This window comes from Dendropsophus ebraccatus, chromosome 6 (genome assembly GCF_027789765.1).
Source record: "Dendropsophus ebraccatus isolate aDenEbr1 chromosome 6, aDenEbr1.pat, whole genome shotgun sequence".
In the NCBI taxonomy this organism is placed as follows: domain Eukaryota; kingdom Metazoa; phylum Chordata; class Amphibia; order Anura; family Hylidae; genus Dendropsophus; species Dendropsophus ebraccatus.
The window spans coordinates 56,401,042-56,473,130 of NC_091459.1; positions in this window are offsets into that span (position 1 = coordinate 56,401,042).

The window sequence follows — 72,089 nt, forward strand, 5'->3', positions numbered from 1 at the left end:
CACACTGACACTTTATACCCGGGCAGCGCCGGGTACATTTTCTAGTATATATATATATATATATATATATATATATAAATATATATATATATATATATATATATATATATATATATATATATAAAAACAGCAATCCTGGTGTTTTTTTTCCTTTTTTTTTCACTTACTCTGTTCACCACACGGAAATAATCCTGCTATATGTTAATAGATCGGACGATTTAGCATGCTACCATATCAAATATGTGGGTTTTTAAAGTGACACTGTCACCCCCTTTTTGCATTCTGACTTCTCTTCATAGATGTAAAGGGTAAATTTTGCAGTTTTCATACCTTACTTTACATCATACGTCATGGTGCTTGTTTAAGTAAAAAGTGATCTTTTATCATCTGCAGATTGTGCTAAGTGGGCGGGGCATCACAGCAACTGCTGGGTCTACGGTGGCGCGGTGGGTGGGGCTAAGTGGCCCAGTTGTCGTAAAGCCCCAACCACTTAGCACAATCTGCAGATGATAAAAGATCACTTTTTACATGTAAAATAAGGTATGAAAACTGTTAAATTTACCCTTTACACCTGTGTAGAGAAGTCAGAATGCAAAAAGGGGGGTGGGGGACAGTGTCATTTTAAACATATTTTTATGCACTATTGGTTTATGTAAGAAAAAAAAAAGTCAAATAGCTCATCTCTGTACCTAGTTTATAGGTACCTTTTCCCTATGGTGATTGTTTTATACACAAAGGGGGAGATTTATCAAAGGGTGTAAAATTTAGAATGGTGCAAACTGCCCACAGCAACCAATTACAGCTCAGCTTTCCTTTCAGCACTGCCTAAAGCTGAGCTGTGATTGGTTGCTGTGGGTAGTTTGCACCAGTCTAAATTTTACACCCTTTGATAAATCTCCCCCAAAGGGTTTTCCAAATATTTATATGCTAACTCTTTAGATTCCATAGCCCTTTCATATGCGTCAACCGATAGCATTAACATTTATGGATTATAATATCATAAATCTCCAGTGTAACATTCCACGTACCCATTAGCCAGCATTGTTAATGCTTAAAATATTCAACATAATTAATATATCATAAAAAGCAGATCATAAATATGTGTATTAATATTAATGCTGGAAACATTGTACACCATTTTGAATGGTCATTTATCAAGCAAGAGACGGGGGTAGCAAAATTATCATTTCAATATCGAAAGCTGTCTGGGAAGACAACAACTGTAGCGAATAAATTAGCAATCACTTCAATTCTTTATACTTAATGACAGCTCCAATTAAGGGCCATAATATAAATGTATTATTTACCAGTCTGTTCTGTTTGTACACAGCTCGGCATCAATTCCTGGTCATGTGATCCTCTTGTTTGCTTTTCTCCTCTTTGCGCTGCAGTAATAATTGGATCAATGCCATTATTCATGCTATATGATTTACATGCTGCATCATGGCTGCTGGAGTGCTGTTCTGGCTTTTCACATTATTGCATCTGCTGGAAGGAATTGTCATGTCTATTTTCACACAGCTGTATGTTAAATTATCATAATGACATTATACTACTGGCAAGTTTCTTGACCTATTTGTAAACACTTTTATCTATTGCTCTGGCATCATAGTAATGTCATGTAAACCCACCAGCCAGCCATCTAATTTGTATGGTGGCTCTCCCATCTCTCTCTTTATGGCAGAAAATGGGGGAATAAAGGATTAGGGAGTTGGATTTCAACTGTATGATCACTTTGTTCTTTGAGAGGCAAACTTTAGCCAGAGACGCTTGGCAGCAGCTTATCTCCCTGTCACCATTGATAACACATGCATACTCAGCTGGGCTGAGAGTGCACCCACGTATATGAGGGATTCAGAAAATGTATATATATATATATATATATATATATATATATACACACATTGGCCAGATAAGCCTTTTTCTAGGGCAATCATATCTGTGTGGCAGTTTTAGGATCAGGTCATTGATAAGAAGTGATAATTGACAGCTCTCGGATCATGTCTAGAGAAATCTCCCATTGAAATCAATTGGTCATCTCTTAAAGGGGTATTCCCCCAAAAATCTTTTTTTGCAGTGTTAAATAGCCCACCCCTAGCTCAATATATTGCTCAAAGCAAGTAATTACCTGTTTTGAGACGTTTTGGAGCTATTCCTGCCTGTTCACCCCTTCATAACCTCATAATGGCCGCCAATACACCTTACCTGTTGGGTTCTCTGGGATGTGATCTCAGGTGCTCATGGGTCATGGGTCCTTATGGCAGAAGATCTTGTTAAGGGCCCCAGCATTGCCGTGGGTTCCTCGAGTACCCAGATGTGTCTGCGGCAGGGAATGCAGTGTACTAGAGGACTAGTGCAGTGTATTATAATAGTGATCTGATGATCAATGTAAAAAAAAAAAGAAAAAAAGTATACAAAATAAACTGTAATGCCTTATCCCCTTACTTTTTCCACATAAACAAAATGAACAAAAGAACATACACACATTTGGTAATGCCACTTCTGTAACGACCTGGGCAGGATTAAAAACAGGATTAAAAAAAAAAAAAAAAAAAACTGCTAAGATTGCTGTATTGTGTTATTCCGGACCAAAAACAACACTAGTTAAAAGAAAAGTCAAACTTATTCAAAAATAGTAATAATAAAAAGTATAACTTATTCTGCTAGAAATATGTCAATGGAAAAATGTACACAGCTTGGGAGGCGACTAGGGATGAGTGAACTTTTAAAAACGAACCTTGCTATAATGGCTGAATAATTGCAGCTACAATAGTGGGAGTATGATAGGCAGTAGCGAAATTTGGGGGGTGCAGGGGGGGTGGTGGCTCCTGGGCCCACTCAGGCAGGGGCCCACTGAAGTCCCAGACGGTTAATGCTGTCTGTAGAAGCTATTGCTTTTGCAGACAGCCTTAAAACGTCTGTAGGGCCCCCAGACAGCATCAGCGCCCGGCAGGTGCAGGCACCCTGCTCCTGGGGGCCCCACTCAGTCACCTGATGCGGCCCCTGGCCTATGGTTGTGCTCTCTCACATGTTGCAGGCACGCTGCAGACAGCTCCTCCCCACACTCTCTGGCAGGCTAGATAACGCTGTGAGAGAGAAACAGTGAGTGACAATCACTCACTGTCTCTCTGTAGAAGTCTGTCTCCGGCTGTGCAAGTGGTAAGATGTCTGGTTATCTTATCACTTGCATCCGGTCTCCAGCAGGCACAGCACCAGGCACCCCTGCCTCCTCAGGCCCCCCTGCCCCCTCAGGACCCCTCTTCTCCCTCAGGACCCTCTCCCCAGGGACAGTATGGTGGCAGAGGTCTGACTGGGGGCTGCTGTCTGACCTGGCAGGGGGATAAAACAAGAAAAATCTGCTCCCAGGCTTCCTAAAGCTGCTCCATGTCTGTGTCGGAGCAGAGAGGAAGAGGGAGGGAGGCCCAGCACAGCAGAGCTATGTCCCAGAGCAGCGTTATGGCTGGAAGCCAGCCTGATCCAGCCTGATCTCCTGACCCCTCCACTGCTGCTGGTCTGTAACATCTACCAGAGAGACAGATACAGGAGGTTAGGGTATAGCTGTGTAAATGTGTGTGTGTGTGTCTATATACGTGTGTGATGTGTATATGTGTGTGTGTGTATATATGCATTTATGTGTGTGTGGTGTGTGGTTTATATGTATGTATATGTGTGTGTATATATATAAATTTTTATATATATATATATATATATATATGCCTGTAGGTGTGTGGTGTATATATATATATATATATATATATATATATATATATATATATATATATATATACACGTGTGTATATCTGTGTGTGTGTGTGTGTGTATATCTGTGTGTGTCTAATTCTCCTGCTTGGGGAGTTATGTGGTGGCATGGTTTGCTTATAGGGGGGGCCAAGGCAATTTTTTTTTTAGATAGATAGATGTTAGATAGATAGATAGATAGATAGATAGATAGATAGATAGATAGATAGATAGATAGAAAAAAAGCAGCTATATTTTTCAAACTTAGTTAACCCTTTTAATTTTTACATGGTTCTATTTGTGAAATGTAGAAGCTACTATAATTTTTCTCAATCTTTATTCACTAATGTAGTAGTATATAGCCTTTGTTATCTAGAAAACATTGTCATCTGCCAAGGTTCCCTATGGGTAACGTAATCGGTTGGGGGCCCACTGAGACTCACTCGCACCACCTAGGCTGCACCCCTAACTACGCCCCTGATGATAGGGTATAGTTTCGTTTAGTTACAGTTGCTATTACAATGAAAAAAGTGGAAAAAATCAAAGTGCAAAAATAGTGAACAAAAATTAGCCAAGGTGTAATTGATAACACAGGACATAGGACACAAAGTTCCTTGGACCCAGTAGGGTGGAAAAAAGACATTTGACAGTGGAACCAGCAGCAGTAATAGTACGGTATTGGACCCAGTATGGTTGAGAACAGACAATTGACGGAGGAGGAGGAGGAGGAGGCAGCAGCACTTGATTGCACCCAGCCCAGTATGGTTGAAAAGAGACTATTGGAGGAGGCGGCACCACTTGATTGCACCCAGGCCAGTATGGTTGAGAACAGACTATTTGAGGAGGAGGAGGCAGTACCTGATTACACCCAGGCCAGTATGGTTGAGAACAGACTATTTGAGGAGGAGGAGGCGGCACCACTTGATTGCACCCAGGCCAGTAGGGTTGAGAACAGACAATTGAAGGAGGAGGAGGATTTTCAGCCTTGGAGTGGTGGCCTGGGAATCCTCGCTGATGATGTTGTTCAGTGCACTGTCCAGAACACGGACGAGTGGGATGATGTCGTTGATCCCATAGTCATGCCTACTCACAGAGTCGCGTCCTCAAAAGGGATCAACAATTGGCAGGACATGTTCAAAGAAACCTGTGCACTAGGAGGATTATCACATTTGCCATTCAAGGTGTATGACTCAGCCCTCCCTGTTGCACTGCAGAGAAAAGGTTTCTCCCTTTGTGGGCTACACTTCCCACCGTTAGTTGACATGGGGTCAGCCATTCATATATCTCCTCCCTGATGGTCCGGAGGAGCTCCTGCCCACTGTGGCTCCATTCACCCAGGCTCACAAAATGGAGGACAGCCTGAGAGCGCCGGGCCTGACATTGTTGGTAAGACACCGGGGCAGGTTGGACTGCAGTTAAAGCAGCGGATGGTTGCAAGCTGGTGGAGGCAGAACTGGCCCCCTTAAGCACCAGTGAGGTGACAGTGGCAAGAATGGGCAAAGTTTCTGATGGTCTTCTGGGAGGATGTTGACCCAATGGGCAGTAACAGACATGTACTGCCCTTGCCCATAATTAAAGGACCAGACATCAGCACTGGGGTGCACGGTCTTGGACACCAAGAATCCCAAAGAGTCGCAAACATTTTTCTACACAACTGTGCAGTGATGGGACAGTCGATGGGACTTTTTCTTTTTTTGGGACAGTGATGGGACTTTTTTTGGACAGTTTTTTTTTTTACTTTTTTGGTTGCGGCTAAACGGGGTTCTCCTATTATTTTTTTGAAGCTTTATTGTAAAGATATAAACTGAGATTTTCACTTAATAAAGTAGATCAGCTTGAACACTGAAGTTGCTTTTATGTGTCTTGGTTTATACAGACAGCTGTCACATTACATTTTTGATTAGGCAGCACCCAGGTATATCTGAGGTGACTAATTTAACCCCGTAACGGCACAGGGCGTATATTTACGCCCTGTGGCTGCCTCGGAGAGTACAGAGGGGGGCCGCGCGGCGACCCTGCTCTGATCCACCACGGTCCTGGGTGCTGCATGTAGCCCGGGATTGCGGTCTGATCGCCGTGCCCGCTAATAAAAATCAGATGCAGCTGTCAAAGTTGATTACTTATGCAGCCCGATCGGTGGTGGTATAGTGGCGGAGATTGCCCCCCCGGAACGTTGTCCCGGAAGAGCGATCTCCGTGTCTGCTGCCGGCCGGGGTCTGCGCCGTAATGGCGCTAATCCTGGCTCGGCACTCGAATGCTTTTGGCTGCAGCAGCCGAAGGCAATCGAGTGCCTATCTCATTGATCTATGCTGTATTACTATACAGTATAGATCTCAATGAGAGATCAGTGTACTTAAATAAAAATGTTATTATTAGTTAAAAAAACCCTCCCCTAATAAAAGTTTAAATCACCCCCCTATTCCCAAGTATAAATATAAATAAATAAATACATAAACAAACATGTTTGGTATCGCAGTGTGCGTAATCGCCCGAATCATTAATTTATCACATTCCTGATCTCGCACGTTAAACGGCGTAAACGCAAAAAAATCCCAAAGTGCAAATTTGCACATTTTTTGGTTGCATCAAATCCAGAAAAATTGTAACAAAAAGCGATCCAAAAGTTGCATATGCGCAGTCAAGGTACCAGTAGGAAGAACACATGGCGCAAAAAATGACACCTTACACAGCCCCATAGACCAAAGTATAAAAGCGCTATAAGGCTATGTTCACACAACGTTTTTTCATCTCCGTTTAATATAACGTCCGTCATTTTGAGCCTAAAATAACGGACGTTATTTAGCAGCCTGACCTCCCCTTAGTGCACTGATGGGTGTTTTTACATTATTTTAGTTTGGGATTACTAATTGGACTTTGGATGTGGCTTAATTAAAAAGTCCATTGAATTTAATAGTAAAAACGGAGAAAGAACGGTGACAAAAGGAAAACTGTGTGTGAACTACAAATACAAAACGTCCGCTGTTTGCAAAAGACGTCTGAAAATAATGATCATGTTCATTATTTTGACGCCCGCGGCAAAAACGTCCGTTATTCAATACGCTGTGTGCATTCGACGTCCGTCTTCCCATTGCATTGCAGTCAGTTATATCTCGGCAAAAACGGACATTATTTTAAATATGAAAATCGTCCGCCTTTTTAATATTTTTGACGTTGTGTGAACATACAACACCAAGAAAAAGAAAAGGGAAACCCCAAAAAAAATTCAATCAGGACTGAATGATTCCAAATGCCATAATTCACTTTATTAAATAGTATACAGAGAAAAACACACATGCAACATTAAAAACAAGACCTGGGGAGGCGGGGGACCAGATTGCTGGGACTAGTTGTAATAATGACAATACATCCACATAAGTACTAATATAAGGCATATGTAAACATTCTTACAGCATAAGGTGCAAAAGGTAAAGTGCCAGTGCTTTGCTGCTACAGTACACTGCTCAGAATAATGCATATGTGCAAAACCAAATCGGGATGCTGATTACCAATACCAATAGGTGCTGCATGTCCCAGTCCACTGGTCACCCACCTCACACTCCAACGCCGTTTCGCACCGCTTCGTCAGGGAGTCATGAACATGTATGAACATAGCTTAAGCCTGGGAATGGAGCGATTTTAAGAAACATATATTTGTTAACAATGGTTTGAATTTTTTACAGGCCATCACATAATATAAAAGTTATACATGTTACATATCTTTTTAATCGTAACGACTTGAGGAACATGCATAACAAGTCAGTTTTACCCCAGGGCAAACGGCGCAAAAACAAATACCCCCCAAATAAACAAAATGTGTTGTTGTTTTTTTCAATTTCACCAGACATTGAATTTTTTTCTGGTTTTGCAGTGTACTTTATGAAAAAATCCAGTCTGTCATTGCAAAGTACAATTAGTGGCGCAAAAAATAAGGGCTCATGTGGGTCTCTAGGTGAAAAAATGCAAGTGGTATGGCCTTTATAGCACAAGGAGGGAAAAAAACAAAGTGCAAAAATGCAAGTTGGCTCTGGCCTTAAGGGTTTAAGGTCTCACCCTAACAGAAGTGACATCACACATCTTGATATTCACAGAAAACCAGGATAAAAGGGATTATAGGAGTAATAATCCCTTGTATCCTGGTTTGTATTCTGGTCCTTGTATAACTGTCATTGTAAAATAATAGCCATTATTTTAAGAACAATGGCCGTTAGTTTACATTAAAAGACATTGTGGGAACATAGCCATTAAGTTAAAAAAAAGTCTTTAAAAATATTATTATATTATACAATTAAAAATATGTAAAAATATAAAATAAACATATCTGGTATTGTAGCCTGCAGAATAATATAGGAAAATATTGTTCCCACACAGTGAACAAAAGTGGTCAAACATTTTCTGTTACACTAATTTGATACTAACAACTATAGATCAGGCAAAAAATGATGCCCTGCCCTGCAGGTGGTTCCTCTGGGAATCCTGCCTGTTTTCCGTAGTGTGAATGGGCCCTTAGAAGGTGAGGAGGAACATTGCTTCAAAGTGTCCTGGACATCCAAGCACCAATGACCTTTGGTCACAAAGGGGTTAAACATACACAAGACCACAGTGTGACCCGAGCCTAACTTTAACTCTATGCCTGCAACATATGAGCATGTTAAATGTAGATTTTGCTGGAGATTTTACTTTTCTATTGCAGAAGGTTAAATTCATAACAAGAATTTTAAAAAAAGTTGCGGTATACTATATAGTAACCAAAAATTATGCAAATTTTTTTATGATGTGTGAATAAGATTTTATATTACATGAACACTGTTTTCTACCAAGTAGCAAAATAATAATAAAAGAGTCAATTCTAATAAAGGAAGGAGCTGAAAGTGTTTTTATGTATTTGTGTAGCTGCTCAGCAATGAAAAACGTTTAGCATATATGGCGGAAAAAGTTCTTAGTCCTTACGTTACATGGACTCTTTCAAGTCACTCATCTACCCCGCCACTTAGGGCCCTATTACACCAACAGATTATTAACAGATATGATAGATTGACAGATTTTTTTTAAGCCAAAGCCAGGAGTGGATTTGAAAAGAGGGGAAATCTCAGTCTTCCCTTTATTACCTGTGCTCTGTTTATAGTCCGTTCCTGGCTTTGGCTCAAAAATCTGTTGGTGTAATAGGGCCCCTGCATAGCAGGGATAAATACCAGGGATGTCATTTTGTTATCATAACCACCAGCAATTTATGGGCTGATCTATCATTCAGTGAGTCCTAAGAAAATCAGCACTTCCTCTCAGTGTCCAATTCTGGTGAATGGCACTGCTAATAAACACACCCTTACTAAGAGTAATGGTCGCCTTGCTCTGTTTTTCTTGAGATGTTCTTTTCTAGATTGACCTAAGGCTTCTTGGAAAACATGAATGCAGCTATAGGCAGTATCCATTTTTTCCATGACTCCCAAGGGATGCATTTCTATCCAATTTACACCTAGGTCTGTAACCATGACTGTGGGCATCCTCTACGTCTAGAGGAAAAGAGGGTTTCACCACCAGCACACACCCAGATTATTTACTGTAAGAGCAGTAAAACTATGAGACTCTTTGCCACAAGATGTTGTCATGGCTATTTCATTAAATATGTTCAAGGGAGGTCTGGATGCTTCTCTCAATAAATACTGTATAATATTACAAGTTATAAGCACTAGATTACATGTGATAGGACTGTGTTCCAGGGATTATTCTGATTGCCATGAATTTTACTCCCTGTGATGGGGCAATTGGCATCTGCCTCATTAGGGTTTTTGCCTTCCTCTGGGTCACTACAGTAGGGTTATAGGTTGAACTTGATGGACTCTTGTTTTTTTTTAACCTTATTAACGATGTAACTAAGTAACTATCCATCTTCAGCCACCAATAATCAAATGCAGAGAGTTCAGGTTTGGATGAAGCTGAACTTACTTGAAGTTTGCTCATCTTTTCTATGAACCCATTAACCTTGTCCCTGCTGAATCTGTCTTACCTTCATACTGTGTACCTGTTAGGGTATGTGCAGACTCTGGAATCCACATGTAGAACTTCAAGCGGATTCTGCCGAGCGCCCCCGCTTGAAGTTCTACATGCAGATTCCGCACTTAGGGGGAGATGTATGAAACTGGTGTAAAGTAGAATTGGCTCAATTTCCCCTAGAAACCAAACCGATTCCACCTTTCATTTCCAAAGAGTCTATGAGGAATGAAAGGTGGAATCTGATTGGTTGCTAGGGGCAACTGAGCCAGTTCTACTTTACACCAGTTTGATAAATCTCCCCCTTAGTCTCTACCCAGACAATTTGCTGATTATATGCACTCTCCTTGTGTCTGATCCTGACTAGTAGTTCCGTCACAGGTTCCCTGATATAGTTTGTGGTTTCACTACAGTATTTAGTCACCGCACTCTGAAGACACAACCTGGGTCCCTGGCAGTAAATCTCAGATTGCAGATTGCTTTGATGAAGTCACAGGGCTTGCTAGTCTTTGCTCAAAGTGATGCTGAATATTGGTTACTCTTCTGGTTCTTCTAGTTGTCATCTTAATTGAACCCACAGAGTGTCATTACACATAACCGTTACCAATAAGCAGTTATGATATTTATGTTGTATGATGGATCCATTAAATGGATAATAGTTGTATATAATAGTGAATAAGAACAGGTGGCGTCTTGTAGCATCCATCACAGGCATTTGTCTCCCATAGGTTATTATGACATCTATTTAAGCGATATATCATGAAATAGATACGTGTTAAAGGAGAAGTCTGGGCAGGGACATTTTTTCAAACTTTCAAAAAATAGCATGCACTTACCTCCCTGGCTCAAGCGCTGGTGCTGCAGTTTGTTGCACCTGTCCCTAGCTTTTTCCTGGTGTAGAGACGGGACATGGGACATGACCTTTTAAGCCTACTCAATCAGTCAGAGGCAGAGGCGGGACACTGCTACAGCCACTATCTGGCTGAATTGGCCTGAAATGTCACATCCCAACCCCACGTCTCTACACCAGGAAACAACCGGGGGACTAAGAACAGGAACGGCGGACTGCGGGCACCAGCACTGGAGCCAGGGAGGTAAGTGCATTCTATTTTTTTGAAAGTTTGAAAAAAAGTGTCCCTGCCTGGACTTCTCCTTTACATGAATTTAATATAGACTTGTAGATGAGTATATAAGAGCTAAGAGGGCTTTTGCTGGAAAGTCTGATTATGAGAGAATACAAAATGAAATCAATGAAAGGTTGAAAAAAAGGGTATAAGAACTGTGTATGCTTGAGAGAGCTTTCCGTTGGTTTAATTTGGGAGGCAAAACTTTCAGATGTGGTCTATGATAAGGTCCAAGATTCCTCTGTTGGTGCAGTGTTCAACAAACTATAGTAACCATTGCAATGCAACACTGTGGCTTCTGCTAAGACCTGGCTGCAATGTGCATTCATGAAAAACTAATTATTAATTCACTGGATACCCACAGCTTGCAATGTGGTCCACATAACTATTCAGAACACTACAACAAATTTTCTTTTAGAGCTGTAATCTCTAGTCAACGATGCCTGACAAAAATTGATCCAAAATACAAACACATAGTTTACATTCATATGACATCTGTTTGTCATTATTTGTATGTGCAATATGGGAGAAAATATGGATGAACGCACACATGAAAAAACTGCTAAAAAACATGGAAACAACATAAAGCATAAAACAGAATGTGATCTCGATACATAAATACTGAGCTGTATGCAGACAAATTCCATATTTCATTCCATATTTTCGTCTTATTTTAGAATGATTATGTTAACTAAGCCTTCTCATTGCTATTCTAGTTATTAAAATGATGGTGGTGGTAAATGGCTAAATAATGGTAATTAGATGACTGATTGCAAAGTCTGCTCTTCCCTGCCTGATGCAACTGTTTTCTGATGGCTGATGATGAACCCAAACCCTATATTCACCCATCTCTAGAGGGCACCCCTTAGGGACCAAGCCTATTTGGGCCTTAATGACCAGGCTCATTTTTCAAAATCTGACCTGTCTCACCTTATGCGTTTTTAGCTCGGTGATGCTTTAACATATGCTAGCAATTCTGAGATAGTTTTTTTGTAACATATGGTACTTTATATTAGTGGTAAAATTTGGTCACTATCTTTTGTGTTTTTTGTGAAAAACATAAAAATATCATGAAAAATTTGAAGAATTTGCACTTTACAAACTTTGAAATTCTCTGCTTCTTAAAAAAGAAAGTCATATCACATAAATTAGTTACTAGGTTACATTACCAATATGTCCTCTTTATTCTGGCATAATTTCGTAACCATATTTTACTTTTCTTGGGTGTTACGGGGCTTAGAAATGTATCAGCAAATTACCAATTTTTCATGAAATTTCTAAAACTAATTTTTTTAGGGACCAGTTCTTTTTTTAAGTGTGTTTAGGAGGCTTGTATACTTGAAACACCCATAAATGACCCCATTTTGGAAACTACACACCCTAAGGTATTAATCTTGGGGTATAATGAGCATTTTAACCCTACAGGGGCTGGAGGAAAGTATTCACAATTAGGCAGGAAAAAAATGGAAAATTTTCAAATAATATGTTCGTTCAGATTAAAGTATCTCATTTTCACAAGCAACAGGAGAGAAAAAGAACCCCAAAATTTGTAACCCCCAGGTACCCCATATGGGGGCGTAAACCACTGTATGGGCACACAGCCGGGCTCAGAACAGAAGGAGCGCCAATTAGCATTTGCAGTGCAGATTTTTCTGAAGAAGTTTCCGAGCGCCGGGTGCATTTGCAGAGCCCCTGTAGTGTCCGCAGAAGAGAAACCCCTCAAAAGTCACCCCATTTTGGAAAGGGCACCCCTCAAAGAAGTCATCTTGGGATGCAGTGAGCATTTTGACCCCACAGGTATTAGAGGAAAGGATTCAAAATTAGAAAGTAAAAATGAAAAAAATAAATTTTTTCAATAATATGTTTGTTTAGTTTGAAATTTCTCAATTTCACGAGAAAGAGGAGAGAAAATGCACTGCAAAATTTGTAAAGCAGGTTCTCCTGAGTACAACGGTACCTCATATGTGGGCATAAACTACTGTATGGGCAGACAGCAGGGCTCAGAAGGAAAGGAGCGTCATTTTGCTGGTGCAAAACCGCGGCTAGTATCTGTTATTAGAATAGCGCAATTGCTAAAAAAAATTTTTTAAATGAGATTACAGGTAATCTGGAGTGTTTACTTGCTATCTGGGGTGTTGACAGGCAATCTGGCGTGGTACGAGCAGTCTGTGGCAATCTGGGGTGTTTATGGGCAATCTGGGGGTGTTTACTGGCTATCTGGGTTGGTTACGGGCAATCTGGGTTGGTTACGGGCAATCTGGGGGTGTTTCCTGACTATCTAGGGGTGTTTACTGGCTATCTGGGGTGGTAACGGACAATCTGGGGGTGTTTACCGACTAACTAGGGGTGTTTACTGGCTATATGGGGTGGTAACGGACAATCTGGGGGTGTTTACTGCCTATATGGGGTGGTAACGGACAATCTGGGGGTGTTTACTGGCTATCTGGGGTGGTGACGGGCAATCTGGGGGGGTCACAGGCAAACTGGGGTGGTGATGGTCAATCTGGGGGAGGAGTGACAGGCAATCTGGGGTGGTTACGGGCAATCTGGGGTGGTTACGGGCAATCTGGGGTGGTTACGGGCAATCTGTGGCAATCTGTAGTGGTTATGGGTAGCCTGTGGCAATCTGGGGTGGTTACAGGCAATCTGGGGGTGTTTACTGGCTATCTGGGGTGGTTATGGGTAATCTGAGCGGTTACAAGTAAACTGGAGTGGTTATGGATAATCTAGGGGTGGTTACAGGTAATCTGGGGTGGTTAAAGCTAATGCGGAGTGGTTACAGGTAATGCGGAGTGGTTACAGGTAATCTGGGGTGGTTACAGGTAATCTGGGGGGGTTACAGGTAATGTGAGGTGGTTACAGTTAATCCGAGGCACTTGACTTTTTATCCTGTTACCAATGATTTTTGGTGACAGGGAACAAAAAGTGCCGGCAGCATTTGGAACAAGTGATCAGTGGTATATAGTATATACCGCTGATCACTTGTACCAGGACCACATCGGCTAGTCCCTGATCATTGCCCCATGCTCTCCGCCACCTCTTTTTTAAAGGGTACAAACACACTTGCTGTATCCGCAGCGAGTTTCTGGCTGTGTATTCGCAGCGAGACTCGCTGAGGATCCCGGCCATGTGTACTCAACGGCAGACAAACTCGCAGCAGGGATGTACATCCCTGCTGCGAGTTTGTCCGCAGCTCGCCCTGTTAACTCCCCGGCCACCGGAGACTATACGTCACCTGATCCCGGCTACGGGGCTCCCGACGTCTTCACGGCCCGTTCATCCAATCAGTGCTGCGGTGGGGCAGCGCACTGATTGGCTGAGCGGGACGTGCCGGGAATCAGCGAAGGACCAGGTGATGTATAGTTGGGACCAGGTGATGTATAGTCTCTGGCGGCCGGGGGTTAACGGGTTGGCCTTTGGACAAACTTGCAGCAGGGATGTACATCCCTGCTGCGAGTTTGTCTGCCATTGAGTACACAGGGCCGGGATCCTCAGCAAGTCTCGCTGCGAATATGCAGCGAAAAACTCGCTGCGGATACGGCAAGTGTGTTTGTACCCTAAGAAATTAATCACTGTGAACACTAAGGTTATTCCGGGGGGGACGGGGGGGGGACATGTATTCATCTCCTCTCATTGTGGATTAACGGTGAGAGGACATGAAAGCATGTAGTGCCCGTTATCGGTGGCCGTCGTTATACTGGTAATAACGGCGATCGTCGGTGCGGGGACTGTCGGGACTGAGCCCACACTCTGCCCCAACTTCTCAGTGACCTCTGGTAGCTGAGAGGAGGGGGCTGCGGGCATTACCGGCGCTGCTGCACTATTCTGTGCCATCGCCATAAAGAGCTGATGGCAGCAGAATAGAGCCCATTAGGGATTGCCGTAAAAAATCATATCGGCTGCGTTCACACTATGTATATTTCAGTCAGTATATGTATATTTCAGTCAGTATATTTCAGTCAGTATTGTAACCAAAACCAGGAGTGGCAGGGGCGTAACTACCACTATAGCAGCCATAGCGGCTGCTATGGGGCCCGCCGCATCAGGGGGCCCCATGGCCTGCTCCTGCAATACACTGGGCCCCCTGAGCCGTCATCATTTGCAGCACCGGGTGGCCCTGCTGGTCTCCTGGGTTTTGCAAATGTCCCTTTAACGGCAAGCACTCCTGACCAGAGCTAGCAGTTATGTAGTTATGACTTCACTTGACCGTTTAGTGGTCAGTCGGGGGGGGGGGGGCCCAATCAAAAGTTTGCTATGGGGCCCAGCCATTTCTAGTTACGCCCCTGAGGAGTGGATTAAAAACACAGAAAGGATCTGTTCACACAATGTTGAAATTGAGTGGATGGCCGCCATTTAATGGCAAATATTTGCTGTTATTTTAAAACAACGGCTGTTATATTGAAATAATGGCCGTTATTTACTGTTATATGGCGGCCATCCACTCAATTTCAACATTGTGTGAACAGATCCTTTCTGTGTTTTTAATCCACTCCTGGTTTTGGTTGCAATATGAGGACCACAATACTGACTGAAATATACGTAGTGTGAACCCAGCCTTATAGTGTATGGGGAATGTAATGCATTTTTATTATAGGGAGGGGGCGCTGGGGGGTATTGTGTTTGGTGCACTTTTTTTTCACTTTTTTACACTAGTGTAACACTTAGATTACATTATACAATACACTGTACTGCTTCTGCAGTGCAGTGTATTGTATCATGTGACCATCCTGCTTACAGGCAGTAGCACAGCCACCCCTGTCAGCAGGATGGCTTATCCATGCTGATGTTAACAACTCCCTGGACAGCTGATTCTGCGCTCTGTAAAGCCAGGAGGGATAATCTGAGGCAAGGTACTGGTGACCTCACTGTGACTTACCCTCCCAGCATTACAGAGTGTAGATACAGCTGGCCAGGGACACTAATTACATGTGTTTATATGAGCCGTCTCGGAAGGAAGGGGGAGGAGGGGAGAAAGAAAAAACAGCTCACACACAGTTTTCTGTGTCTTCTGCAGAAAGCAGCAAGCACAGAACTATGGGAATGAGACTGAAAAAGGTAATAACAAGCATGGAATTGTTAGACTCCAGGACGAGGGATGACTCACAACATGTATTTTTCTTTAGTGGAATATCCCTTTAATATCTAGTACAAGAACCTTTGTTTGCAATTACAGAGGTATGACATTTCCTGTAGTTCTTGATCAGGTGTGCAGACACTGCAGCAGGGATTGTGTCCCACTCCTCCATACACATCTTTTCCAGATCTTTCAGGTTTCAGGTCGCTGGGTTTCAACTTCCTCCAAAGATTTTCTATTGGGTTCAGGTAAACTGGCTAGGCAACTCCAGAACCTTAAAGTGCTTCTTACAGAGCAGCTCCTTAGTTGCCTGGCTGTTAGTTTTGGGTCATTGTCATGCTGGAAGACCTCTTACTGAGGAAAGCAAGTTGGCCAAAATTTCATGATACATGGCCCCATCCAGCGTCCCTTAAATATGGTGCACTCGTCCTGTCCCCTTTGTAAAAAAGATCCCCCAAAGTATGATGTTTCCACCCTCATGCCTTACAGTTGTAACTTTGTTCTTGAGGTTGTACTCATCCTACTTTTTCCTCCAAACACGGCGAATGGAGTTGACACCAAAAAGTTCTATTTTGGACTCATCTGACAACATGACATGACAACACTTTTTTAAAGGGATACCCAGAGAGAAGGAAAAGTCCGACCTTTATGCTCACAGGCGCTCCACTTCCTCCGTCTGCCTGTACGTGCTGATAGTTCTGCAGATGAGATGGGGCAAGAGCAAGTTGTAGGCAGTGATCCATAGCTGTGGATGTTATCAGTGTTGCAGCGACAATGGATAGCTATTCGACATTGCATGCGGGCATGCTTTTGCCGGCATGCAATGCCCACAGTGGCTGCAATAAGCTCCCATCCCTGTACCATTTGTGGAAGTATAAGCACGCATGGGAAGATTTCAGATTTCAGTTTCAGATAAAAGTTCTCTTTTTCTGGCCATTTTGAGCGTTTAATTGACCCCACAAATGTGATGCTCCAAAAACTCAACCTGCTCAAAGGAAGGTCAGTTTTGTAGCTTCTGTAACGAGCTAGACTGTTTTCAGATGTGTGAACATGATTGCACAAGGGTTTTCTAATCATCAATTAGCCTTCTCAGCCAATGAGCAAACACATTGTACCATTAGAACACTGGAGTGATAGTTGCTGGAAATGGGCCTCTATACACCTATGTAGATATTGCACCAAAAACCAGACATTTGCAGCTAGAATAGTCATTTACCACATTAGCAATGTATAGAGTGTATTTCTCTAAAGTTAGGACTAGTTTAAAGTTATCTTCATTGAAAAGTACAGTGCTTTTCCTTCAAAAATAAGAACATTTTAATGTGACCCCAAACTTTTGAACGGTAGTGTATATATATATATATATATATATATACAGTGGTACCAGTGGTTCTTGGTTCTCAAACAGCTTGGAACTCAAACTGTTTTTTCAAGGAAAGTTTGCTTTGGTTCTCAAACTCTTGCTTGGTTCTCAAACACTTTTTGGGCTCCCAGTGTTGAAGTACTCGGTATGTGAACATTTTCGCGAGCGTGGATGGTGGGTTGTACGTGGTGAGTTTAGCACTGGTGAGGCTTCACATACAGTACAGTACTGTATAAGACTGCTGGAGTGCATATACAGTACAGTAGTAGTACAGTCAGTGCACTACCATCTCCCATCTGTTACAGTGCTGGGGTGGGGGGACTCTATACGGTAAAGGATGAGTGAGGAGTTAGTGTTTACTGTACTATAATTGCTGGTTTTGTTGACCATTTCTTGTATATAATGTCCTGTACAGTATAGTGCTGCTCTGTACTGTACTGTACTGTAGGGATAAAACTGGGCACATATCAATGTAACAAATGAGTATTGTAGGTAATTATTGGTGGCTGCTGGAACCAATTAAACCCATTTACATTATTTCCTATAGGAAGACACTGCTCGGTTCTCAAACTGCCTTCAGGAACCAATTAAGTTTGAGAACTGAGGTACCACTGTATATATATATATATATATATATATATATATATATATATATATTCAACACCTTCACTCCTGCACCTGTACCATGCCCGTGCAGTACTTGGTACTAAAAACATATCACCAGCACCATAAACATATAGCAGATGGCGTTAAGAAAACCTGAGCTGAAAACCAGAAAAATATAAGCACAAATGACCAAATAAACAAACAAACAAGCTGTAAGCAAATTCAAATCAGTGTGGCAATCTGCTAGACTTTGTGTTAGTTCCTGAAACAAACAGAGATCTGGCAGGAGCAGGAGTTCATGTCCTTCTATTACCTTCTATGTTTGGCTAGCAAATAGATGAAGTATGGCTTAAGGCTGATAATCGCTTCGTGTAATAGAAGGCAACAATAAGCCAACAGAAACGATGTCAGCTGATCGTTGTAGTTGCTTGTCATAGGAGCGGCAGCAACAGACCGCTGCCATCTGCTAAGGGCTGCCCGGACGATCTAGCGATCAGCCAGGCAGCTTCCCCGCGCACCCTCCCCCCCTTGTAATAGGAGCTTTAGAAAAGAGGCATGATATCATTTGACAGGTTTCCTTCCCAGCTATATTGGTTCATCAGAGTTTTGTATGGGGGAAGAGACTAAATCTTTGTCTCCAGCAACATATATAAGAATGTATTATTAGGCAGGTAATGATCTTTTTCCTAATTAAACGTTGTTTAACCCCTTAGGGACCAAGCCTGTTTGGGCCTTAATGACCAGGCTCATTTTTCAAAATCTGACCTGTCTCACTTTATGCGCTTATAGCTCAGTGATGCTTTAACGTATGCTAGCGATTCTGAGATTGTTTTTTCGTAACATATGGTACTCTATGTTAGTGGCAAAATTTGGTCACTGTCTTGTGTGTTTTTTGTGAAAAACATCAAAATATAATGAAAAATTAGAAAATTTTGCACTTTACGAACTTTGAAATTCTTTGCTTCTAAAAAAAAAAGGCACATGACAAAAATTGGTTAGTAAGTCACATTATCAATATGCCCTCTTTATTCTGGCTTCATTTCGTAAACATATTTCACTTTTTTAGGGTGTTACGGGGCTTAGAAATGTATCAGCAAATTATCAAATTTTCATGAAATTTCCAAAACTGATTTTTTTAGGGACCAGTTCTTTTTTTAAGTTGATTTAGGAGGCTTGTATACTGAAAACCCCCATAAGTGACCCCATTTTGGAAACTAGACACCTTAAAAAATTAATCTAGGTATAATGAGCATTTTAACCCTACAGGGGCTGGAGGAAAGTATTCACAATTAGGCTGAAAAAAAAATGGAAAATAGAAATTTTCCAATAATATATTTGTTAAGATTAAAGTATCTCATTTTCATAATAAACATGAGAGAAAATGCACCCCATATTTGTTAACGCAGGTTCTCCTGAGTACAATGGTACCCCACATGTGGGCGTAAACCACTGTATGGACACAGTATGGACACAAAATCCAGTTCAGATTTTGCTGAAGAAGTTTCTGAGCGCCAGGTGCGTTTGCAGAGCCCCTGTAGTGTCAGCAGAATAGAACCCCCCCCAAAAGTCACCCCATTTTGGAAAATACACCCCTCAAAGAATACATCTTGGGGTGTGGTGACCATTTTGACCCCACAGGTATTAGAGGAAAGTATTCAAAAGAAGACAGTAAAAATGAAAAAATAGAATTTTTTCAATAATATGTTTGTTTAGTTTGAAATTTCTCAATGTCACGAGGAACAGGGGAGAAAACTCACCCTAATATGTATAACGCAGGTTCTCCTGAGTAGAACGATACCCCATATGTGGGCATAAACCACTGTGTGGGCACACAGCGGGGCTCAGAAGGGAAGGAGCGCCAATTAGCATTTCCAGTTCAGATTTTTCTGAAGAAGTTTCTGAGCGCCAGGTGTGTTTGCAGAGCCCCTGTAGTGTCAGCAGAATAGAACTCCCCAAAAGTCACCCCATTTTGGAAAGTGCACCCCTCAAAGAATTCATCTTGGGGTTTGGTGACCATTTTGACCCCACAGGTATTAGAGGAAGGTATTCAAAAGAAGACAGTAAAAATGAAAAAATTGAAAAAAATAGAATTTTTCAAATAAAATGTTTGTTTAGTTTGAAATTTCTCAATTTCATGAGAAAAAGGGGAGAAAACTCACCTAAGTATATGTAACGCAGGTACTCCTGAGTAGAACGGTACCCCATATGTGGGCATAAACCACTGTGTGGGCACACAGCCGGGCTCAGAAGGAAGGGAGCGCCAAGCATTTTCAGTGCATGATTTTCTGAAGAAGTTTCTGAGCGCCAGGTGCGTTTGCAGTGCCCCTGTAATGTCTACAGAATAGAACCCCCCCAAAAAAAGTCACCCCATTTTGGAAAGAACACCCCTCAAGGAATTTATCTTGGAGTGTGGTGAGCATTTTGACCCCACAGGTATTGGAGGATAGTATTCAAAACTAGACTGTAAAAATGTAAAAAATTTAATTTTTCCAATAACATGTTTGTTTAGTTTGAAATTTCTCAATTTCACTTGGAACAGGGGAGAAAAAGCACCCCAAAATTTGTAACGGAGGTTCTCCTGAGTACAATGGTACCCCATATGTGGGCATAAACCACTGTATGGGCACACAGCAGGGCTCAGAAGAGAAGGAGTGTCATTTTAGTTACAGGCAATATGTGGGTGTTTACTGGTTATCTGGGGTGGTAATAGACAATCTCGGGGTGTTTACTGGCTATCTGAGATGGAAACAGGCAATCTGGTGGGGTTATGGGCAATCTGGGTGGTTACGAGCAGTCTGTGCCAATCTGGGGTGGTTATGGTCAATCTGGGGTGGTCACAGGCAATCTGGGGTGGTTACGGGCAATCTGGGGTGTTTACTGGCTGTATGGGGTGGTTATGGGCAATCTTGGAGTGTTTACTGGCTATCTAGGGGTGGTTACTGGCTATCTGGGGTGGTGATGGGCAATCTAAGGGTGTTCACTGGCTATCTAGGGTGGTGACGGGCAATCTGGTGGTGTTCACTGACTATCTGGGGTTGCAACGGGCAATCTGGGGTGGTGACGGGCAATCTGGGGTGGTTGCGAGCAATCTGGGGTGGTTGCGAGCAATCTGTGGTGGTTATAGGCAATTTGGGGTAGTTACAGGCAGTCTGTGGCAATCTGGGGTGGTTACGGGCTGTCTGGAATGGTTATGGGCTATCAGGGGGGGATACGGGCAATCTGGGGAGATTACGGGTGATCTGGGGTAGTGACGGGCAATCTGGGGTAGTGACAGGCAATCTGGGGTAGTGACGGGCAATCTGGGGTGGTTATGGGCCGTCTGGGATGGTTATGGGCTGTCTGGGATGGTTATGGGCTGTCTGGGATGGATACGGCCAATCTGGGGAGATTACAGGCAATCTAGGGTGGTTACAGGCAATCTGGGATGGTTACAGGCAATCTGGGGTGGTTACAGGCAATCTGGGGTGGCTACGGGCAATCTGGGGTGGTTACGGGCAATCTGGGGTGGTTACGGGTAATCTGGGGTGGTTACAAGTAATCCAGGGTGGTTACGGGTAATCCAGGGCACTTGACTTTGGTGACAGGCGTAAAAAAGTGCCGGCACCATTTGGAACAAACGATCAGTGGTATATAGTATATACCGCTGATCACTTGTACTGGGACCACACCGGATGGTCACCGATCATTGCCCCATGCTCTCCGCCACCTCTGGTGGTGGAGAGAATGAAGCTTTGATCATTTTTAGGAATCCATCACTGTGAACAGAGTCTGTTCACAGTGATGGTGGCGGCCATCTTGGATCAGATGGCCGCCCAGGGTGGGAAGGGTCAGTGGCCAGGTCACTAGGGTTAATTCTGGGGACAGGGGGGGGGGACATGTTCTCATCTCCTCTCACTGTGGATTCACGGTGAGAAGAGATGAAAGCGTTCAGCTGCACTGGCAATGTCTGTTACCGGTGGCCGCCGTTATACTGATAACAAGACCCCGGTGAGGGGACTTGCCGGGACTGACCCCACACTCTGCCCCAACCCCTCAGCGACCTCCGATAGCTGAGAGGAGGGGGCTGCGGGCATTACCGGCGCCGCTGCACTATTCTGCACCATCGCCATAAAGAGCTGATGGCAGCAGAATAGAGCCCATTAGTGATCGCCATAAAAATCCGTATCGGCGGTCACTAATAACATAATACATGTATTCTCTGGGTCGCTACGGTTACAGCGATACCACATTTGTATAGTTTTTTTTTAACTATTACCGCAATAGAAACTATCTTCCTAGCAAAAACCCACAAAAACTGTCGCCGCATTTCAAGATCCATAGCGTTCTCATCTTTTGCGTGACAGAGCTGGTTTTGGGCTTATTTTTTGCGGGAAGATCTGTAGTTTCTATTGATACCAAGTTTTATATGTATATGACTTTTTGATCTCTTTTATGACGTATTTTCTAAAGTGGATTGATAAAATACAGCTATTCTAGTACTGTTTTTTTTTTTTTTTTTTTTTACAGCGTGTGTCGTGCGATATAATTATTGATATAGTTTTATAGATTGGGTCGTTACGGACGTATCGATACCAAATATGTATAGGATTTGTGTTTTTGATCACTTTTATGTAATGTTTTATAGTGTATGGGGAATGTAATGCATCTTTATTATGGGGGGGGGGTGGGGGGGGCTGTGTTGTGTTTGGTGCACACTTTTTTTCACTTTTTTTTACTTTTACACTAGTGTACATTACTGTTCACTAGTGTAAAGTACTTAGATTACTGATACAATACATTGCAGTACCTGATGTACTGCAATGTATTGTATCATACCTCATGCTGACAGGCAATAGCCACAGCCACCCCTGTCAGCATCAGGCATCTCCATGGTGACCCCGGGGACCTTCATTAGGACCCCGGGATCACAATGGAGACATCGGGACCCCGGACGGCACGGCGGGACATCACGATCATGTAAGTGGACCTGCGGCGCCGTCCGGGATCCACCGGGACCCATTAAATGCTGCTGTCATGGTTTGACATTTAACGGGTTAAACTGCCCGGAGCGGAGAATCCTCCGCTTCGGGCAGTTACAGGAGGGTGTCAGCGGTCGCACTGACCGCTGATCACCCGTCCTGCAGCCTCCGGCGGGCGGTAATTTATTCCTATGGGCCTGCCGTTAAAAGGCGCACGCATCGGAATAAAGCCCATTAGTGGCCGCCGTGAAAAGGCAGCATGGTGGTCACTAAGGGGTTAAAAGAGAAGTCTGGTGAAAATTTTTATTAAAGTATTGTATTGTCCACCAAAAGTTATACAAATCCCCAATACACACTAATTACGGAATATGCACATAAAGTGCTTTTTTCCAGAATTTACTACTGCATGAAGGCTTCACTTCCTGGATAAAATGATGATGTCACCACCCACTGGAACTCCCAGAGCTGTGCGGGCTGTGGCTGCTGGAGAGGATGATTGCAGAGGGATGCTCAGTGTCCCTCCAGTGCCCTGTGTCCCTCAGTGTCCCCCTGCCATCATCCTCTCCAGCAGCCACAGCACGCACAGCTCTGGGAGTCGGGTCGTGACATCACCATTTTATCCAGGAAGTGAAGCCTTGATGCAGTAGTAAGTGCAGGGAAAAAAGCACTTTATAAGCATTTCCTGTAATAAGTGTATATTGGGAGTTGTATAACTTTTGGAGGGCAATACAATACTTTAATAAGAATTCTTCGCTGGACTTGTCCTTTAATCAGCAGTCTTACATACACTATGTGGATCCAGTATAGGGAAATGCTGATGATAGAGCAGCCTTTCAGTCACTGATCCGCTGTGCTGGGCAACTCAGAGGCTGAAGACTACCAATTGGCACATTCATAAACACAGAGAAGAGCCAATTGGTTTTAAGTGGTACAGTTTGAAGTAAAGCATGTGCAAAGGGAAAGGAAATAGTCCCCCTAGGGGACTTGTATTAACAATCATTTTCTTGAATAAACAGGTTAATACATTGAACTGTTATATTGGTGATCTACTAGTACAGGCTGCAGTAGTAGATCTGTTTTGATAGCCATGGATTGTATCATGGGGTGGTGGAGATCAGACCCCAGACAGTACCTTAGTGCAGCTTTTGATCATCTAGAATGTTGTCAGCATTGACTGTGGCGTCTTGAGGTTTAAATAATTGGCATCAGAGCTTATTTCAATGCAGGCTACTGACCAGGGCTAATAGCTACTGAAAGCAGCCAACAGCCACCTGGTATTCATGAGGCGTGTTAACAAAGTCCTATCCATACCTGCTTAATGCTACTACAATGCCCCACTATGCCATAATGACTTAAAGGTGAACTCCAGGGGAGTCCAAAATGCACAAAAATCATATAGGTGTACTCACTGATCCCCCACCGTTTGTTTGACACCTCTCTTGCCTGTTTATACTGCTCAGATTCTAACTTATATAATCCCAGTAAATAAGCTCCATCTGCTTCTGCTTTGGCCAGGTTATCATGTTGTGATCGTGTTGGAGTCAGTTAGAGAAGATTTGTTGCAGCTTGCCTGGCCCACAAAAGAGACAGAGATCATGTGACCTGTGTCTCAGAAGGAAAGGGGAAGACATAGATGTGGAGAGAGAAGTGAGGATTTTCAGCAGCTTCAGGGGGAGTCAGTATGCACTGCTAACAAACGGCCCAATTCACGTAGGAGACACCTATTACAACGGTTAGCTTACTGGTGGGGATCGAACAGGGTTCAAGGGGTATTCCCCCCAAGAGCTAAGAAAATTAAATGACCCCAAACCTACCTAGCTGGCCTTACTCACCAAGTCCCCCTGAGTATTTTGAGCCGTCTCCTGCCTTTTTAGCTGCTGCTGTTCCCCAGAAAAAGTTTTTCTAAAAGCCATCTATATTCAAGATGGCGTCGGCCCGGAAACTACATTTCCCAGCATGCAGTGCTGCTTGCTGAGACCTGTAGTTCTACAGAAGCTCTGTGACCTGATATATTATGATGTAAATAGCATCTTGCTGGGACCTGAAGTTTTACACAATTTATCAAGTCACAAAACTTCTGTAGAACTACAGGTCCCAGCAAGCATATCCGTCCAAATCTGATATGTTATGATGTGGACGGATAGCAGCTTGCTGGGGCCTGTAGTTCTACATAAGTTCTGTGACCTGATACATTGTGTAGAACTACAGGTCCCAGCAAGCTGCTATCCATCCTTATCAGGTCACAGAGCTTCTAATGCATATCAGGATCAGGGGAGTTGTCCGAGAGGGGGCTGACAGTTATCCGTGCCGCCCGCCCACACCAGTCCCCCGTCCGGGGCATACATACATTACCCTCCCGGTGATCACTCCTGCCACCTCAACCGCCCCCCAACCCCGCTGTCAGCACCGCCCTGGCCCACTCGTGTGCCGCCTGCCATATCAGTCTCCCAGCCGATCGCATCCATGCCCCCCCCAACCCGCTCTCAGCCCCGGCGGGGGGGTCAATGGCCAGCAAAGTATACTCAGGGGGGAGGGACTGATGCGGGCGAGCGGCACAGACAACAGGAGCGCCGCCGGGCTGGGACTGACAGACGGGTTTGGGGTCGTTGGCCAGCAGAGTATACACCGGGGGAGAGGAACTGATGCGGGCGGGCGAGCGGCACAGATAACAGGAGCGCCGCCGGGCCAGGACTGACAGCAGAGTTGGGGATCATTGGCCAGCAGAGTATACACCGGGGGAGAGGAACTGATGTGGGCGGGCGAGCGTCACAGATAACAGGAGCGCCGCTGGGCTGGGACTGACAGCGGGGTTGGAGGTCGCTGGCCAGTAGAGTATACCTTGGGGGAGAGGAACTGATGCAGACGGGTGAGCGGCATAGATAACAGGAGCGCTGCCGGTCCGGGGCTGAGAGCTGGTTTGGGGGGGAAGGCGGCGCAATTGCGAACGGCTGGGGGACTGGTACGGCAGGCGGCACACAGAAGCGCTCCAGGGTGGTGATGACAGCGGGGTTGTTTCACCGGGAGGGTAATGTATGTATGCCCCAGGGCGGGGGACTGGTGTGGGCGGGCAATTACATGGAGTAAAATGTGAAATAGGGGGGGTTAATGTGTTATTGAGCAGATAATGAGTAGCAGGAAATATATACAGTGGTGCCTTGGATTATGAGCATAATTCGTTTCGGGACCGTGCTTGTAATCCAAATCCACTCTTAAACCAAAGCAAATTTCCTATAAGAAATCATTAAAATGTAGACAGTTGGTTCCACACCCCATAAATAATGATTTATTATTCTGAATAACATATAAAACAAATGAAACAAACATATAGAAGAAGCAGAATATGAGATATTATAAGTTACTGTACAGTATAGCAATCAGCATGTGGAGTATAATGTATAGTAACTGCATAAACCTGAAAAACAGCAGCAGTTTGTAGATACAGGATAGAGCTGCAGATCCCCATAATACAGTAGCGTAGTACAACAGGCTAGAATAGAGAAGCAGGCCTGCTGTCAGAGGTCTGTGTGGTCACATGACAGCAATAGGGAAGGGTGTGTGTTCAGCATGGACCAAACAGGACTGACAGAGACTGCAGGGAACATGAAGGAAAGAGCAGGACAGGTGTGGGCACAGCTATGGAGAGATTGCCTCCACTGTCCTGTCCCCTTATGCAAGCCCCAGTCTGAAGTGGATCTGCTATGATTTGGAAGGTGAGGGAGACTTCCTGGGTCAGAGTACAGGGCTGTAGACCCCGCTATGTAGACCATGCCCCTCCCCCACTCCCCCTCCCACCCAGTACAGGGAGCTCTTAAACCAAAACAATGCTCTTAAACCAAGTCACAATTTTGAAAAACTGTGAGCTCTTAAACCAAAACGCTCGTAAACCAAGGTACCACTGTAATGGATATTATATAGTAGGTACTAATGTAGTGTGGGCATACAAAAATTTCCTGAAACTAGAAAGAAGGAAGTCAATATGTGCTTTTAATGGATTTGTATGTACTTTAACACTTTTGGATGTGTGTACATTTGTGTGTAGTTTTAATATACATATGTGCACTTGGGTGTATGTTGATTTGTGTATATGTTGGGCGTATATAAGTATGTACTTTGCTGGTGCAACAGGGTACTCCAATTTAAAATGTGGCCATGTGGTACTCTGGATATATATATTTCTTTTTTTTCTTCTTTTTTTTACATATCTATATAAATTCCACTTTAATGGTAAATAATTAGATTTATTGACAGGCATTTCCTCTGTTCATACTTTCTTGTGTCTTTCATTACCATTTTATAGACAATGTTTTCATAGTACCAGTGATTACCCTATGTAGATAATGTATAGAATTTATTGATCCATCTAAAAATCTTTATGAATCATGAATCCTTTTTATACATTCCTCTAAGTGCTTCTTATTGTATGCCAGTTTATTGCAAAATGCCATTGTTACCATGTTTTGATATGTTTTATCTGTATTTTATGTGCAGATTAAGCAGAGCTAAATGACTGTAACATGACTCACCCACTATGTTCCATTTATAATACTGGAGTCTTCTTATGTGTCATTGGGACTTTGGCTGTAGCATTTGTGTGTATCATGAAGCAGTACAATTTATGTGTGTGGTATAGAGGCATGTATGTATATTATAATGTGTTTGTATGTACATGGGGTGGGGGATTCATAGCATATATATGTATAGGCAAATGTCACCAGTCATTTTTGTAGGTTGTAGGTATGCAGAAATATCTTTAAATGTCTTACACTATATATTTTCAGATGAAAGCTGACTTTTCTTCACACTCTCTTTCATACCATGTTGACTATGTCACCTTAGCACAAAGGTGAGATGATGTCTGATATCTTAAGGGCTTAAGTGATCACATTACCTATACAAGTCTGTTAACAAGTCTGGTTTGTCACATATTCTTCTATCTTTTTATCTGATGTCATCTCCTGTCTCCATACGGTTGAGTCATACTATGTCCCCTATTAAAGCATGAAGTCATATCCATAAGTGAACAGAAACTTCCTGTTTTTTGTGCATGTGTTATTCATATGACTAGATAACATAATGAATTCTAGTAGAGTATTTCCTAGTTACATATAAAGTCATCATTTTTATGAATCTAAACTGCTGATAGCTCGCTAGTGGGCACGGGGCACTGAGGATAAAAGCAGGTTAGATTTATCTTGAGAAATAAATAAATAGGAATAAAGGAATAAAAGGAAAGGAATAAATAAAACAGGTAAAATACCAAGAACAATATGGATAAATATAGAAAGCAAAGAGATTCAAAGATATAGGTCACTAATAGGATATTGATATTTTTTAAATCTACTAATCGGTTTCCATATGAAGCGGTCTTCATTGCACACATTGTATAAAAACAGCAGTAAATCAAAAGTTGGAATTGGCAGTTTTTGTACAATATGCGCACTGATTCCTTTTTTTACATAGACTCTAATGGAACACATTTGATTTTAAAAATTGTTTCCTTTTGTGCTTATTTTTATTGTCATTTTTTTTTCATTGTTCACTCTGTGAACCCAGCCTTAAAGGGGTTGGATCATTAAGAAAATTGGGTCTAAACTGATACATTATGTGTAGTTAGAGATGAGCAAGCCAAATTTCCTGAACCAAGATTCAAAGCAAACATTTTGCAAAGTTTGGAAAATGTCCAGAAAGATGGAGACCACACATCTAAAAAACAAAAAAATATTTTTTCTCATCTGTCCATGCTCCCTCTGTGTCCTCCTTCAGGTCTCTGGTGTCTCCAGCCACCTCCAGCCTGCTCAGCCGTTCACTGGCCACAACGATATTCTGTCTCAGTCAGTGATTGGTTAAATGGGATTTTGGTGGCTGTGAGGGACACTGGACACCAGAGAAGAAGATCACCATGGAAGTGCACACAGGTAAGTATAGATGAGTAAATTTTTTGAATCGCACTAAAACAGCTAAATGCCTGCAAGCATTAAGATTTTTTTTTAGTGTGGCTTGTTTAAAGCAGGGGTGGGGAACTTTCGGACCACGGGCCGCATCTGGCCCCTAAGACCCCCTGATGCGGCCCGTGGCCCCCGGCTCTCCTGTGACGTGCGCCGCTCTGGTGGGGCAGGAGCCAGACACAGGAGGACGCTGTGAGTACCATCGCCTTCCCCATCGGAGCGGCGCATGTCTTCCGTCTCCTGCGGACTGCGCACAATGACATAATTTAATTGCATGCCGCCTGCAGGAGAAGACGGCACAGGCTAGAGGGGAGAGAAGAGGACCTGGGCAGCGAGGGAGCAGAGGAAAAGTAAGTGGGATGTTTATTTTTTTTTATTTGGAACAGATACTGGGGGTTAACTAGAGCCACCAGGGGCATGAGTCGGGGAGTTAACTAGAGCCACCAGGGGCATGACTAGGGGCGAGTTAACTAGAGCCACCAGGGGCATGACTGGGGGGTTAACTAGAGCCACCTGGGGCATGACACGGGGGGGGGGGGGGAGTTTAACTAGAGCTACCAGGTGCATGACTGGGGGTTAACTAGAGCTACCAGGGGCATGACTGGAGGGGGTTTGCTAGAGCTACCAGGGGCATAAATAAGGGGTTAACTTGAGATACCCGGAGCATCAATAAGGGGTTAACTAGAGCTACCAGGGGCATCAATAAGGGGTTAACTAGAGCTACTAGGGGCATCACTGAAGGTTAACATCAGCCACCAGGGGCATCATTGGGGGTTAACATCAGCTACTAGGAGCATCACTGGGGGTTAACATCAGCGACCAGGGGCATCACTAAGGGTTTATTAGGACTACCAGAGAGTGGTGGTCAATGATTCCTACTCCGAATGGTCCCCGGTAATAAGTGGTGTACCCCAAGGGTCAGTACTGGGCCCTCTTCTGTTTAACTTGTTTATTAATGATATTGAGAATGGAATTAACAGCAATGTTTCTATCTTTGCAGATGACACCAAGCTTTGTAGTACAGTACAGTCTATGGAGGATGTGCAGATGTTACAGGATGACTTAGACACACTGAGTGTTTGGGCGTCCACTTGGCAAATGAGGTTTAATGTGGATAAATGTAAAGTTATGCACCTGGGTACTAATAACCCACATGCATCATATGTCCTGGGGGGAGTTACTCTGGGAGAGTCGCTGATGGAGAAGGATCTGGGTGTACTTGTAGATAATAGACTACAGAACAGCACACAATGTCAGTCAGCTGCTTCTAAGGCCAGCAGGATATTGTCATGCATTAAAACAGGCATGGACTCACGGGACAGGGATATAATATTACCGCTTTATAAAGCTTTGGTGCGTCCTCATCTGGAGTATGCCGTCCAGTTTTGGAACCCGATTCATAAAAAGGATGTTCTAGAGCTGGAGAGGGTACAAAGACGGGCAACTAAACTAATAAGGGGAATGGAGCATCTTAGTTATGAGGAGAGATTAAAAGAATTACATTTGTTTAGTCTGGAGAAGAGACGTTTAGGGGGAGATATGATTAATTTATTTAAATATATAAATGGCCCCTACAAGACATATGGGGAAAAGATCTTCCAGGTAAAACCCCCTCAAAGGACAAGGGGGCACTGCCTCCGCCTGGAGAAAAAAAGGTTCAACCTCCGGAGGCGACAAGCTTTCTTTACCATGAGAACTGTGAATCTGTGGAACAGTCTACCACAGGATCTGGTCACAGCAACAACAGTAGAGGGCTTCAAAACAGGGCTAGACAAGTTCTTAGACCAAAATAATATAAATGCATATGTATAGAACCTATCACCCCTCCCCCTTCCCTGTATCCATCCCCTCCTTGGTTGAACTTGATGGACATGTGTCTTTTTTCAACCGTATTAACTATATGTAACTATGTAACTATGTAACTATGTAACTACCTGGGGCATCACTGGGGGTTTAATAGGACTACCAGGGGTATCACTGGGGGTTTATTAGGACTTCCAGGGGCATGACTGGGGGTTAACTCTTTCTATCGGGCATCACTAAGAATTCACATCAGGTGATAGAGACATCAGAGAGGGTTAACTACAATAGCAGGGGCATTAAGGGAACAATACTTTGCCTTGCTCTGGGTGCTGCGAACCCACACTACAAACTGCTGTGCACAGTAATCGGCCCTCAAATGATTTTATTATTGCCCGACTTGCCCTCCACAGGGAAAAGGGTCCCCACCCCTGTTTTAACCCTTAGGGGACACAGCCAGTTTTCATTTTTGCGTTTTCGTTTTTCCCTCCTCGTGTATATAAGGCCATAGCGCCTGCATTTTTCCACCTAGAGACCCAAATAAGCCCTTATTTTTTGCGCAACTAATTGTACTTTGCTATGGCAGATGTAACTTTTGCCTAAAACGTGCCGGGAAACCAGAAAAAAATTATATGTGTGGTGAAATTGAAAAAAAATGTTTGTTTTTTTTTATTTGGGGAGGGGGGGGTTGTTTTTACTCCGTTCGCCCTAGGGTAAAACTGACTTGTTATATGTTCCTTAAGTTGTTACGATTACAACGATATGTAACATGTATAACTTTTATTTGATTGGATGGCTTGTAAAAATATAAAACCTTTTAAAGAAAATATATGTTCCTTAAAATCGCTCCATTCCCAGGCTTATAGCGCTTTTATCCTTTGGTCTATGAGTCTGTGTAAGGTGTCATTTTTTGCGCCATGATGTGATCTTTCTATTGGTACCTTGATTGCGCATATACGACTTTTTGATCGCTTTTTATTACAATTATTCTGGATTTGATGCGACCAAAAATGTGCAATTTTGCACTTTGGGATTTTTTTGCGCTGACGCCGTTTACCGTGTGAGATCAGGAATGTGATATATTAATAGTTTGGGCGATTACGCACGCGGCAATAGCAAACATGTTTGTTTATTTATTTATTTATTTTTATTTATAAAATGGGGAAAGGGGGGTGATTCAGACTTTTATTAGGGGAGGGGATTTTGTGTTATTAAAAATACATTTTTCTTTTACTTTACACATGTACTAGAAGCCCCCCTGGGGGACTTCTAGTATATGCACTCTGATCTCTCATAGAGATCCATGCAGTATAGTTATACTGCATGAATCCATGAGATCGGTGTTCTATTGCTTTTGGCTGCTGCAGCGGGGGGGCTCCGGTGCTGAGAGTTGCGGTGGGTCCCCGGCTATCACTGATACCTGGGACCCGCCAAGGATGACACAGATGTAGCTCCTACGCCTGTGTCATCCTCTGCAGTAAATTCACGTCGCTGCAGCACCAGGCATAGGCATAAATTTACAGTGCAGCGGCAGGAGGGGGTTAAGAATTGCTTTGGACCAATTATGAAAAATTTGCTGATTTCTAATTATGTGAAATTCAGTGTATTTCAAATCTACAAGCATTTTGGAAAATATACTGTTTGTGCGATATAGACTTACTAATTTCCCATGTGTTTACATTGTTTTGATATCCTGTTGCCCTTGGTTACAATCCACTAAGTTGGACCAAGCATGCTTAGTGCAGCTGCCATCTCCAGGAAGTACTGGCAGTTGGCCTTCACTGCAATCCACTGAGACTGCAAGCAAGAGGGATTGTGGGAAAGTGTATACAAGTTAATTTTCTAAGAAACAACACATTTGCACTCTGATACATATACCTGATTTTATCAACTTTGCTCCATGCTACAACCCCTTTAAAGAGACTCTATGAGTAGCTTTATGCTTTACTATATAAGGGTAGTATAAACAAGTGACAAAAAAGATAAACAGAACTATGTATCACTTACAAGCTGATCCGGATATATACCCCTGAATAACAGTGACTCTGAGCATGGCAAACTAGTCCTTTCCATTATGTGCCTGTGTTCAGTAGTCCTGGATATTCATGAGCACCGGCATACTCAGCCAGCTACCCGGCTGCTAATTGGCAGATGTCTCTCCATACTTTGTATAGGCAGACAGCGGTTAATCAGCATCTGAAGGGTGGCGGGAGTGGTTCACCAAAGGGCCCAGTTACCGCCATATCAGAATGGCTGAACAGCATAATGTAAGTAATACACCAATCTGTGGTTGTCTGGAAAACATGGATACAGCCAACGACTATATCCATGTTTTCCACATAGCCTTAGGGCTTTATCCAACTTCAGCAGCCACCACTAATCAAATGCCGAACGATCGGGTTCGGATGGACTCGAGCATGCTCCAGGTTCACTCATCTCTACTAGTGACGGATCCGCTTTACAGAGGTTTTCCAGGAGAAAACTATTTATATCCATAGGAAAGGTTATCAATAGCTGATTGGTGGGGTGCCAACACCTGGCTTCCCTGCTGATGAGATGTTCATTGCCTGCACTACAGAGTGAAGCTAGAAGCGGTTGGCTCTGTTTGCTGTGTAGTGGAAGCCCAGGTGTACTACAGGCTCCTATTCATTTCAATAGGAGCTAAGGTTGCAGAACTCTAATGCCACCACCTCACAGGGAAGAGAAACAACTACTGTTTCAGAGATATTATAGTACTTACTGGTATAGTAGCGATAAGCTTGTCTCTGTTATGTCAGTTATGTTATGTTATTTCAAACAGAACCTTAAATGGACCACAATAAAACAGCTAAACTATAGCAGCTATACAAGTGTGACTATTGGGGCTCTTTTGCAGTAAAAACTGTTAAAAAACTTGTAGAGGAAGAGCAAAGTATGGCCACTGTTTGGCAGCATGGTGCAGGTGCTCGTCAATGAGGTGCTTACCTGGGGTCCGGCCATCGACCAGTGCTTTAGGGATGGCCTGAGGAGGGTAAAGATCCCTGGCGTCTACTAGCGCTTCAGGAATAGCCTGAGGGGGTTGAGGAGCCCAGGCATCCACAAGTCCTTATGGGGTGGCCTGTGGAGTAGGAAGGTTATGCCAATATTGCCCTTTCTACTACTGCCCAGCTACAAGGTGGCTATTGAGTCTGGCTGGGATGAGGAGCTACTTCTACGCAGTCCACCACCATACTGGGAGGCCATATTGGGCACAGAAGGTCAAGTAAGTGACTACTGTGTAGAAGTCCCATGGAAGGTCGCTCAGCATGCCTGAGTGTGCAGCAGTACCATTGAGCCTGTCCACCATGTCCACCTAAGTATGCAGCCATCCCTGAGAGGCCGCCCACCATGCATGAGTGTGCAGCAGTGCCAGAGAGAGACCCCTTGCTTTGGATGTATGTGTGGCTGCCATTTTATATCTGGTTCATGCAAACTTTTAGAAAATTCGCTTGTCTCTACTTAATGTGCATTTGTTTACAGGTTATTAATATTTCTCATTTTAAAAGGAAACCCAACAGACTGCACACAACACACTTAATCCAGTGAAGCTCAAGCTATTGCAGAATTCATTAGTGTTACTTTGACTTTTCGAAACCTGAACCCGAGTGTCTGATCTTGAATGCACAGAAATGTTTACCATTCTTGAAACTAGAAGGAACACGTGTTAAAAAAAAAACTCTCTGAAACAAATCTTGGATGTCTTTTGAAGCTCACTCTTTAGTAAGTTTAACATTCCTGAAATGTTCAGCATTATTTGTAGACCATTACGGCATATCAAAGATGGTTTAAAATTGCTGCTTTTTTATTTAAAATATATATTTTTTTCAATGCAGAAGTTTCTGAAAACTATGTGTGGGGGGGGGGGGGGGGGGGAGGAAAGGTTAATCAGTAACAATTTTTCTCATCTGTAGTTCCCTCTTCCTATAAACCAATGACACTAAAATGAGAAAATTATTGTAGAAAGAGAAAGAAATAGCAGCATAACTCATAGCTGTAAACATATGCAAGAATCCTGGAAAATGTTTCTCGTTCTAATTATTGAGATCTTTATAGAAAAACATGGGGAATTTAAAATGTCATTTATTTTTATACTGCTTTTCTGTGAAATAATTTCCTGCCTAGTTGACATGTCATCTTTCTGATTTAGGACTTATGCTGGTTGCTTTGATCATATTATATATCCAGTAATTGCTGAATATCTCATCATATTTGTCTATATTCTTCTTTGGACTAATTTATATTTTATTGTGTAACCATATTAAATCGCAGTGGATTCCATTCAAGCCTTTTTAATAGCGATCAAAAATTGTAGTATCAAAGGGAAAACAAATTATTTACATTTATTTAAATTTTTCACCAAAAGTATAATAATAAGTTTTTTACTCAGTTGGGCATGTTATTGTCGATATTATATAATTTGTAGCTATACTACCTGTTTAGCTCTTTCAGCATCTGTTTATGCTGGAAGATGCAGCTTCTTTTCTCAGTCGTGGAAACAGTCACAGGCTTGTCTGCCTATATTAAACCCTAGAGAGCACTGAGCTAGTCAGGATGTAAACATAAACAGAGAGGAATGGCTCTCTCAATGTGTATTTTTCTCAGATTGACATCAATTGTGCCAAATGTCTATTTAATGCAAGCATATTACAAAAGACATGGCTTAAAGAGGATGTACCACCAGGTACATCCTCTTTAATCTGAGCCCACAGATCAAACGGCGGCGTCACGAGGAAGCCGGTGCCGCGGTCTGTTTTTTGGACCGCAGCCTGGTTCCCGTGCACGGCGCCGTTCTATGTACCGGAACCGGACGGTGCTCAAGCACTGGAGGTAGGCCGGCATGCCCCCAGTGGGAGGGAATTCCCTCCCCTGTATGACGCGGCTCCATTCATTCTAATGGCGGCGCTGTTCGATCTGTGGGCTCAGATTAAAGAGGATGTACCTAGTGGTACATCCTCTTTAATGTGATGAGATGGGTCTTTTTGGGAGGGAACCAGGTTCAAAGGGAATTACGGTTAAGAAAGATTTATCGCTGTTCAGTCCCCACCCATAATGTAAGCTTGTGTGTAATATGTGTCTGTTACATGATTTGGGATGTTTGTCTGCAGCACATGCTGACTTTGCTGAGAATCCTCACTGCCTGCTCCACTCTGTCCCCACTCCTCTGCCCCCTCCTTCTGAGACACAGATCACATGAACTATGTCTCTTCTGTTGCCAGGCAAGCTGTAACACCATCTGTAACCCCACCCTCCAATGTCATCACACAGTGATCACCTGGCAAAGGGCAGGTCTCTCCTGAGCAGTATAGGGGAAAGGAGACCCAGTTGTTTAATATCTCTCTTTCTCTAATCTTTTCATGTAGATGAATATATATACCGGATTTATTGAGTGGTACACACCTCTCAATACATCTGATGCATGTCAGTACATCGCGTACACCATAGATTTTGTTTACAGGAGTAAACCATAGTAAATTAAGAGCTGTATAAGGTACAAAACATTTGCAACTGTCTGCAGCCTTTGCCAAGGTGCAGGAATATAGCCCCCCCACACACACACACACTATGCCTGTACTACAAAAGAAGCATCAGAAACATAAAAAATATTGATACAGTAAGTGTCTATAGGAATAACAACAGAAAATGTTATTTTAAAAACATCCATTTTTTTTCTGGCAAAAATATAGACTTAAAGTGACACTCTCATCCCCTTTTTGTATTCTGACTTCTCTACACTGGTGTAAAGGGTAAATTTACCATTTTTTATACCTTATTTTCCATCATACATCATGGTGCTTGTTCAAGTAAAAAGTGATTTTTTATCATCTGCAGATTGTGCTAAGTGGGCGGGGCTTCACAGCAACTGTGCCACTTAGCCACACCCACAGTGCCACAGCAGGCCCCATCTCTCTGTGATGTCATTGACACATAGGCCGACCTAGAGGGGGTGGGGCCTAGAACTTTAGGCCAGCCTGTTTCAATGGTCAGTGAGGGGGCGGGGGTTTGTGCGGGGCAATGACGCCCCCCTCGATGTCCATTGTTATGGGCCAACCTAGAGGGGGTGGGGCCTAGACCTTTAGGCTAGCCTGTTCCAATGGTAGGTGAGGGGGTGGGGCAATGACATCAAGGAGTGGGCGGGACCTATAGTGATGCTGTGGGTGGGGCTAAGTGGCGCAGTTGCCATGAAGCTCCACCTACTTAGCACAATCTGCAGATGATAAAAGATCACTTTTTACTTGAACAAGCACAATGACATATGTAAAATAAGGTATGAAAACTGCCTAATTTACCCTTTACATCCTAATTTACCCTTTACAGTGTCACTTTAAAGTTTTTCACTTACTCCTTAAAGTCTTAAACGAGCAGTTTCTGGTACAATAAATTTTGGCTTGTTTTTGTGTCTCACATTTTGGAACACTTATTATTTTCTATTCATAGGCTTGAATGAACATACTTCACACTGTGCTACAAAACAATGGCTATCTTTATTATTGCTAATTGGCTGAAAGTGTTAAGAATGCTTTTGTTGAAGACTCTTTGACTTTTAAACAACTCTATTCAGTGAAGTTCCCATTTACTTTAGGTTTTTGTAAGACAGAGGCAAAAGATTTCCACACCACAAAGATTTCATTTAAACCTCTCACTATACGTGCCAATGGGTCATATTAGGCAATAATATACATAACATCTTTTAAATTTGGTGAGTAGCTTTTTTATCTAATTTATCTAACAGAAAAGTAGGAAAAAAAGTTTTTTCTTTTTTAAGTATATAGCCAAAGGGGATCAGTAATGTAAGGGCTACATACATGAAAGCGACATGCAGAGTAATTCACTTGAAGTCTAGTACACAAGTAGTAAGTACAATTACACCATATAGGTGAATGAACAGTCAGGAATTTTGAGTCATTTCACAGATGGTGTCATGTTATGGTAGCAATTCTTTTCATGGTGTCTTTTTTCTATCAAAGCAGACAAACATACACTTATTTAAAGCTGCACAAAAACATTCAGTTTTAAAGGGGTAATTCCATCTGACAAAAATATCTCCTATCCACAGGGGACCCCAGTCTCACATTAGAATAGAATTTCAGCAAGTGCACTTCTGCTCAATTCATTCTGTTTGGGAGCTGCCCCACTCTACTTGGTTGTTTTTCATGGGTTATATAAAGAATGAATGGAGCCGGGACAGGCATACAGTATATAGCCAATATCTCCATGTGAGACTGGAGTCCCATCTCCATTCTGATGTGAGATGGGCCCCCACTTTCCCCCACATTTAGCTACTTATTGCCAATTCTGTGGATATGGGATAACGTTGCCATATAGGAGCATATAGATGCATCTAATGTTTTATATTTCATACATAAAAAGACTAAAGAATAAAAACATCACATATCTGTATCATCAATCTGAATTCATAGCACAGAGTAGAAATACTGTTAATCAAAAACTTCAGCCAGTTTTATGTATATAATGGATCAAAATATTGCAGAATGATGTAACCAGGGTAGCTAGTTAAAGGACAACTCCGGCCAAAAGTATTTTTTAATATGTTATTACTTATGGAAAGTTAGACAAATTCTTAATGTAAATTAATTATGGGACAATGCACATATAGGGCTATTTTCCTTAATTTAGTAGATCAGGGAGACTTCAGATTCTCTCAAAAACCGTGACATTACGAATCAGGTATAATTCCTATGGAGTGCCAGCAGGGGGCACAGTATATGTAGAGGTCTATGGACTGTACTGAAGTATATGGAAGTATATGGAGTATGTAATGTAATGAACTACACTTTATTAACCCTTTGAGGACCAGGCCCAAAATGACCCAGTGGACCGCGCAAATTTTGATCTTAGTGTTTCCGTTTTTCCCTCCTCCCCTTCTAAGAGCTCCAGCACTTTCAGTTTTTTATCTACAGGCCATGTAAGTGCTTGTTTTTTACAGGAATAGTTGTACTTTGTAATGGCGCCTTTCATTTTACCATAACATGTATGATGGAATTCCAAATATATTATTTATGAAGATATAAATTGGTGAAATCGCAAAAAAGAATGCAATATGGTAACGTTTGGGGGGTTCCTGTGTCTACATAATGCACTATATGGTAACAGCGACATGACACTATTATTCTATAGGTCAGTCCGAACACAACCATATGCAGGTTTACGCAGATTCTCTAATGTTATATATTTTTTTTAAATGAAATCCTTTTTTTTGGCAATTAATTATAAATAAAATGGGACTATTGTGACGCTTATAACGGTTTTATTTTTTCACCTACGGGGATGTATGGGGTGTCATTTTTTCCGCCATGATCTCTAGTTTTTATTAATACCATATTTGTGAAGATCGGACGTTTTGATCACTTTTTATTAATTTTTTTATATATATAATGTAACATAAAATCGGTAATCCGCGCACTTTTTTCCCTCTTTTCGTGTACGCCGTTTACCGTTCGCAATGACGCTTGTTATATTTTAATAGATCGGACAATTACGCACGCTACGGTATATTATATGTTTATCTATTAATTTATTTTTATATGTTTTATTTATATAATGGGAAAGGGGGGTGATTTCAACTTTTATTGGGGGAGGGGTTTTGGGGTAGTGTGTTAGTGTTTTTAACTTTTTTTTTTTTACACATTTGAAGTCCCTTTGGGGGACTTTTACATTCACTACTTGGATTTTTACACTGATGAATGCTATGCCATAGGCATAGCATTGATCAGTGTTATCGGCGATCTGCTCATTGAGCCTGCCTGTGCAGGCTCAGTGTAGCAGAGCGCCGATCGGACCGCACGGAGGCAGGTGAGAGAGCTCCGGCGGCCCGTTTTACCGATCGGGACCCCCGCAGTCACACTGCGGGGGTCCCGATCGGTAGGTGACAGGGGACTCCCCCTGTCACTTACACTTAAACGCCGCGGTCGCGGCGTTTAAGGAGTTAATGACCCGCGGCAGCGCGGTCGCTGCAGCGTGTCATTACCGGTGAGGTCCCGGCTGCTGATTGCAGCCGGCCCCCACCTGCTATGAAGCGCGCTCCGCTCCGGAGCGCGCTTCATAGCGTGAGAAACACCCAGGGCGTACAGTTACGCCCTAGGTCGTCTGGGGACAGACTTCCATGGCGTAACTATACGCCCTGGGTCGTCTAAGGGTTAATGATGAACTATGCTTATGGAATAATTTGGGGAGCAAGCACACTTGCTCCCCAAAAGGAGGGCACTGTACAGGGAGGGATAGAGGTGCCAGTGCATCTAACTACCTCCTTCCTCCCTCCATGCTTGGTGCAGTGGGACAGATAGACACTACTACTCCTCCCATCATCTGCTCATAGTATGAGCAGATGATGGGAGGAGTAGTACCAAGGAGATCCCCAGCACCAAGCCCCCCCTCAGCCATCATAGCCCCCCTCACCCTACAGCCGCCGCCGGTAACCTCACAGATCTGGTCCCCATCACCAACCCCCAGCCTCCCCCACTGCCGCATGTCCGCTAACTACCCTGCCGATCCCGGACTGCCAGCTCACTGCCGCCCCGCGTCCTGCCAACTCAGTTCCGGATGATCAGAGCTGCTGGGGTGACATCTGGGACCGAGTCGACAGGATGTGGGGGTAGCAGTGAGCTGGCAGTCCGGGACTGGCAGGGAAGTGAGTGGACGTCCGGTGGTGGGGGAGGCTGAGGAATTGGTGATGGGGACCAGATCTGAGAGGTCACCAGCGGTGAAGGCTGTACGGCGGCTGTGGGGTGGGTGTGGAGTGAGGGGGAATGTCGGCTAAGAGGGGGGGCTTCGTGCTGGGGATCTCCCTGGTACTACTCCTTCCATTATCTGCTCATACTATGCTGCTCTGTGCCTTCCATTTGGGGAGCAAGGAATTAGGAATTTGTCTAACTTTCCATAAGTAATAATATATTAAAAAATACTTTTGGCCAAACTTCTCCTTTAATGACAAGAATAGACATGTCAGTCCCCAAGTCTTCCATAGAAGATAGTTTTTTTTTAAAAATACATTATTGTGGGGGCAGCTCTCACGTCTGAGCTATTTTCAACAGCATTTAGGCTGGGGCTACTAAGCGATTCCTAGTTACATGACCCCTTCAATCACACAAGTCAATGGGGTTGCATTGTGATCCACAAGCTCACATGCCTGCGACCGCCCAGGCATAACCTCTTAAGGATACAGTGGATTTTTGCTTTAAGTACCATTCCAATTTTCACATTTGCCTTTTCTCCTCCTCCCTTTCTAAGAACCATAGCACTTTTATTTTTCCACCTACTAGGCTTTTGGGGCTTAATTTTTTTGCCCCGGTATCTAGTTTTTACTGGTATCATGTTGCAAATGGGAATTTTTGATTACTTTTCATTATTTTTTTTTATTGATAAAGTAAAAAAAAAAAAATCAGCAATCCTGGTGTTTTTTTTTCTTTTTACATTTACAATGTTCACTGTAACGGAATAATATTGTCATATTTTACTAGATCGGACAATTGCGTGCTCTACAATATCAAATAAGTTTATTTTACAAGTTTTTTTTTTTAAACTTGTAAAGGAGGTAATTTAAACATTTATTGGTGGAGGGGCTTTGTCATATTTTTTAAAACTTTTCCTTTAAGTCACTCTAGGGGACTATTACCAGCAATCATTGGATTTAATACACTGGTTAATGCTATGCTATTGCATAGAATTGAACAGTGTTATCTGCGATCTTCTCATAGAGTCTGCCTAAGGCATATTCTATGAGAAAATTGTGAATCAGACTTCACAAAGGTAAGTATTTTTGGGGAAAAGGATTGGTTCCACTGTGGCGGTCCCAAATGAACAGTGACAGGAGCTCAGCTTGATAAAATTAGTTTTACTGGTTAATAATATATAGTAGTGTGTTGTATATAGTAGTGTAAAGAGTTCATTAATATGTTATGGCTAGTAGTAGTTTTTTTTTTTTTTTTGGGGGGGGGACTTTATTGTAGATATAGACTGTATAGGTTGTTAGTGGGGAGGAATGAGTGTGGGGATGGACTGGTTTTGCTCTTATCTTATTGGTATTAAATACTTTGGATTAAAGTATTTTAGGAGTGATACCTTTATTGGCCAACAAAGAATTGCTATAATTGTTAGCTTTCAGTATTCAAAAGACAAGTTTATGGCTAACACGGTACAATACTATTTTTTCTAACCCTTATCTTATGGTGTGTCTCATTATGATTTGTTAATTTTCAATGTGTTGTTAAGTTCAGAAATGGAAGGTTTATTTTTTACTTTTTTTAATTTAAAATTTTATTATAAGAAAAACGGGGCAATCAAGTAATACATATGTCCATTTACCATCTTTGCCATAGGTTGGGTGCTAGCGTACTACTTTTGTCTTATTGTGATGGCTTCAGACAGCGACTGTTGTCTTAGCAGTGGTGGTGTTTTCCCCCTGGTCCAGATGGAAGAGGCAGAGGTAGATGTGAGGAACCTAGTGCTTCCACCTGAGGCTGCATAATCCTGAATTGCAGAAAGCTGTTGTTGTTTACGGGCATGAAGTGGCATGGTTGTCCAAGTTCTTCCAGGCAATGAGGTGGTGGCGTTACATATGCTGACACATAGATGTGACTGGGTTTAAACCCAAACCCGACCCATTTTATGGTCACCCATGCTACAGATAGCATCATGGTTACCTGTCCCTTCCTGAACACCAGTATGTCTACTAGCTGGCGCTGTACATCTCCTCCCTTTAGCCTCTGGAACGACGAGCTGTGGATGGGACCTAATGCTGCCTCAGTGAAACAAATACATCTTCATCACCTGAAGATGATGATGACATCTGGAGACCAAGATTTCACGTCATTGTAATCATTATCATTGTAATCTAGAACAAACTTATCCCCTCCTAATTTCTCTTCTTCCAGTGGTATGGAGTGCAATCTCGTATTTTTGTCATAGGCTGCCCTGTTCTCCTGACTGCTTTTTGGCCTATAAACCACTGGAATCTCAATGCTGCCTTCCTATCGCTTACTGTCCTGACATTCCTCCAAAAGATCTTCAGAGTAGAGCAGCTGAGACTCTGGGGGGATTGCAAGGCTTGACAGAAGCTCTGTTGCCAATGGACCTTCAAATCTGACCTGCGGCCGAGACACAACAGGAGACGGGGCAGAAGAAATGTCTTGCCCTTTGCATGGATTGTTGTTGGCACTGCTTTGTTAGGACCTTTCTGAAGATTGCTGGCTTGGGAATTGACTACTGACTGCTGTGGAGCTGAAACTTTAAGGGATCAATTTCACAATAACAGCTTGGCTAGTACTCAACTGACCACTAGGTCTTATTGGGAGCTGCCACCTTTGTCCAAGCATGTTGGGATTGCCAATACCACAACCCCATGTTCCACCACTTCTACGCCTTTGACTGTAACTTCTCCCACTGTCACTGGCCAAACACTGAAAGGGCCAGACTTTTTGGGCCACTAAAACATCCTTGCAGAGAACAATTTATTACAAAACAAGGAAAGGTGAAAGGGTACTTGAAGGTTGATTGGAACATGTTAAATGGTTTATTACTAAGGGACAGGGTGTGTTACGTCATCATAACAGGATGAGGTGCTGGAGCCACACGATGAGCTGCCTTAATACTGGCCCCAATTTACCCTAGAAGTCCAGAGTGGCGTGACCTCTATTTGACATTGCTGCCACAGCACCAAAAGGGGGATGAGGGCTTAGCTAATGCACACTGGATGTTCATAATGAATGAACAGTTGAAATTAACCTCCAATTAAATTGAAATACAATTAAAAAAAATAAACATTAAATTGAAAATTGAATTATTGAAATTGAATTTCAAAATTTAAAAAACAGATTTAAAAATTAAAAGTTAAACTTCAAATTAAATTGAACTTGAATTAAAAAAAATAAATTAAACTTCTAATTGAATACAAATTAAAATAAAGAAATTTAAAATAAATTAAATTTATTGAAATTTAAATAAAATTGATTGACACTTAAATTGACTGGGGAGACAAAGGTTTGCCACACAAGGGGAAGTGAAAGGGTACTTGAAGGGGGATTGGAACGTGTGAAATATTTTATTAGAAAGCTTTCGGATTTTATGCCGCTGATACACCAATGTCCACTGCTGTCCAGTGAATGACTGAGGAAATTGAATGACTGACATTTTTTTTTAAATTGTCATTTTCCAATTTTTGACACTGTAACAACAACTTCTATTACTCTGTAATAGTCCCACTTTTGTAGCCACTATAGTTTGGCTGTTTAATGAGAGTCGTTTGCATCTGATTTGCAAATCCTCGCAATTTCAAACCATAATTCGCAACCAAAATTTGGCACAGAGATGGTACTGAAAGCCAATGGTACTGGAATCCCAATGGCAAAGGGTAGAGCAGAAGAATCAGAGCCAGCGAATGATACATTGAAAGAGCGGTCAGAGACGTAGGAAGAAAATCAGGAGAGAGAGCAGAATCTTAGAGGCCAATAGAGCAAAGCATATTGAGCTGGAGTTGGGGATCTAGTGTCAGACAATACATACAGATCAAAGAGGATAAGCATAGATTAGCCTTGTTTATTTATCTTTCAGGAGGTCATTTGACACTCTAGGAAGAGTAGAAATGCATATAGCACACAAATACAGAATACAAAAACTCAATTCCAGCATTTCACTTAGGGGGCCATTCAGTCTAGCACAAAGATTTAAACAGTTTTGAAGCTCCCATGTCTGCTCTACAATATACAGTCCACTTTGGGCTATATATTGTGGGCGTGTGAATGAACCCTTACTGGACATATTAGGACAGAAAAATCTATGTATTTACACAAATTAGTATGAAATATTTAAGAAGACCCTGTACAATACAACTGTGACAGAAAGTATACACCATGCAGCACCTGGGGATACAATGAATAGAAATTACTTTTCAGCAGTCACCTTACTATGAATATATGTCAGGATTTCTATAAAAGTTAGTAACTGTGCTAGAAAGTGAGAGGGGAAGCTCAGATTCCCTGGTCATACTAAGTCACAGAGCTTGCCCATGATTATCTCATACAAACGTCCGGGACATGTTTTCTTAATTTTTGTACCTCATGCAAAGCACATTACAGTGTTTACTTATACAGTTATACAGGTTAAAGGGGTTGTCCAGAGAAAATCTTTTTCTTTCAAATCAACTGGAGTCAGAAAGTTATATAGATTTGTAATTTACTTCTAATAAAAAATCTCATGTCTTCCCATAGATCTTAGCTGCTATATGTCCTGCAGGAAATGTTTTATTTTTAGTCTGACACAGTGCTCTCTGCTGACATCTCTGGCCGAGACAGGAACTCTGTCTCGGTTTTCTATGAACCCCATAGAAAACCTCTCTTGCTCTAGACAGTTCCTGTCTCGGCCAGAGATGTCAGCAGAGAGCACTGTGTCACCCTAAAAATAAAAAAAACATTTCCTGCAGCACATATAGTAGCTAATAAGTATGAGAAGACTTGAGAATTTTTAATAGAAGTAAATAATGCTGCGTATACATGGAACGATTATCGTTCGAATTTTCGCATTAACAATCACATTTGCGCGATAATCGTTCCGTGTAAACACGGCAAACGATAAAGCAACGAGCACGAAATAATTTATTTTGATCTTTCAGCATGTTCTCAAATCATCGTTGGTCATTCGCTAAAAATTTGCAGATAGCTTAGTGTAAACAGTCTTTCAAAGATTCACACCATGTGAAAGATGGGCTTAAGCAATCTTAAAAACGATTGGAATAACGATATTTCTAGCGATATTTCTAACGATTTTTCTCCATCTAAAGGCTGGTTGTTATAAAAACCAAATTGTTGCTTCAAAGTCATTAAACGAGCAATTGGGCGAATTATCGCTCCATGTTAACGCAGCATTATAAATTTATATAACTTTTTGACACCAGTTGAATTGAAAAAAAAAAGCGTTTTTTGCTGGACAACCCCTTTAAAAACCAACCTCCAGGAGGATGCAGACAATCTATAATGCAAAAAATTCAAAGAAGTTTAAAAATAAACAAATAATAATACTACTACTACTACTACTACTACTACTACTACTACTACTACTAATAATAATAATAATAATAATAATTATTATTATTATTAGTAGTAGTAGTAGTAGGAGTAGTATTATGGATTAAATAATTATTCAAAATAAATAGTACACTTCCGGATCCGGCGCGTGTATGAGAGGACGTGTGTGAGCTAGCTCCGCTCCGGACCCTCCTAATCCTGGTGATCCCCGCCTAATATACCCGCTGTTTACCTGGGTGTCTGACCCCATCGGGTTCCGAGGCGCCTGGGGACCACATGGACAAGTTTGTAAACCGCGGTGGGGATCAGACAGCTCCAGCTCCCCTGCCGAAGCGAGACAAAGATAAGCAGCAGCCGGCCAAGATGGCGACGGGCTTTCAGCGTGCTGCGCCACAGCCTCTGGATCCCAGCTGTACACCGCCTGCTACAGTGAGTACAGATGGAAGTGGAGAGGAAGTTATTTTACCTCAGGTGGGACTGTCTTGTAAAACGATAGCTGTGGAAGTGGCAAAAATCTTATCACCGGATCTTACTGCAGCATTGCAAGCCACAGTCGCTGAAGCACTTAAGCAATTACAGATAGGCGATCTGGAACAAAGAGTTAATGTGTTGGAGGATGAACTTTTGGGGACACAAGCTCAGATGAAAACTTTGATGAAATCTAACACTGCGCTTGTCACCAAAATTGATGATTTGGAAAACAGATCGCGCAGGAACAACCTCAGAATTGTGGGTCTGCCTGAGACTGTTCCTGCTCATCAGTTGGCTCAGCTATGTGCAACGGATATTCCACAGGCGCTTGGTTTGTCAATATTATGCACAGTAGAACGGGCACATAGAGTTGGCCCTCTCAAGCAACCTGCATCCCCAACGGGACCCCAAAAAGCGTGCCAAGTTATAGTGCGCTTTCTGAATTATGTGGAAAAGGCACTGATTCTCCAAACTTTTAAGAAACTATCCACGCCCTTGGTGGTACAAGGTCATAAATTATTGCTCTTTGCTGACTATTCTGCAGATGTGGCTAAGAAACGTAGAGCATTTGCTCCGATATGTACAGTGTTGGTACAGCGTCAACTGAGATTTTTCCTACAATTCCCCGCCACTCTGCGAGTATACATGGGTGATGGCAAAACAGAGACATTCTACAATCCGGAAGAAGCACAGGTCTTTCTACAATTCCACCAAGAAGAGATGGACGAACAGGAAGACTCCAGGAAGAGGAAGCGCAGAGATAAAGGGGGGTTGGGTTGGGAGCGTGGGTGGGGTGGGGGATCCTCTTCCTTTCTCGTCCAGGTTGGTGAGCAGCTCCTGTCTTGCTGCCCTTGAGCCTCTAAATTCATTGAATGCGTGGTACCTTACTGTTATTCCTTCTTTATCCCCCCATACATAAATATAATAACATGGAATGTTAAAGGGCTTCGCTCCCCCCATAAACGTATGAAAATACTTTTATTTCGCCATCTTAAACGCTTAAATGCAGATTGTGCAATTTTGCAGGAGACGCATTTGGAAGCGTGTGATTTTCATAGAATGAATAAATTATGGGTGGCACATGTACGAAGTCGAAGTTGGCGAAGTTGGCTAGAGGTAGATTTATACCTCACTATATTAGGGGTGTGCATAATAGGGCTGGTGAGTTAGTACGACAACCTAAAGAGATAGCTGAGGCGTTCTGGGAATATTACAAGGGCTTGTACACCCAAACACCAGTAGATATGGAGAGAGGACAGAGATTGTTGGACTCTCTTTCACTGCCCACCCTGTCAGAGGATGACTTAGAGTTCCTCAATGCGACACCTACTAAAGAGGAAATTTTGGGCATAATAAAATCCCTGACAAACGGAAAAACACCTGGCCCTGATGGGCTGTCTGCTGAATTTTACAAGGCATTACCAGAGGAAACAGCCACAACATTACTAACGGTGTTTCAACATACTATAGGTAGCGGGGGATTCCTTCCATCGGGCAACTTAGCTTATATCAGAGTATTGCCAAAGGCTGGTAAGGATGACACACTTACGGAAGCGTATAGACCTATATCCCTAATTAATGTGGACGTAAAAATCATGTCCAAGTTGTTAGCCAATAGGTTAGCTACCCTATTACCGAAATTAATTGGCCCACACCAGGTGGGGCTCGTCCAGGGCCGTTCAGCGGTGGCAAATCTGCGTTCGGTGCAGGATTGGATAGAGGCAAATAGGAAAAGTGTCCAAGGATTTCCGGCGCTGCTAACACTGGACGCAGAAAAAGCTTTTGACAATGTCAACTTGAATTGGTTACATCTTGTTCTACGGAGGATGGGGATCCAGGGCTCCTTTCAAACCTATCTGTCTGCCATGTACAGCTCACCTCAAGCGAAAGTTCACCTGTTAGGGCACTTGTCTGGTTCCTTCTCCCTTTCCAAGGGAACTAGACAAGGATGCCCTCTTTCGCCGCTCTTATTTGATCTGACGTTCGAGCCACTGGCCAGACACCTGATCGAATCAGACGTATTTCGTGGCATTAAGGTGGGAGATATTGAGATGAAGGTTTCCTGCTTTGCAGACGACCTATTGCTGTACCTGGAGTCTCCCCGAAATCACTTGGAAGGGATCCTATCTTGTCTGGCTGACTTGGGTCAGGTCACAGGCTATAAGATAAACGAAGCTAAGAGTCAATTACTCTTCTTGGGGGGAGTCCCTGGAGACCTTATCTCCCATGTTCAGGTGGAGAAAAAAACTATCAAATACCTTGGCATTACGTTAGGTAAACTCCCATCCCAGTTATATGCCTTAAATTACCAGCCTTTGATAACTAAGATAACCTCTGAGTTGTCCCAATGGATGGATCTCCCTCTTTCTTTAATTGGTAGGGCACACCTCCTAAAGATGGTGAGCTTCGCTCGCCTTCTTTACCCTTTACAGACGATCCCCCTCCTGATTAAACACTTGGATCACATGAGATTACAATCTGCTTTTACCCAATTTCTATGGAAAAAAAAGAGACCCCGAATAGCGTACACTAAACTTGCTTTACCCAAACTATTGGGAGGTATACAATTGCCTCTTCTTAGAGGTTATAACTTGGCTGCTTTGTTACGACATGCAAGGGACTGGGTTCATGGAACTGGGTTCTTCTCTAATTTATCTCTGGAGCAAGCCCTGGCTGGAAATCACGGGCTGGGAGGGCTGTTACATTATAAATTCTCAGAATTGCCCACAAATGTCAAATCTAGTATACTGTTGTGAGATACTATCCAGGCCTGGAAGGTGGTCCGTAAGTTGTATGGGCTTCCACATTGCCTCTCGAAGTACATTCCCTTAGGGAACAACGGTCTCCTCCCTTGCGCAGGCCACACTATACCACTCTCCCAATGGGGCCAGAAAGGGATTAGGACACTAGGGGATCTGCTCAAGCCAGACACGGGAGGGTTTGAAATGTGGGATGTCCTATGTTCCAAATACGCTTTAAACCCGTGTTGCTTTCTCGCGTGCGCACATATTAAGAGCTTTAGCCACTCTAGAGTCAGGGCCCTTTTTCAGGCAGAGGGTCCGGGCGACTTTGATGACCTTATGGAATCAGGCCAACAGACAATGTCCATTTCTCTCCTCTATACCACTCTCAGACGGCAGATCTTATGCAGGGAAAAAGTAGACGTTTTTAGCAAATGGGCCAGGGACCTGGGAGATGATGACTTACCAGCAGGAATACTGAAGGGTCTGGAAGGGGTACGTAAAGCGATGGTAAACGAACAATGTCGTGAGATGTATTTTAAAATCATTCATAAGGCCAGCTATGCCTTTGACTTATCTTACGCAAATGCACCGGCCCATTACCTACTTGCCTGTCCATCGTGTCAGCTGGATAGGGCAAATCTTTTGCATGGGCTATGGTCTTGTCCTAAGGTGGAAAAGGTGTGGACCGAGGCATTTGCGTATGCACACACAGTGTGGGGAATCTTGTTACCTTTCACTCCCCAGATTGCCATCCTCCATGTTCTACCCTTGGAGACACCGAACCTAGACCTTAATCATACTCCAGCTCATATTATCCATACGTTTCTCCTGGTGGTAAAGAAATGCTTGTTGCGACATTGGCTGCAACCCTCTGTACCGACCTTTCGCGAAATAACGGACACAATGTCCCACATACTCCACTTAGACCGTATAGAAACGGAACGACACAAGGAAAAAGGGACGACACGCTTCTTTAAAAAATGGAGGGCTTTTATTGAACATCACTTCACGTCTTCAGAGATAGAGGTTTTAATGGAGGTCTTCAGGTACACAGAATGGTACAATAAGGAGGCATTGACTGGTAAGTTAGGCAAACTCCAATTGCCAGATAGGAGACGTACAAGAGAGGAACTTTAACTGGACGAGAAGAGGAGGGGTGGGGGGAAGTTAAGAGGGAGGGTTGAGTTGGGGGGGAATGTTAAGGGGAAGGGCTGAGTTGGGGGGGGGGGGGACCGGGAAAAAAAAAAAAGTATATTATTATATCTTCGGGTATTTACCACAGTCTGCCAGCTCATGGACATCCGTATTTCTGTAGCCACTTGAGATATTATTGTATCATATATATCTGTTATGACATGTTTTTGCTTTGGACTGGTTGTACGGATTTCTGTAAAATTGTGTCCACTTTTGATGGCTGTGACATCTTATTGTATGTTTCCCAATGAAATGTTTTTGAAAAAAAAAATATAAATAAATAAATAAATAGTACGAAAGTTGTTGTTAAAAGTTTCACATTTTAATAAGTAGTAACAAGATATAGCGATGGATTGTGTTTAATTCGTGTTTAATTCTGCAGATGATTTAAATGTATTTACTGAATCATATTGTTGCTAGCAACTGTCCCTGTGTAAATATCATTTGTAATGCCTTGAAGTTAATGATTGCATAAGTCTGTAAATATTTATTTACTGGTAGAAGCTGGCATTCTCAGGTTACGTTATTGCTCTCATGCTGTTAAATTGCAGTGCAAAACAACTTTGAACTTCAGATTCAATTTTGTCACAGCTGTGCACTTTTGCCTAATCTGCAATGCAAGGCTGTGCTACTTGCTGTTAATATACAGTGCTCCGGAATAATGATAGTGTAAAACAGACCCTTCCTGCTACTGAGGTGCTATAGTTGTTGGATCAACATCAGCCATAATCATTTCATTAACTATTATGTTAAGTATGTCAGAACACATGACACTAGTCAAACCCATTGTTATAAACCTTTATAGATATATCAAAATATCTACTGTATATTTGTTTTAGCAGGAACTCAGAAGAGAGAAAGTAGTCATCCCCCCCCCACGCCCTAAAAATAAGACTCTTTTGGGAAGATTCTTTTTATTCCTACAACTGTATGCCCTCAGGTGCCAGCTCCAGTCCCCCTCTCAGTGTCAGCCTACTCAGAAAACCACTGCGCTGTCACTGAGCAGGGAACCGGAGCTGGAATCTGTAAAGGTACCCCTAAACAGTCTCGAAACCAGAAATGATGATGCCAGGAGCTCCAGAACTGTTTAAATATTTGTGCTAATGTATATATATATATATATATATATATATATATATATATATATATATTCTCGACTGAACATTTACATCGGTCTTAACTTAGGCCTGGCCCAAATTACCCCACCAGATTCAATAAGAGGCGCACACCTCTTAGTGAGTCCGGTTAGACCTGCGCACTGCAGGCATTGCACAAAAATTTACACCTGCTCCGGAGAAGGTGTAAATTTTTGCCTGATTTATGCATTATGATAAATGTCCCCCTTGATGAATAGATGTAGTGCACACTATCAGGTGCAGCATAATACTGTGTTACCCGGTTGGTGTGATCCAGACAGGTGTATGTGACTGAGCATATGCTTACTGAATGCCTGTGTGATTCAATGTAATGTGAGCACCAATTTATACAATACTGTGTTTATTTTTAACAAATATATTAATGACATAAAATGTTTTGACCATAAGGGGTTGTTCACACTATGGAATTTTCGTGGAATTTTTAAGTGGAGTCTGTGCTACTTTGGTACTTTGTGGCCTTTTACACCAGCCACAGTAAGTCTTAAAAAAATTGGGTGGAGCTTGTTGGGAAATGAGGTGTGGCCTAAGCAATGTCAAATTTACAACAGTATACACTAGAGAGCTAGTATGTATTGTAACTGAAATATATCCGCTAGCTCAGGATCTGTTATATGCTTCAAGGTTCGGCATATGGTGTCCCCCATGGTGTCTATTGTCCTCTTTTACCCAGTCTCTTCTTGATTATTTGTTGTATATATAAAGTATCAGTGAGATTATCAAACACCTAGTGGCAACTAATCCCAGACTACAGCAAAGAAAATGTGTTCTGTGGATTTGCCCTCGCCTCTTGTTCATATAAATGAAACTCCATATGGCCCTCATTACAGTGTACATTATCTGAAAACTGTAACATGAATAGAATCCCTGTAACATCAAGAATAATATCAGGCCAACATATCAGTCTATGAAGGCCATTATGTTATCATGTTGTACTCCTATTATGTTCCTTTCGCCATTAGTGGCAGCAATTGCTTAAACAGGTTTTTCCAGTTTTATGTAAATAATGCTTTGTAGAGTAACGAAAAGTTCCTTGTATACTTAAAGGGAAACTAACAGCAGGTTAAAAGTCTATAACCTGCTGTTATGTCCCCTAGCTTACTGGGTGTGGGCAATGAAGGTACTTTTTCTCATCTTGATCCTCAGCACCATTTTCTGGAAATCTTTATTCCATATGCAATTAAGGTGATTTGGTGCACTAGGGACAGGACTACCACCCTCAGTGCACTGATTCGACTGTCAAGTGCACCCTTACTAATAAATCTTGGGGTGGTGGGATGTCACTCATCACTGCAGATCGTACATACCTACAGGAGCCAAAGTACAAAAGGCAAAGAATGGCACTCACCAGCTGCGCGACAAAGCGGCGCTGTGCTGTGAAACTGCAGTCACCTGCTCTCTGTTCTCCCCTGCTATCCTGAAGTTCTAATAAAAGTCGGATTTTATTCAAGCTGCAGCTGGTGAGTGCCATTCTTTGCCTTTTATCACTTATTGTGACTACTTTCGGATTGAGCACCGCATATGCTGCTGGATACATGGCCTGAACAGGTACACTTGCCATATGATTGTGAGTGAGAGCTGTGTATCTCAGTAGTACATAGCCATTAGTTTAACCCCTGTCCTCCCCTGCATTGTTTGGAAAATTGCTAAATGCTTTTATGCAAATTACTTGCGGGAAGCAGCCCGTCGCCGTGTCTAGAGCCCACTATGCATATATGAATATGCATAGTGGGCAGAACGGGAGGGGGCAGGACGGGAGGGGGCGGGCTGGACGGGAGGGTGCGGGCTGGGCGGGGCGCAGCGATGCTCTCCGGTCCCGAGCAAAGCCCTAAATGCTCTTAAGCAAGTAATTTGCATAAGAGCATTTAGCGATTTTACAAACAATGCAGGGGAGGACAGGGGTGAAACTAACTGTCATATACTACTAAGGGACACAGTTACTGTGGCATATCAGCAGGTTCTCTGGGAAGTACCTGCTAATAGTGCCGCTGTAAATTGCGATAATAATGGCGTCATTTCATCACAATCACGTTTAGTCTTTTTTAAACTTGGTGTGAGCATAGCCTTGGGGTACCAAAAAGTTTGCGCCCCTAAGAATTATGTATTGGTGCCACAGAACGCTCTAAACTGTCCTTGGCTTGCTCTGCAGACTGGTGGATTGGGACCCCTGACATAGAGAATAAAGGCTACATACATAGCCAGAGTTTAGAAGCATAGAGGTTTATAGCATTGAACAAGAGGTGTCATTTAATGTCTCACAGTATCACAGTCTTACTGCGTCTTACTTGTCATGTGTCATTTGATTATGACTTTTTTCTCTCCTTGCCTTTGTCATACGGCTTTTTTAGCCAATAATTGTCTCTTAAACTGTAATGCTTTCATTCCTGGAGATATTTTTATAATATTTGACATTATGTCTGAAGTATATTTGACAAGTCACGAGGGGAAAACATCTCTTCCTATCACAGAGCGTTCATGACATATAAGCTGCTTTCTCTATGAATAATTAATTTTTCAGAATAGAAATTCTTATTTATTTGTAAAACAGGCTCAAACATTTTATTTTTCTACATTTTTATGGTGCTACAATCTGCTATAAAATACAACTGATATGACAGGGGAATTGCCTGCATGATTTTGTATCATAATTATAAAGTCAAAGCATACTTGTGTCAGGTAGGGAAGTGGCAATAAACAGCTACAAAACAATTGCCATTTATTAAAGGGGCAATCCAGTGATTTTTTTTTTCTTTCAAATCAACTGGTTTCAGAAAGTTATACATATTTGTAAATTTATTACAAATTTAATTATCAAGTCTTCCAGTACTTATAAGCTGCTGTATGTCCTGCCTGAGGTAGCGTAAATTTCATTTTATCTGAACTACAGGCAGCATGAAATACTGACAGGCTCCCCCTGGACAATATATATTCAAGTTGAGACTTGCGGCCATAATAATGTAATAAAGAAAGTTCTCAAAATCATAAAAACATGACAGAACAAGAATTGTACAGGACAAACATGACACCTGTCTGAACACTGCACATGTGCTGGATCATTAAAGTGACTCAGTACCTACAATCTGAGCCCCCCCCCCCAAACCACTTGTACCCTCGGATAGCTGCTTTTAATCCAAGATCTGTCCTGCGGTCCATTCAGCAGATGATGCAGTTATTGTCCTAAAAAACAACTTTTAAACTTGCAGCCCATGCCAAACGGGAGTATCTGTGCCCTAACTGTCACTCCTCCCCACCCTCTTCATCATTAGGAATGCCACTGGAACATTTTCTCCATGCTGAACATTGCACAGGTGCTTAACGATCCAGCCCATGTTCAGTATTCACACAGCTGACGAATAGGAGAAAATCTGTCTGGAGCATTTCTAATGGTGAAGAGGGTAGGGAGGGGGGACGGAGGGGTGGTGCAAAGTTAGGCCACAGATACTCCCGTTGGGCACGGGCTGCAAGTTTAAAAATAGTTTTTTAGGACAATAACTGCATCACTTGCCGAACGGACCACAGGACAGATCTTTGATTAAAAGCAGCCATCCGAAGGTACAAGTGGTTCGGGGGGGTCATATTGTGGGTACAGAGTTGCTTTAAGGCCCATGTGCAGTGTTTAGACAGGTGAGGAATAGGAAAAATTGTTCTAGAGGCATTCCTAATGGTGAAGAGGGCATGGAGGAGGGATGGAGGGGCAGTGCAATCCTAGGGCACAGACACTCTATGCCAGGCCAATTTGACACAGGGCTGCAAGTTCAAGGGTAGCTTTACACGTACCGGATCCGCAGCCAATTTCATACTGGGGCTGGGGCTGGGTCACATACTGGCAGCGGAATTATAATTCTGCTGTGTGTATGTGACCCATTCAACTTCACTGTACCAGGATTCGCAGCGGATTTCGCTGCAAACTGACTGCATGAAATACGCTGCAAATCTGATATGTGTAAAGCTACCCATAAAGTTGTTTTTTTTTAGGATAATAACTGCATCACCTGCTGGACAGAGTCCAGGACAGATCTTGGATTAAAAGCAGCTATCTGAAAGAACAAGTGGTTTTGCTGGTCAGATTGTTGGCACAGAGTGGCTTTAAAGACCCAGACCAATTAGTGTTCAAGATCATCATTTGTGGCCATCATTATCAATAGATGACCATCATTTCACACCTTATTCCCATAGTGGGAACATATATATTTTTTTCTGTTTCACGTTTTTTCCCATATTGCTTTGAGATTCCTGCACTGTCCCATTCTTTTTGGCATAATTTTATGATTTAATTTTTACACTCTTCATGATGCAGCAGGCACATTACACATACAGCTCTGCTACACATGCGCATACATATACAACACAACTACACATATACCTCTGCTATACATACATACACTTATACTTCTACACACACATTTAGCTCTGTTACATACATGCAGACAGCTTTGTTACACACACACACACACACACATTAATTTTAATACATCATTTTAATACATCCCAACCCCACCATATTGTAATTGTGTTACTGCTCCTCCAGCATGTCACTCATCACATGCCTCTGATGTCATATAGAGGGGGCTGCTGCTGCTTTATAGGATATGCCGGAACCATCTACTGTTTTAGGAAGCGTGATGTCATGTGCCGATCGCATCCAGCTTTCTCTCCTGCCCAGCACTGATCTCACAGATCACAGGCAAGAGAAGGAAAAGGGCAGTGCAGAGTTCTCTCAGCACTTTGCCCCTGTGTTAGGAAAGCAGTCTGGGCAGCCTGACACTATTGATCCGCTCTGACTGCAATCTATAAGATGCAGATGTTTTCTTGCAAACAGTACATCTTAAAGTCTGAGTAAAACAGTAGTATTTGTTCCATTTTTCTTCTCGAAAATAGTAAATAAATATTTTTTTTACTCTAAATCTTAAACCTTTTCCTATTTTATGGAGCTCTATGAAGCCTAATTTTTCCACAGTAATCTGTACTTTGAATTGGTATTTTATTGTTGATATGACCTTTTGATCACTTTTTGTCTCATTTTTTAGGGATCACATGTGACACAAAAATACTAAATTCTGGCATATGAAATTTGTTTTAGTCTACAACATTCACTGTGGGGATCAATAGTGTTAATAGTTCTGACATTTGAACCAATACATTTATTTGCTGTTTACATTTTTTAAGGGGGAAAAGGGTGATTTTTATTATGGAAAGATTACTTTACCTATTTATTTTTGGACTTTTTTTTTATTCCCCCTAGGGGACTTCAATTAGCAATCATTTTATTGCTTATACAGGTTGATGCTTTAAACTGTCACATTGCTGATCCACTAGTACGGGCTGTAGTAATAGATCTGTTAGGGTAGCTATGGATTGTGTCATAGGGTGGTGAAGATCAGACCCCAGACAGTGCCCTAGTGCAGCTTCTGACCATCTAAATGATGTTGTTAGCATTGACAGTGGTTTCTAGAGGTTTAAAGCCACTCTGTACCCACAATCTGCCCCCCCCCAACCACTTGTACCTTCAGATAGCTGCTTTTATTCCAGGATCTGTCCTGGGGTCCGTTCGGCAGGTGATGCAGTTATTGTCCTAAAAAACAACTTTTATACTTGCAGCCCCGTGCCAAACGGCCGTGGCTTATAATATCTTTGCCCTAACTTTGCACCACCCCTCCGTCCCTCCTCCCCATCCTCTTTATCATTAGGAATGCCACTGGAACATTTTTTTTTTCATGCTGAACATTGCACAGGTGCCTTAACGATCCAGCCCATGTGCCGGGCCGCCACAGGTGGGGAATAGGAGACAATCTGCCTGGAGCATTCCTAATGATGAGAAGGGCGGGGGGGGGGGGGACAGAGAGAGGTTGTGCTAGCCTAATGCATACACAATCTAGGCCACACCTGTTGGGCACGGCGATGCAAGTTTAAAAGTTGTTTTTTCAGACAATAACTGTATCACCTGCCGAACGGACCCCAGGACAGATCTTGGATTAAAAGCAGCTATCCGAAGGTACAAGCGGTTTTGGGGGGTCAGATTGTGGGTACAGAGTCGCTTTAAATAATTGGCATCAGAGCTTACTTTGCTGGTTTCTGACGAGGGCTAATAGCTACTGAAAGTACCCAACACCCACCTGGTAAAAATAAGGCTTTTTTATGTAGTTCTCTCCTTATATGCTTAATGCTACCATAATGCCCCAGTATGCCATATTGACTTAAAGGGGAACACCAGCAAACCCATAAAAAAATAAAATGCACAATAAGCATACAGGTGCACTCACTGATCCCCCACTGATTGTTTGACACCTTTTCCACGACTCCACTTCTCCTAGCCAGAGATTTATACTTTTACAAATGATCCCACATACATAAGTTACATAATGGCACCTGGTCAGGAAATTACATCTCCCAGCATGCATTGCATCTCAGAACCAACTGTCAAGTACCTGCCCCTGTCTTGTAGTATCTGCCCACCACTGGCCCTATCTGCTTCTGCTTTGCACAGTGCACACTGTGTCTATCCATACTATACTACTCAGCAAAGGCAGCTGGCAGCAGAAAGGACAGAAATCATGTGACCTCTGTCTCAGAAAGGAGGTGGGGGACAGAGGAGTGGAGACAGAATCGAGCAGGCAGTGAAGATTTTCAGCAGCTTCAGGGTGAGAGTCAGGATGTACTTCAGACAAACGGCCCAATTCATGTATTAGAAACCTTTAGATTATGGCTGGGGATTAAACAGGGTTAAATCTTTCTTATCCGGAGTTCCTCTTTACAGAGGTGAATTCCATGCAGAAAATGTAAAATCATTTGTGGCGGAAAATTAATTCTCATAATAAAGAATAAAGGAGTAAACCATCTTGGGCAGATTTTACCTTTACAACCACAGAAAGGTATAATTTTAGGAAAAAAGGAATACCTGTAAACTATAAAGTAAATGTGAAATGATACAAAAACCATTATAACCAGGAGATTTTATTTTGAGCTCTTGTGTGACCTAGAAATGTCTCTAATGAGGCGTTAGGTTAATGTGATCTCCTAATGAATGACAAACAGAATTGCCTCTTAATGATTCCTTGAAATATATTGAATGTCCTTTAGTGTGATAAAATGAATTGTCCTAAATTCAGATAAATATTAACTTTTGGCTATAATAATGCGAATTAAATTCTACAGTTTCATTGATTACAGTGTTCTGGTAGAAAGACGATTGTGCCAGGTGCTCAGTTAATTTGCAGACTGAACTATTCTGGCATTTATCCTAAAAGCTCTAAAGCTCAGACTTTATTGAAGCCATATTTTATTGTCTATTTTGATACATTATTTTTTCAGCTAAACCTACTTTAAATTCTTCAATGCGAGCAAATCATTTCTGGCCCTTAAAAATACCAAACAAGCATAAAATTTTATGGTCCTTGGAACAGCATACAGAAGGATTTTGCTGCACACTGAGGGCTCCTTCACACAATGTTCTTCCTAAATGGATAACTAAAAATTAGCTTTTTAAAACACCAGTGTTTTTTAAAAAAAATTTTAAAGCCTTTTTTTAAAGCGTTATTGGTGGCATATTTTTTCTATTGTCATTTTGCACGTCATTCATGTGCATGTGTTATACAAAGAAAAGAAGAAATGTTGTTCATCTAAAATATAAGAATCATCAGGACCTGGCAACTGTTATCGACATTGAGAATGATTGCATAGCACAAGGGTCCTTTAACCCCTTCAAGACTAAGCCTATTTAGGCCTTAATGACCAGGCTCATTTTTCAAAATCTGACCTGTCTCACTTTATGCTCTTATAGCTCAGTGAAGCTTTAACGTATGCTAAAGATTCTGAGATTGTTTTTTCGTCACATATGGCACTTTATATTAGTGCCAAAATTTGGTCACTACTTTGTGTGTTTTTTTTGAAAAACATCAAAATATCATGAAAATGTTTAAAAATTAGCATTTTATTAACTTCGAAATTCTCTGTTTCTAAAAAAAGAAAGTCGTTTCACATAAATTAGTTACTAAGTCACATTACCAATATGTCCTCTTTATTCTGGCTTCATTTCATAAACATATTTTACTTTTTTAGGGTGTTACGGGGCTTAGAAATTTATCAGCAAATTACCACATTTTCGTAAAAGTTTCCAAAACTGATTTTTTTAGGGACCAGTTCTTTTTTTTAAGTTGATTTAGGAGGCTTGTATACTGGAAACCCCCATAAGTGACCCCATTTTGGAAACTACACACCTTAAAGAATTAATCTTGGGGTATAATGAGCATTTTAACCCTACAGAGGCCGGAGCAAAGTATTCACCATTAGGCTGGGTTCACACTACGTATATTTCAGTCAGTATTGTGTTCCTCATATTGCAACCAAAACCAGGAGTGGATTGAAAACACAGAAAGGCTCTGTTCACACAATGTTAAGTGGATGGCCGCCATTTAATGGCAAATATTTGCTGTTATTTTAAAACAACGGCTGTTATATTGAAATAATGGCAGTTATTTGCTGTTATATTGCGGCCATTCACTCAATTTCAACATTGTGTGGACAGAGCCTTTCTGTGTTTTTAATCCACTCCTGGTTTTGGTTGCAATATGAGGACCACAATACTGACTGAAATATACGTAGTGTGAACCCAGCCTTAGGCCGTAAAAAAATGGAAAATTAAAATTTTCCACTGTTTGGGCACACAGCAGGCCTCGGAAGGGAAGGAGCGCCAATTAGCTTTTCCAATGCAGATTTTGCTGAAGAAGTTTCTGAGCGCCAGGTGCGTTTGCAGAGCCCCTGTAGTGTCAGCAGAATAGAACACCCCCAAAAGTCACCCCATTTTGGAAAGTACACCCCTCAAAGAATTCATCTTGGGGTAGGATGACCATTTTGACCCCACAGGTATAAGAGGAAAATATTCAAAATTAGACAGTAAAAATGAAAAACCCTAATTTTTCCAATAATATGTTCGTTTAGTTTGAAATTTCTAAATTTCACGAGGAACAAGAGAAAAAAAGCACCCCAAAATCTGTAAGGCAGGTTCTCCTGAGTAAAAAGGTACCCCATATGTGGGCATAAACCACTGTATGGGCACACAGCCAGGCTCAGAAGGGAAGGAACGCCAATTAGCTTTTTCAATGCAGATTTTGCTGAAGAAGTTTCTGAGCGCCAGGTGCTTTTGCAGTGCCCCTGTAGTGCCAGCGGAGTAAAATCTCACCATAAGTCACCCCATTTTGGAAAGTGCACCCCTCAGAGAATACATTTTGTGGTGTGGTGAGCATTTTGACCCCACAGGTATTACAGGAAAGTATTCAAAATTAGACAGTAAAAATGAAAAACTCGAATTTTTCCAATAATATGTTCATTTACTTTGAAATTTCTCAATTTCACAAGGAGCAAGAAAAAAAAAGTACCCGGAAATTTGTAACTCAGGTTCTCCTGAGTACAACAGTACCCCATATGTGGGCATAAACCACTGTATGGGCACACAGCGGGCTCAGATGAAAGGGAGTGCCAATTAGCCTTTTCAATGCAGATTTTGCTGAAGAAGTTTCTGAGCGCCAGGTGCGTTTGCAGTGCCCCTGTAGTGCCAGTGTAGTGAAACCCCCCCCATAAGTCACCCCATTTTGGAAAGTACACCCCTCAAAGAATTCATCTTGGGGTGTGGTGAGCATTTTTACCCCACAGGTATTAGAGAAAAGTATTCAAAATTGGCCAGTAAAAATGAAAAACTCGAATTTTTCCAATAATATTTTGGTTTAGTTTGAAATTTCTAAATTTTTCAAGGAACAGGAGAAAATATGTACCCCAAAATCTGTAACGCAGGTTCTCCTGAGTACAACGGTACCCCATATGTGGGCATTAACCACTGTATGGGCACACAGCAGGAGTGCCAATTTGCTGGAGCAAAACTGCAGCTAATAATAGTTATTAGAATAGCGCAGTTACTAAAACAAAATAAAAAAAAATGAGATTACAGGTAATGCGGGGTGGTTACGGACAGTCTGTGGTGGTTACGGGTAATCTGGAGGTGGTTACGGGCAACCTGGGGTGGTTACGGGTAATCTGGGGTGGATACGGACAACCTGGGGTGGATACGGTCAACATGGGGCGGTCATGGGCAACCTGGGGTGGTCACGGGCAACCTGGAGTGGTTACGGGCAACCTGGGGTGGATACGGACAACCTGCTGTGGTTACGGACAACCTGGGGTTGTTACAGGCAACCTGGGCTGGTTACGGGCAACGTGGGGTGGATATGGACAACCTGCTGTGGTTACAGACAACCTGGGGTGGTTACAGGCAACCTGGGGTGGTTACGGGCAACGTGGGGTGGATATGGACAACCTGCTGTGGTTACCGACAACCTGGGGTGGTTACCGGCAACCTCTGGTGGTTACGGGCAATGTTGGGTGGATACGGACAACCTGCTGTGGTTACAGACAACCTGGGGTGGTTACAGGCAACCTGGAGTGGTTACAGGCAACGTGGGGTGGATATGGACAACCTGCTGTGGGTACAGACAACCTGGGGTGGTTACGGGCAACCTCTGGTGGTTACGGGCAACGTGGGGTGGATACAGACAACCTGCTGCGGTTACAGACAACCTGCTGTTGTTACAGACAACCTGGGGTGGTTACAGGCAACCTGGGGTGGTTACGGGCAATGTGGGTTGGATATGGACAACCTGCTGTGGTTACAGACAACCTGGGGTGGTTACAGGCAACCTCTGGTGGTTACAGGCAACCTGGGGTGGTTACGGGCAACGTGGGGTGGATTCAGACAACCTGCTATGGTTACAGACAACCTGCTTTGATTGCAGACAACCTGGGGTGGTTACATGCAACCTGGGGTGGTTACGGGCAACGTGGGGTTCATATGGACAACGTGGGGTGGATACGGACAACCTGCTGTGGTTACAAGCAACCTGGGGTGGTTACAGGCAACCTGGGGTGGTTACGGGCAACCTGGGGTTGATATGGACAACCTGCTGTGGTTACAGACAACCTGGGGTGGTTACAGGCAACCTCTGGTGGTTACAGGCAACCTGGGGTGGTTACGGGCAACGCGGGGTGATTACGGACAACCTGCTGTGGTTACAGGCAACCTGGGGTGGTTACAGACAATCTAGGGTGGTTACAGGCAACCTGGGGTGGTTACGGGCAACGTGGGGTGGTTACGGACAATCTGGGGTGGTTACTGACAATCTGTGGTGGTTACGGACAATCTGGGGTAGTTACTGACAATCTGGGGTGGTTACGGACAATCTGGGGTTGTTACAGATAAACTGAAGTGCTTATAGGTAATCTGAGGTAGGTACCTGTAATCTGGCGTGGTTACAGGCAATCTGGAGGGGGGCATTGGCAATTTGGGGTGGTTAGAGGCAACGTGCGGTGGTCAGAGGCAACCTGCGGTGGTCAGAGGCAACCTGCGGTGGTTGCGTGCAATCTGGGGGGTTACATGTAATCTGGCATGATTACGGGCAACCTGGGGTGGTTATGCGCAACCTGCAGTGGTTACGGGCAACCTGGGGTGGTTACGGACAATCTGGGATTGTTACGGATAAACTGAAGTGCTTATAGGTAATCTGGGGTGGGTACATGTAATTTGGGGTGATTACGGACAATCTGGAGGGGGTCACGGGCAACATGCGGTGGTTACGGGCAACGTGCGGTTGATACGTGTAATCTGGGGGGTTACGTGCAATCTGGCGTGTTTACGGACAACCTGGGTTGGTTACGAGCAACCTGCGGTGGTTACAGGCAATCTGGGGTGGTTAGGTGTAATTTTCAGAGTTGGCTGCTTCTGGAGCGCATGCGCACTTCAGTAGCAGCCTGGACGCCGAGGAGGAAGGACCTCCCAGGATCAGGTGAGTATAATGGGAAGGGGTGGATGACTGGGGGATGGGGGGTGACTGGGGGGGGGTGGGGGGCGACTTGGGGGGGGGGGAAACTATCACTTTTTATCCCCTGTCACCAATCATTTATGGTGGCAGGGGATAAAAAGTGCTGGGCGGCACATGGTACAAGCGATCAGCGTTATATAGTATATACCGCTGATCGCTTGTACCGGGACCCCACAGGAGGGTCCCCGATCACTGCCCCATGCTCCCCGCTACCTCCGGTGGCGGAGAGCATGGGGCTTTGATTTATTTTTACATTTCCATCGCTGTGAACAGACATAGTCTGTTCACAGCGATGGCGGCGGCCATCTTGAATCTGATGGCCGCCGGGGGAGGGGAGTTAGTGACTGCCCTACTAGGGGGGGCTGATCTGGGGTCTGATTTTACTTATTTCATCTCCCCCCACGCGTGGATTCACGGTGGGGGAAGATGAAATGCAGCAGCAGCGCTGGTCCATTAGTGACCGCCGTATCCGCGGTCACTAAGGGGTTAACTGCCGAGATCACTGACAGCCGGGCCCCTCCGGGATGACAGGAGCGCAGCTCCTGTGCCCCTGTCATCCCGAGGACGTACCGGCACGTCCATCTGCAGGAACGGGCTGCAGATTTGGACATGCCGGTACGTCCATATGCGGCAAGGGGTTAAGGTTTTGTTCACACATGCAGTAACCCAATAAAAATGCTATGGGAATGCATCATTTCATTGCAGTAATTGATCATTTGTTAAGGTCCATTTACAGAGATAGATCATCTGACAGATTATCTACCAAAGATTTGAAGCCAAAGCCAGGAATGGATTTGAAAAGAAAAGAAATCTCAGGCTTTCCTTTATGATCTCAACTCTGTTTATAGTCTGTTTCTGGCTTTGGCTTCAAATCTTTGGCAGATAATGTCAGATAATCTTTCTATGTAAATGGACCCTAATATAGCCTTATTGCATCACATCATTGCAGTAATTAATCATTTAATTTTTTTCTAGCTGTCCTTCATTGTGTTAGCACTCTGAAACTGTGTGTGAACATACCCTGAGATGGCATGGGGCCATAATTCAATGAGCATCTACCTTGACGATCAGCATTTACTTACAGAGCCTTCATAAAGCTCAAGCAGTTGCTTTAATCCCTAGAGGACCCATGCCGTAGCGGTATGCCCTAAGGTTTGGGGGCTCTATGAAGCGAACTCAGGGTGATTTAAATTTTAGAACCCCTTTAATAGACTTTTATAGGCAATTATTTGATTCTATTGAATTGAACACTTTTACAAATCTCCACGGCACAGCTTGGTCTTGTTCAGTATCTGCAGTGTATTCTCTAATGGACCGGTACCATATCAAGCAACATGGTGCACATAACACTAATCCTCTTTAATAATAGGCATATTATTATGTGGCCTGTTATGTCATGACAGCCATTCACACAGCTGCACTTGCTTCAATGTTGTTAGAAAAATAAGTGCATGTGATTCATTAGTTATGACATAAAATGTAACAGTAAATGAATTGAAGATTATAAATAGTTCAAACCATTTACTTAGCATAATAAAAAACTACTTTTGATTTTTCTTCATCTTTACCTACTGAAAACCTTTCATAGTCAAGACATTAGAGACAGTTTTTTCAACAACCTACTTTTCCAATGCAGGTAAATACGTTGATCATTTGTAAATAATTTATACCCATAAGAACAATAATCGTGTCATGTTGAATCAATTATGTATGCCAATGTATTTGAAATAGTAGAAGCTGGAGTTGTTTTTCCCCGGAGCTCAAGTGTGCAAAGTGTGTGTGCAAAGGGGCCAGTGCAAGCTTGTTCAAGAAAAGAAATATAAAGATCTGTTTATAGAGAAATGTAAAAAAATGCTTACTTTTCTACTAGCAGTAAATTTCCCTTGATCATATATATTCAACAAAGGCTACCTCCACCTGCACAAAGGCTACCTACGTTGCTGTTTCAGCACCAGTGCTGGAGCTCTACATTTTACTATGATTTAAATTTTTTTAATTTAATTATTAATTTTGAAGACACATGTTACATAGTTATGTTCATAATTGCGGATACGCAATTACGGACAACTTTAGGGCCTTTGATTTCAATATGGCTGATCACACTATCCATCGTTTTATTATTGAAAAGCTCTACTACAGAGCCTAATTGTGGCACAGATTGTCCCATAGAAGTCTATTTGAGTGTCTGTAATTTTGTAAGATCCGTAGTTTTTATGGATAAAACTTCTGTAATGTCTGCAAAAAATACGGACGAGTAATGATTTTAAACCATTCCTACTTATTAAACTATCACTTTCCCCTTCTTTGCTGATCCTTTAAAAATACGGATTACGGATAAAATACGGATGCATTTTTTTTTTAATCCTCTTTATTTAACATTATCTTATATATATAAAACAAAACTCCACATCTCCATCTTAAAATACAGAGATTAGAGCTTCCCATCATTTGTAAAAGAAAATGTCTATGTTTCTCTTGCTAATCTATAATCTCTAAATATACATTAAATTCTTTACCACGGGATGCACCTCTCCGAGTTCCCACCTATATACCTCTAGATATTTCTTTTATGATTATATCTATATTCTATTCTCATATCTCTCCTTACTAAGGATTGGTATAGAGGGCTCTGGCTAAGAACCTGGTTAAGGCCCCCCCAATCTCTCTCCACATCTCCCTATGGGGCACCTCCAACACCCAGCAAACCCAATTCCCACCCGGAGGGGAAACACCTATTAATTTTTAATAATCTTATTACATTTACTTGTTATATATTATATTTGTCCAAAAAATTCAATCTTAATAGACTGCACCATATATTACAACTTCCATATATACAGGAGTCTTAGAGCGAGCCAGAATTTTTAATGGCCCCACTCCCTATTCCTAACTCCTCTTCATTCACTCTGATACTCCAGACCACATTTGTAATGCAGCCTAGGAGCAAATTCCTGGGGTGGCTATAAGTCAGCAGTATTTATACACCATGTTTTCATTACCTATCCCAGTAACCATCCATCCATTTCTCCCAAGGTACAGTCATGTGTTATATTCTATTTGTTATTGTTTTTAACTCAGTATTTAATTCCATACATCTCTCGTATTTACCCCTTTCAGATGAGACCAGTCTCCTTGGTTGGTAAGCGCCCCACAACAAGAAGAATCATTGCCGGGAGCTTTCCCCAGTTCCCAAAGTCACACCCACCCCCTCCATACTATCATCCCCTTTTCTTTGTTATTATAGTAATACCCTCGATTCTCGGGGAGTGCATCCCACGTTTACAATTACATACATTTTATTATTTATATCAAACTACACAATATCTTTTGCACTCTCCTCAGGTTATCTCTAGTCTTTAGAGATGAGCGAACCGGGTTCGAGTTCGAGTCCATCCGAACCCGAACGATCGGCATTTGATTAGCGGGGGCTGCTGAACTTGGATAAAGCTCTAAGGTTGTCTGGAAAACATGGATACAGCCAATGACTATATCCATGTTTTCCACATAGCCTTATGGCTTTATCAAACTTCAGCAGCCACCGCTAATCAAATGTCGAAAGTTCGGGTTCGGATGGACTTGAGCATGCTCGAGGTTCGCTCATCTCTACTAATCTCCACTCAACTACCTTTCCCTCTACCCCCTCTCCTCCCTGTCCAACCCTCCCAATAATAAAAAAGAAAAACAAAACAAAAAAAAAACAGCAACACAAAACAAAAAAGGACACATAGTTAATATAAGAATTCTCCCTCTCTACCTTCCCTCTTCCCCACATCTCTTTATTTAGTTCCTTCCATCATCATCAGGTCTTGGCTTTGCGGCCATTTTGTCCATACTTTGCGGAACTTTTCAATCTTATCGCTTTTTTGTGCCCTAAAATACTCCATTATCATTATTCTCTTAATTTCTCTCTCCCAATCTTCAATATCCACTGGCATTACTGAAATCCATTTCTTTAAGATACAATTCTTAGCCACTAACATTCCTTTAAGAACAATCTTTTTTTCCTCCCCTCTTTTCTAAGAGCTCTTTTCTTCCCCCAAAACACATACCTTTGGGTCTTTCTCTATCTTAATATCTAAATGATTTTCCAATCTCAATATCACATCGCCCCAATATCTATATAGCTTCGGACATCTCCATAATAAGTTAATTAAATCCCCCTTCGTAATCACACTTTACACACCTCAGATGGTTTATATAATCAAAGAGGATAGTTTTGATTTCACAGATTATTGGGAATAAAAAAAAACTAAATGGTTTCAAGATCTCCCTACTATCTTGGAAGCAGGAATATTAAGAGAGAAAAAAAAATCCTCTAAATTTCTTGGCACATAAAATATGGCAGGCCACTAAAGCCAAAATGGCAATCACAACTAGTAATGAGTATACCCCTCTTTGGGAAAATATGCATCTCCCACAATTTTGAAAAATGTATGAGTTTTATTTTTGGGTACAAAAGGGGATTATTACAGTAGACATTTATTTGAAGTACAAGGTAATATTAAATCACTAGAGACACTGAGAATGGAATTTGGGGTTAGAGAGACAGATTATTATAGATATTTACAAATTAATCATGCAATAGGGAATACACAAAATAAGAGGTTATTTAAAACACAGGAATTTAAAGGTATGTTGGACAAAGTAAGAAGGATGAAAAGAGGGTCGATAGGAAAATTATATAAAATAATTAGAGGGCACTCACAGAAAGAGGTGAAGAATAACTTTAGGGAAAATGGGGGAGAGATTTAGAGGATGAAGATATAGATTGGGATAAAATTATTTTTTATATAGATAAAGGGAGAGGTAGGCTTAATCACAAGGTGACACAGATTTTTATTAATAAGTGTGGGGATGGACTTATGGTGTGTTTCAGTATAATTTGATAATTTTTATTATGTTCTTAAGTTCAGATATGGTAGGATTATTTTTGGATTTTTTTTATTTAAATTTTTAATATAAGAAATCAACTTAGCTACTTGTCCATTTATCATCTTTGCTAACGTGCTAACGTGCTAACGTGCTAACGTAGTGCTGTCTTATTGTGATGGCTTTAGACAGCAACTGTTGTCTCAGCAGTGGCAGTGTTTTCCCACTGGTCCCCATAGAGGAGGCAGAGGTAGATGTGAGGGACCTACTGTTTCCAATCAAGGCTGCATAATCCTAGCTTGCAGATATGGGGCTGCGCAATGGTAGCTGCAGCCATTGTTATTTAAGGGCAGGAAGTGGCGCAGGGTCCCGTTTCTTCCAGGCAGTGGGGTGGTGGCATTCTATGTGCTGACACATAGAAGTTGTACCTGGTGCTTATAGTATCATGGTCTTTGCTACCACAGAGACGGAAATACTGCCAACCCTCTAACCGCAGTGAACATGTCCATGAACCAGGTGCACTGCTAGACTGCTGTTGAATGCCGGTGCTCTCTTGAGGTAACCATCTAGTGCCTGGGCCTTCCTAAATGCTACTTTGCCAACTAGCTATTGGTGTATCCCTTGATGTACCCTGGGCCTTTCTGAATGCTAGACTGCCAACTAGCTCATGGTGTACCCTTTTGGCTCTGGAACCACAAGATGTTCTTGCATCCTGAAGCTGGCTTGATGGCAAAAAAACATCTTCGTGCCCTGATTAAGATGATGACGCCTGTGCTCCTAGATTCCATACGGAATCAGCCACATCATCATCATAGTCAGGCATGCCTTTTAATCACGGTGCTTTGTAAAAAGATTCCCCTGCCTTGGTCTCTTGTCTGCATGTGAGCCTAGCAACCCCTGGAATTTCAACACTACCTTCCAAATGCTGACTGTCCTCCCATTCTTCAAAAACATCCTCTGAGTTCAGTGGCCAAAAGTCATGGGGGAGTTTCCTCGGTTCCATCTCCTGTTGTGTATTGGCCGCAAGTCAACCTTTGGTGGACCATCAGCCAGAAAGCTTCGGACTAACTTAGCACAGTGAGGACCCTTCTGATGATTGCTGGCTCCGGGATTTACTACTGCCTACTGTGGAACTGGAACTTTGAGGGATTCATTCCATAAATACAGCCTGGCTAGTACTCACCTGACCACTGGGTTTTACTGGCAGCTGCAACCTTCGTCCAAGCCTTTTAAAGTGGCCACTACCACGATCCCATGTTCCACTACTTTTACCCCTTTGACTGTTACCTCTGCCACTGGCCAAACCCTAAAAAGGGCCAGACTTCTTTAGACCCTTCAACATCCTCGTAGAGGACAATTTATTGCTACACAAGGGGAGTTGAAAGGGTACTTTAGGGGAATTGGAACTTGTTAAATGGTTTTTTACTAAGGGATACAGTGTGTTAATTCATCAAAACAGGACGAGGTGCTGAAGGCACATCATGAGCTGCCTGAATACTGGCCCCACTTTAACCTAGGAGTCCAGAGTGGTGTGACCTCTATTTGGCCTTACTGCCACAGCAACGAAAGGGGGATAACAGCTTCCTTAAATAGTAATGGATGTTCATATTAGTAAATAAATATTTTTAATTAAACATTGAATTGAAATTGAATTAAAAAATGAAACTTTAAATTGAATTGAAGTTGAATTTACAAATTAAAATTTATCTTCAAATTGAATTTAAAAAAAAAACAGTAACTTTGAATGGAATTAAAAATTGAATGTAAAAAGTATTAAAATTAAACTTATAATTGATTTGAAATTGAATGTAAAAATACAAAAAAATAAACTTATAATTGAATTGAAATTGAATGTAAAAAAAATTAACTACATTTAATTAAATTGAATTAATTAAAATTGACAAATAAATTGATATGACTTAAATTGACTGGCAAGATAAAGGTTGCCACACAAGGGGAGGTGAAAGGGTACTTGAAGGGGGATTGGAACGTGTGTAATATTTTATTAGAAAATTTTCAGATTTTATGTCACTGATACAACAATGTCCACTGCTGTTCTGGTAGAAAATTGATATGCCACTGATCTACCAAGGTCCACTGCTGTCCTGGGAGGAAATTGATATTATGCCACAGATCCACCAAGGGTCACTGCTGTCAATTACGTAAATGTAATGATTGACTGGCTGATTAACATTTTTTTTTAAATTGTCATTTTCCAATTTTTTACACTAACATCAACATCTTAAAAAAATTGTCAAAAATAGTCCCATTATTGCAACTACTATAGTTTTAATGAGACCTTTTTGTATTCGATTATTCAAAAATATTTTGAATCCAGCCCAAATTTTGGCCGGCCCAAAATTTTCAGCTGCTTCGCTCATCTCTAGTTTTAACCCTTTCATGACAAAATGTCATTGTTGCATGGACGTCTGGGTAACATTCATAAGAGTCATCACACTTTTATTTTTTCACCTACTGGGCTGATTGGAGGCTTATATTTTGTGCCATGATCTATAGTTTTTATTGGTAAAATATTGGTGCAAATGGGAGTTTTTGATATCTTTTTATAAAAAAAAATTCTGATATATAATAATAATAATAATAATAATAATAATAATAATAATAATAATAATAATAATAATCCTAGTGTAGTGCATTGTCTGTTAGGTTTGACTCTGGCCCATACTACCACCCCTCTGTTAAGAGATCTAGTTGCCCGCAGTTGCCTAGGACTATCTTGAGGCAGATAGGCAGGAAGAGCTAGGTGGGGGCAAGTCCACGGTGCACTGTCTGTGTCCTCCCCATACTCTTCCTGGTTATTCTGTGGCAGCCTAGCTGACATTAGTTGTGTCCAGTCCAGGTGTAGAAACTGTCCATTTACATCTTACATCTGATAATATATACTGTAACATATGCACTATTTTCTATTCCTTGAATATTCCGATATTCCAACCGTTGGACTCCTATATGTCTACACATAACTTGTCAATTTCTTAGCTATAGAGACAAAAGTATTTCAACAAAATGTCTGAAAATGATTTATCAAATTACATAAGAGTGACATAACATAAAACATGAAAATCTTTTAATCATGATTTATCAAAAACAAAACAATCTTCGTCTTAAGATTCTTCAGTAATGAGCTGCAGCTTTTAGGAATTCTTGGCTCTCAGCACGATTTCCTTGGAGATTTGCACATGACCTATGAGCCAATGGTTATATAATTTCACTTGAAAGAAAAATGGACATCATGGTAAATATGCCCTTTAAAGGCATTTAAGTTAGTTTTATATACTATTTGAACTTGTTCATGTTAAAGTTCTTAGGTAGTGACATAGACTTTAAGGAAACATTTGCCATTGCTGTTAAAAATAATAGTCCATATAAGACCAAACTTTTCTGCAGCGCTTTACAATTAGGAAAGCAATATGAATGACAACTAATTTAAAAAAATGAATACGATTGAAATTTTTTTTTTACTAAATAGTGAAATCCCTGTCAATTGGAGATTACAATGTTTGGCCAAGTTTGGCCATGCATAAGAGACATAAGAAGTATACTATGTGTATCCCTATGGATCCCATAGACGGCAAGGTAACATATATTTTCGTAATAATGGAACAACGGCCGTGATTTTTCGAAAATATACGTTGTTTGAACATATTTTATTTTATTTTATTGCATTCTGCATGTTTAGATGCATTCCAGATTTTGCCTGTGCTGCTAAAGGGGCACTGAAAAAAATAAATAAATAAAAGAATATTTTAAACCGACTGGTGTTAGAAAGTGCCAGAGATTTGTAATTTACTTCTATTAAAAAATATTCAGTCTTCCAGTACTTCCAGCTGCTGTATGTCCTGGTGTATTATTTCCAGTCTGCCACAGTGCTCTCTGCTGCCACCTCCAGTGCAGAAGCATATGCCCACAGAAAACTTTCTTCTGCTCTCCAGACTGGAAAGAATTTTTTTTTTTTTTTGCTGGTGTACCCTTTTAATGATGACAACAGCAGCAGACCACCATCATTATGTGTCACCTGTACTGGTATATCAACAGCAAAACTATCATATCTCGTAAAAGAATTATTAGTTGCATGATTTATATTTATTAATCATGCAACTAATAATTATTTTGCGAGATATGATAGTTTTGCTGT